This window comes from Lepidochelys kempii, chromosome 14 (genome assembly GCF_965140265.1).
Source record: "Lepidochelys kempii isolate rLepKem1 chromosome 14, rLepKem1.hap2, whole genome shotgun sequence".
Taxonomy (NCBI): Eukaryota; Metazoa; Chordata; order Testudines; family Cheloniidae; genus Lepidochelys; species Lepidochelys kempii.
Genome location: NC_133269.1, coordinates 37,767,414 through 37,828,361, shown reverse-complemented (window position 1 = coordinate 37,828,361; position 60,948 = coordinate 37,767,414). Strand labels below are relative to the sequence as shown.

General features: G+C 53.3%; 1 protein-coding gene across 1 annotated transcript; it reads left to right on the top strand.

The window, feature by feature from the left end:
- Positions 1-21,814: 21,814 nt before the first annotated feature.
- On the top strand, positions 21,815-47,950 carry LOC140898337 (E3 ubiquitin-protein ligase TRIM39-like). The gene is made up of 6 exons (XM_073312028.1): positions 21,815-22,282; positions 23,622-23,717; positions 27,263-27,493; positions 27,985-28,007; positions 28,107-28,210; positions 46,007-47,950. Exons 1-6 carry the CDS (start codon positions 21,866-21,868, stop codon positions 46,552-46,554), a joined length of 1,419 nt encoding a protein of 472 aa, XP_073168129.1. The 5' UTR covers positions 21,815-21,865; the 3' UTR covers positions 46,555-47,950.
- Positions 47,951-60,948: the final 12,998 nt, after the last annotated feature.

Below are 60,948 nucleotides of genomic sequence, written 5' to 3'. Positions count from 1 at the left end.
CATGACTGGCAGCCCCCTTTGTTCTGTTCCACCCCCTTTTATATCTTTGGCACAAGGCGGGAATCCTCTCGCTCTCTCTCTGGGTTCCCACCCCTCCTTCTAAATGGAAAAGCACCAGGTTAAAGATGGATTCAAGTATCATGTGACATGTTCACATGTCCTGTGAGCCCCCCTCCATTCTTTCAGGACTGGCCCGCACATATGCAGTGAAGGCTTGCAGGTGAACGGAGCCACCTACAGTCAGTTGTCCTAGCTAATGGGAGCCATCAAGATTCTAAACCACCATTAATGGCCCACACTTTGCATAACTACAGTAGGACCTCAGAGTGATATCTCATATTCCTAATCTCAGATACAAGAATGACACATTCATACAAATAGGATGAACACACTCAGTAGATTTGTAAGGTCTCATTACAAAGCTTATAGAGACCTTTTGCATAAAGCATATTCCAGTTACATCATATTCACACTTAAACATTTTTATAAGGCTTATGAAGTGCAATGTCACAAGGTCAATACCCTCAGAGGATGCCTGCAGATAGAGGCTTCCCTGGCTGGTGGAAAGGCCTCAACTGCCCTGCTTCCCATGGCCAGAATGCATTGTAGTACAGCTATTCTCAGCTTACCCGGGCCTATGTGGAGCGGAATGTATATTAGAGCAGCCCCAAGGCTGCTCTGACTTAGACCTGGTCAGCACAAAGCCTGACGATCATTTGTCTACTCTCTGATCAGCACGGGCTGCCAGTGAGTTGGCCACCCAGGAAGCCTAGCCCCTGGCACTTCCCCTTGTGCCTGAGGTCCCGCCACTCCCCTTCTGTCCCCCTCCCTCCCCTTCTACCTGCCTCTCCCTGGCAGGAGCCCAAAGCACCCTCACCACAGCCCACAGCCCCAGCACTGGACGGCAGAGGTCGGGGGGCGAGACCCTAGCCCCGGGGCACTGCAACCTCAGTGCCCACAGCCCCATGATACCTGCTGCCCATGCTGATCACGCTGTCTGGATTGAAGAGATTTGATGCACGTTACCCTACTGTACCGTATCATGTCCGAATCCCAGAGCTGTTGGCATGATGACACCACTGGAAACGGAACATTCATTCATCCCTAAATCTGCTCAAAGTTTGTAAGTGCAAAGAAGAAAGGAATAATAAAATATATTACTGACCCCTGCAGGTGACCAGCTGAAGCAAGAGACTTGGGACCATAAGACATATACCAGACAAGACCCTCAAGGTTGCTCAGTCCACCCCCATCCCACAAGCAACCCTCTCATACAGTCACACTCAAATGTGTCTCTTAGTCACACTCAAATGCTCTCTTAAAACTAATAAAGTTTGCCCCTATCGGGAGGCTGTTCCAGAACCTCCCTCCTCAGATGGTTAGAAACTTTCTACTCTCCAGCCTGAACTTGTTCTTGGCCACTTGATCCTCCTTTGTTCTTGGGCCTACATTGTCCTTTAGCTAGAACAGCTCTCCACCCTCCCTGGTGTTTACCCCGATGTATTTATGGAGAGCCATCAGATCCCCTCTCAGCCTTTGTTTTGCTAGACTGAACCAGCCCAGCTCTCCCAGCCTTCTCTCATAAGACAGGCCCTCCATTCCCTGATCATCCTGAGAACTCTTCTCTGCACCTGTTTCACTCTGAATTCATCTTTCTTGAATGACCAGAATCGTACACAGGATTCTAGAGGAGGGCTCTCCAGTGTCATGTACTTTTGTACTTCTCTGTCTCGACTGGAAGTGCCTCAGCTGATGCATCCTAGCACCACATTTGCCTTTTTCATGGCCACATCACATGGGTGGCTCAGTCACCCTATAATCGACCAACACATCAAGGTCTCGCCCCTCCTCTGTCGCCTCCAACTGATGAGCCCCCAGCATCAAGAAGAAATTCTTCTTATTAGACCCTAAGTGCAGGATCTTGCACCTGGTACCATTAAATGTCATCCTTCTACTGGTACTCCAGTCTTCAAGGTCATCCAGATCTTCCCGTATAATATTCTACCCCCTCTGTACAGACCATGTTTCCCAGCTTTTTAATCATCAGTAAGTTTTGTTATCCCTCTCCTACTTTTTGGGTTAACACCATTAATAAAGAGATTAATGAAGATGGGTCCCAAGACAGATCCTTGAGGAACTCCATTAGGAACCTCCCTCCGATCCCATAGTTCAGCTTCCAGCCTTCTCCCCTTTAGTTGGTTCCTCACCCACCTTACAATTCTTGTACTGATCCCCATCTTCTCTAATTTAACTAAGAATTTCCCACGTGATACCGTATCAAATGCATTACTGAAGTCCAAGTATATTAGATCTGCTGCATTTCCCTTATCTAAACAACCAGTTCTCAGCTCAAAGAAAGAGCTCAGGTTAGTCTGGCCCCATCTACCTTTGGTTACATCCCCTTTTCCATTTACCTCCATGAATTTAATTCTCCTCCCCTCACAGTGTTCTACAGCGCCTTGCCTACTCCTGAGGTCACTTACAGAAAAGCAAGAGGGAGCGAAAAAGTGTGATGTGGCCACTAGATGGGGACAAAGAGCTGCATCCGCTGGCCAAGAGCAGCTGGGGGAAGCCTGGGAGCAGCTGGGGGAAGCCTGGGATCAAGAGGTATCTGAATAAGCAAGTCAATCTCAGACCATGGCCTAGTTTCCAGACATCTCTGGGCCAATTCTTGGAGGACGCAGCTCCTGGCAAAGCCACCCCCCAGAGACAGGCCCTCAATGGTTCTCCCAGCGCAGTGGGCCCTGAGTGCAGCGATGGTGCAGAGATTGGTGTGAAATAGGAAACCCTGCAAGATGCTCGCTCTACCTGTGGTCCCTGACCCCCCCAGGTGTTATACCAATAAAATAAAAACCAGCAGGATCTTATTAAAAGGGACAAGGCAAAATGCCACATTTATTGTAAATATAATAAAAAGAAATATAAAACTCACACTGTCGCATTGTTACTTATTCCTTACTTAACTATATATATATATATATTCATTCATTCATACCAGTTCTGCATAGGGGTTCTAGTTACCAGCCTAGAAGTTGCTGGTGACAGAGCACTGGCCAGGTGACCTGTACACGAGAGTGGAGCCGAGTCTGTGTCAGAGGCGCATCCGATGCTCCTGAAGGGTAGTGGCAGAACTGGAGACTCAAAGTTCTCAGTCCTTAGTGTCCATTTTTATAGGAATTTCTTCCTGTGCCAGTCCGTGGAATTTGCTTTGTCATATTGTTAGTCATGACGGCTCCAGGACGGCTGTCAGGTGCTCATCAGCTTTCTTCATCCTTTGAATTGGTCGGGTGGATCCCAGTTTGCCCTCCGGTGGGGTTCTCTGGTTGTCTCCACCTGGCGTCTTCTTCGGCCAATTGATGTTAAATTCCTAGGCTGGCACTTCCCTGATTATTCAAAACCCACCATTCATTCACATACATTCCTTACTTTAATAAAAACACATTTCTCATTTCACCGAGTATTGTTATTTTATTTGAGACTCCCTGTCTCTTAACAGTCCTTCAGTACTGACTTTCTTTTATCATACAAAGGTGTTATTTATTTGAGACTCCCCGTTTTTTAACATTCCTGATCCAAACTATAGAGGGTAGGAGTCTCTATGTGACATTTCTATGAGCACCGCTCCAATTTGCCGCTCTTTGTGGTCGTTACAAAAAAGCATGTCAATCTCCATCACAAAGTATCCGTTTGCAAAGTAGAGCCAATTGAACATAACCATTTGAGAAAGTCACGTTAATTGATTGGTTCACATTTATAAGCATCAATCTCAATTACAATCAAGGGAAAGCGTCAATACAGAGAAAGCAGAATCAACTGAGCGGTTTAGTTTTACAAGCGTCAATCTTAATAACAAGTGAGAGAAAGTATCACTTCAGAGAAAGCAGAGCCAACTGAGCGGGTTGCAAGGTACGGTTTGCAAGCTTTAATACAGAATTGTAAATCAATATTGCAGATTTACAATTATGTCAAATGGAAGAATTATAAATGTTATAAATGCAGATTTACAAATATTATAAATCAATATTGCAGGTTTACAATTTATTATGAACAGAATCACAAATATTAAGAATATGCCTACACAAGGAGACAGGGAAAGGGGAGGGGCAGCAAATTGTGATGGGTCAGAGAAGACACTAGCTGTGTCAGGATTGCCCTGTGCTGAGAGCTATCTGTCACAGTGGACTGGGCTGGGTAAAACATATGTGGGGAGAGGAGCGCTGCCTGGGAGCGGGTCCCATTAACCCAGCCTGGGCCCATCACTCACACAGCCCTGGGGGCTGGGCTCTCACTCCCCTTCCCCTGGCCCAGCTACTGAATCCCCTTCCCCAGCTCACCCCTCCCTCCATCGCTGGGACCAGCTTCCCCACATGGCTGAGTCTGCGGCATAGAGCAAGCCGTACAGCAGGACCCTGGTGCTCTCACTCCTGCCCCCGTGGTGCACCCTTGTGGCCATTTTAGTCCCCTCCCTGGGCAGAGACTCCCGCAAGGCAGGAAATGCCCCACTCACTTACTGGCCCCCTCGCACTCACTGGGCTCCTCTCCTCCTCTCTGTTATTTGTTAATGCGCCTGAGGAAAGGCTCTGAGCTGCCTGAACATCAGTGAAGCTGCTGCCCTCACCCAGCTCTCAGCTCTGGTCAGGATCTGCCCTGGGGGAGCTACAGGGAGACCCAGGGAAGGGGAAGACTGGAGGAAGCTGCCCAGGGAAAGCAGTTCTCTGTCAGAAGGGATCGGAGAAGGTAGCAGGCAGGAAATACCTGGCAAGGCCCTGAGGCAGGAAGCAGGAGGGGATTTAAATAAACGGTCCCGGATTGCGTCACTCAGGCTCCCTGGGCTGGGACCCAGAGGAGAGGGTGGGCCTGGGTCCCCCTACCACCCATGGATGAAGAGTGCTGAGAACCCTGATAAGGGGTGGCAACAGGAACAGGAATACGGGACCTCCTTTACATCTCATTAATAATTGAACATTGATGTTAAATCTCCTCCGGTTTTGCTCTTTCCCATGTAATTATCAGTTACTGATGGAAAATCCGCTCAGATTTGGATTTTTTCCCCCTCACATACTTTATTTGCAGCAACTTCTCCTTTTTTGGAGGGAAACTGTTGCCCTGAGTCATTCTTCATGTTAGGGGCTTGCAGGGGGAGGGGGTTAAACCCCCCAGTGACCAACTTTCCCCCTCACGTCTCACAATCAAATTCTGTTCCCCTTTAGACCTGTTAAAATTGACATGTTGCTGAAGAAGGTGACTCGCCCCGTGGTTAATGAACATCAGAGCCAGGAGCCCGTTTAGGGAACAGCGTCGCCCAGCTCCTAATAGCAGAGCTGGCCAGACCCTGACAGACTGTTTTACTGCCCCAGATTGGGCCGAGAAGGGGTTGTTAGGGGGTCACCCCCACCACAAAGCTGCTCTCTGCTTCACTACCCCTGTTTCCCTGGGCAGGACCCTTAGTGGCCACAGACTCCTGTCCCATCCCCTCGCGTACCCCTCCCCACTGTCACCACAAACTCAGGACCCCCGAATAACACTTGTGTTATGTACCATCTAGAGCCATGGCTCTCAACCTTTCCAGTCTACTGTGCCCCCTTCAGGAGTCTGATTTGTCTGCTGTACCCTTAAGTTATACCTCACTGAAGAACGACTTGCTTCCACAATCAGACATGAAAATACAAGTGTCTCAGCCACTATTACTGAAAAAGTGCTGACTTTCTCATTGTTACCATACAATTGGGAAATAAATAGATTGTAATATAAATATTGTACTTATATTTCAGTGTATAGTATATAGAGCAGTATAAACAAGTCATTGTATGAAATTTTAGTTTGTACTGACTTCGCTAGTGCTTCTCATGTAGCCTGCTGTAAAACTAGGTAACTATCTAGGTGAGTTGATGTATCCCCTGGAAGACCTCTGCTTACCCCCAGGGGTACACGTAGCCCTGGTTGAGAACTACTGATCTAAAGGCCCCACTTCTGACTCTGAGCGCCACTGCGCTGGGTCCTGCCCATCCACCTAACTATACAAGAGTTCCTGCCCTAGGTACTCCACGGCCCCATACAAGGATTGGCATTATTAGACATGGTGGAGGTAGAGCCTCCTACAATTATGGTACTTATCAATTGTTCCTCCATTGTTTATAACCTTTCTGTTCTCTGACTGGATGACTAAATCCACCCCAGGTGACTTAGATGACCAATCACATTACACAATGTGAATAATGACTATTCAAAGCCATTTGCTCCATGCCTGTCACTTGGGGGTTAGAGACTTTTGCAGTTCTTTCTAACCGTATGATTAACATTGTTTGTTACAGTCCTTGATGCCCCTTTGTCTGAGTGGTATCTGGAAGCTGGGGGCTGGTCAGGGGGCTCCGTTCAGATAAGAAATGGTGGACACGGAGTCAGGATTATTCCCGGTGTCACCCATTGATTTACAGAAATACACACAAAGTCCTGTTTCCTTGAACAGCCATGGGGATTTGCAGTACACTGGCTTCTGCAGAAATCCCAAGCTCCACACTCCAGTCCTGTGCCCAAAAAGCAGCTCCCTCTGCCTCTGCTTCCTTACAGTATCACCCTACCCCTATGTCTTTTGCTGTAAGGCATTTTCTTCAGAACCTCAGATCATTTGTGGGGATCTTTTCTGCAGCCTCTCCAATGATCAACATCCTTTTTAGACTGTTGGCACCAGAACTGTATCTAATATCAGTTCCACCAAGCCCATATACAGAAGTAAAATCACCTCCCTGCTCCTACTCGCTGCTCCCGTTTATACATCCAAGGATCACATTAGGAATGGGAGTTCACGTTCAGTTGTTTGTCCTCTGTGATGCACAAATCCTTTTTCACAGTCACTGCTTTCCAGGATACAGTTCCCTATGCTCTAGCTATGGACACCAGTCTTTGTTCCTAGATATAGGGCCTTGCTTTTGATAGTACTAATGCATTTGTTTTACTAATCCCAGTATACCAAATGATCCAGGCTGCTCTGTATGACTGCCCCATCATTAGCATTATTTACCACTCCTCCCAGCTGTGTTAGCCACAGACTTTATCAGCCGTGATTTTATAAAAAGAACAGGAGGACTTGTGGCACCTTAGAGACTAACAAATTTATTTGAGCATAAGCTTTCATGGGCTACAGCCCACTTCATCGGATGCATAGAATGGAACATATAGTAACAAGATTATATATATACACACATACAGAGAACATGAAAAGGTGGAGTAAGAGGCTAATTAATTAAGATGAGCTATTATCAGCAGGAGAAAAAAACTTCTTAGTGATAATCAAGATGGCCCATTTAGACAGTTGACAAGAAGGTGTGAGGATACTATTTCCCCATGTTAAGTATCCTCACACCTTCTTGTCAACTGTCTAAATGGGCCATCTTGATTATCACTACAATAGCATTTCAATACCTCTTCATATAATCTTCCAATAAAATGTTGACACATTGCATTTAAAAAAATATATTATTTGCATCATTCTGTCAATACATCAGATTTTTTTCTATTGCGCTAATTCTTTAGTGCTAGTCCACCAGCATTACAGTGTGCTTAAATAAGTTAAACTGTTTTTAATAAAGTGCATGTGGCAAGTTTTCCAATTCTGTAAGCTTATGTTTGTGTTGCTACGAGCAAGTCAGGCATAGGGGCACCAGTTTAATAATCCCGCCTAGGGTACCATAAATCCTCAGGACGGCCCTGGCTAAACAGACCCTTTGCACACCTGTGGAGTTATTGTGATGACTCAATAATATCCCTCTAGCCCCTCAGCACCGGGCACGTCTAGGAAAGACCCCACAGACATGGCTCCTGCCCTGGGGGGCTCCCACTCTGCACAGACCAGGGAGAGTGACCCATGTTTAAATATTCCCTGGCACAGAGGGGCTTTGAAAAGGCCTTGGGAGCAGGTCCCAGGCAGACAAGCAGGGTGTGGCAGGGGAACCATGCTCTGAAGTGTCCCTAGCCTGTTTGCCAGAAGCTGGTGTAAGCAGAGACAGGGTGGGCTCCACCCTGACATCTGGTGGTGAGGTGTGGCAAGTTGTGGAAAAGAACTTCAGGGGCTGATCTCATTTGCATAGGCACACCCACCCCGCCTAGAATGAGGCCATAACTGCCCAAATCGTCACTTTGGCTGCTGTGGGATCCCCAGTGTCTCTGTTATTGGGGCGGGAAGAATAAATTGTTAGTACCCTGATTATGGGAACTGTGCTTGGAACTGTACTTGGCCTTTTTGTTATGATGGAGGACTCACCATCAACTGAGTAGCACTCACTAGGCAAGGGACATGGGTTCCAAAACTCTGTGAATTGATTTCAGAGTAACAGCCCTGTTAGTCTGTATTCGCAAAAAGAAAAGGAGGACTTGTGGCACCTTAGAGACTAACCAATTTATTAGAGCATAAGCTTTCGTGAGCTACAGCTCACTTCCTCAGATGCATATCGTGGAAACTGCAGCAGGCTTTATATATACACAGAGAATATGAAACAATACCTATTCCCACCCCACTGTCCTGCTGGTAATAGCTTATCTAAAGTGATTTCCAGCACAAATCCAGGTTTTCTCACCCTCCACCCCCCCACACAAATTCACTCTCCTGCTGGTGATAGCCCATCCAAAGTGACAACTCTTTACACAATGTGCATGACAATCAAGCTGGGCTATTTCCTGCATAAATCCAGGTTCTCACATCCCCCCCACCCCCATACACACACAAACTCACTCTCCTGCTGGTAATAGCTCATCCAAACTGACCACTCTTCAAGTTAAAATCCAAGTTAAACCAGAACATCTGGGGGGGGGGTAGGAAAAAACAAGAGGAAACAGGCTACCTTGCATAATGACTTAGCCACTCCAAGTCTCTATTTAAGCCTAAATTAATAGTATCCAATTTGCAAATGAATTCCAATTCAGCAGTTTCTCGCTGGAGTCTGGATTTGTAGTTTTTTTGTTTTAAGATAGCGACCTTCATGTCTGTGATTGCGTGACCAGAGAGATTGAAGTGTTCTCCGACTGGTTTATGAATGTTATAATTCTTGACATCTGATTTGTGTCCATTTATTCTTTTACGTAGAGACTGTCCAGTTTGACCAATGTACATGGCAGAGGGGCATTGCTGGCACATGATGGCATATATCACATTGGTGGATGTGCAGGTGAACGAGCCTCTGATAGTGTGGCTGATGTTATTAGGCCCTGTGATGGTGTCCCCTGAATAGATATGTGGGCACAGTTGGCAACGGGCTTTGTTGCAAGGATAAGTTCCTGGGTTAGTGGTTCTGTTGTGTGGTATGTGGTTGTTGGTGAGTATTTGCTTCAGGTTGCGGGGCTGTCTGTAGGCAAGGACTGGCCTGTCTCCCAAGATTTGTGAGAGTGTTGGGTCATCCTTTAGGATAGGTTGTAGATCCTTAATAATGCGTTGGAGGGGTTTTAGTTGGGGGCTGAAGGTGACGGCTAGTGGCGTTCTGTTATTTTCTTTGTTAGGCCTGTCCTGTAGTAGGTAACTTCTGGGAACTCTTCTGGCTCTATCAATCTGTTTCTTTACTTCTGCAGGTGGGTATTGTAGTTGTAAGAAAGCTTGACAGAGATCTTGTAGGTGTTTGTCTCTGTCTGAGGGGTTGGAGCAAATGCGGTTGTATCGCAGAGCTTGGCTGTAGACGATGGATCGTGTGGTGTGGTCAGGGTGAAAGCTGGAGGCATGCAGGTAGGAATAGCGGTCAGTAGGTTTCCGGTATAGGGTGGTGTTTATGTGACCATTGTTTATTAGCACTGTAGTGTCCAGGAAGTGGATCTCTTGTGTGGACTGGACCAGGCTGAGGTTGGTGGTGGGATGGAAATTGTTGAAATCATGGTGGAATTCCTCAAGGGCTTCTTTTCCATGGGTCCAGATGATGAAGATGTCATCAATATAGCGCAAGTAGAGTAGGGGCTTTAGGGGACGAGAGCTGAGGAAGCGTTGTTCTAAATCAGCCATAAAAATGTTGGCATACTGTGGGGCCATGCGGGTACCCATAGCAGTGCCGCTGATCTGAAGGTATACATTGTCCCCAAATGTGAAGTAGTTATGGGTAAGGACAAAGTCACAAAGTTCAGCCACCAGGTTAGCCGTGACATTATCGGGGATAGTGTTCTTGACGGCTTGTAGTCCATCTTTGTGTGGAATGTTGGTGTAGAGGGCTTCTACATCCATAGTGGCCAGGATGGTGTTATCAGGAAGATCACCGATGGATTGTAGTTTCCTCAGGAAGTCAGTGGTGTCTCGAAGGTAGCTGGGAGTGCTGGTAGCGTAGGGCCTGAGGAGGGAGTCTACATAGCCAGACAATCCTGCTGTCAGGGTGCCAATGCCTGAGATGATGGGGCGCCCAGGATTTCCAGGTTTATGGATCTTGGGTAGTAGATAGAATATCCCAGGTCGGGGTTCCAGGGGTGTGTCTGTGCGGATTTGATCTTGTGCTTTTTCAGGAAGTTTCTTGAGCAAATGCTGTAGTTGCTTTTGGTAACTCTCAGTGGGATCAGAGGGTAATGGCTTGTAGAAACTCGTGTTGGAGAGCTGCCGAGCAGCCTCTTCTTCTATGTAGAAGTCCACAGCAGACTGGACTTCTACATAGAGTGCTTCCGCCGACGTGCACGGGCTGAAATTGTGGAAAAGCAGCATCACTTGCCCCATAACCTCAGCCATGCGGAACGCAATGCCATCCACAGCCTCAGAAACAACTCTGACATCATAATCAAAAAGGCTGACAAAGGAGGTGCTGTTGTCGTCATGAATAGGTCGGAATATGAACAAGAGGCTGCTCGGCAGCTCTCCAACACGAGTTTCTACAAGCCATTACCCTCTGATCCCACTGAGAGTTACCAAAAGCAACTACAGCATTTGCTCAAGAAACTTCCTGAAAAAGCACAAGATCAAATCCGCACAGACACACCCCTGGAACCCCGACCTGGGATATTCTATCTACTACCCAAGATCCATAAACCTGGAAATCCTGGGCGCCCCATCATCTCAGGCATTGGCACCCTGACAGCAGGATTGTCTGGCTATGTAGACTCCCTCCTCAGGCCCTACGCTACCAGCACTCCCAGCTACCTTCGAGACACCACTGACTTCCTGAGGAAACTACAATCCATCGGTGATCTTCCTGATAACACCATCCTGGCCACTATGGATGTAGAAGCCCTCTACACCAACATTCCACACAAAGATGGACTACAAGCCGTCAAGAACACTATCCCCGATAATGTCACGGCTAACCTGGTGGCTGAACTTTGTGACTTTGTCCTTACCCATAACTACTTCACATTTGGGGACAATGTATACCTTCAGATCAGCGGCACTGCTATGGGTACCCGCATGGCCCCACAGTATGCCAACATTTTTATGGCTGATTTAGAACAACGCTTCCTCAGCTCTCGTCCCCTAAAGCCCCTACTCTACTTGCGCTATATTGATGACATCTTCATCATCTGGACCCATGGAAAAGAAGCCCTTGAGGAATTCCACCATGATTTCAACAATTTCCATCCCACCACCAACCTCAGCCTGGTCCAGTCCACACAAGAGATCCACTTCCTGGACACTACAGTGCTAATAAACAATGGTCACATAAACACCACCCTATACCGGAAACCTACTGACCGCTATTCCTACCTGCATGCCTCCAGCTTTCACCCTGACCACACCACACGATCCATCGTCTACAGCCAAGCTCTGCGATACAACCGCATTTGCTCCAACCCCTCAGACAGAGACAAACACCTACAAGATCTCTGTCAAGCTTTCTTACAACTACAATACCCACCTGCAGAAGTAAAGAAACAGATTGATAGAGCCAGAAGAGTTCCCAGAAGTTACCTACTACAGGACAGGCCTAACAAAGAAAATAACAGAACGCCACTAGCCGTCACCTTCAGCCCCCAACTAAAACCCCTCCAACGCATTATTAAGGATCTACAACCTATCCTAAAGGATGACCCAACACTCTCACAAATCTTGGGAGACAGGCCAGTCCTTGCCTACAGACAGCCCCGCAACCTGAAGCAAATACTCACCAACAACCACATACCACACAACAGAACCACTAACCCAGGAACTTATCCTTGCAACAAAGCCCGTTGCCAACTGTGCCCACATATCTATTCAGGGGACACCATCACAGGGCCTAATAACATCAGCCACACTATCAGAGGCTCGTTCACCTGCACATCCACCAATGTGATATATGCCATCATGTGCCAGCAATGCCCCTCTGCCATGTACATTGGTCAAACTGGACAGTCTCTACGTAAAAGAATAAATGGACACAAATCAGATGTCAAGAATTATAACATTCATAAACCAGTCGGAGAACACTTCAATCTCTCTGGTCACGCAATCACAGACATGAAGGTCGCTATCTTAAAACAAAAAAACTACAAATCCAGACTCCAGCGAGAAACTGCTGAATTGGAATTCATTTGCAAATTGGATACTATTAATTTAGGCTTAAATAGAGACTTGGAGTGGCTAAGTCATTATGCAAGGTAGCCTGTTTCCTCTTGTTTTTTCTTACCCCCCCCCCCCAGATGTTCTGGTTTAACTTGGATTTTAACTTGAAGAGTGGTCAGTTTGGATGAGCTATTACCAGCAGGAGAGTGAGTTTGTGTGTGTATGGGGGTGGGGGGGATGTGAGAACCTGGATTTATGCAGGAAATAGCCCAGCTTGATTGTCATGCACATTGTGTAAAGAGTTGTCACTTTGGATGGGCTATCACCAGCAGGAGAGTGAATTTGTGTGGGGGGGTGGAGGGTGAGAAAACCTGGATTTGTGCTGGAAATCACTTTAGATAAGCTATTACCAGCAGGACAGTGGGGTGGGAATAGGTATTGTTTCATATTCTCTGTGTATATATAAAGCCTGCTGCAGTTTCCACGATATGCATCTGAGGAAGTGAGCTGTAGCTCACGAAAGCTTATGCTCTAATAAATTGGTTAGTCTCTAAGGTGCCACAAGTCCTCCTTTTCTTTCTGTGAATTGAGAGAGACTTGAGACAGGTATTAGTGCCTGGTGGTGTAGGCCCCTTTGTGAGGGCCTGAAGCACCAATTGCACCTCTGTCTCTCTCCACTGTGGAATGTCAGAGCTAATTTTGGGTCTATTAAGAGTTTTGTTACAGGTATTGTGCTGAATTCACTTCAGCCTTATAGTGCACCAGCACTAAGGCTCCCACTACTATGAGCTGAAATCAGTGAGAGCTGAAATCACTGAGCACTGTGTCAAGTAGTGGGGAGCCGGAAGTTCTAGTGTGCAGTGGAGCCGGTCGTGAGACAGCGGTGTGTTTGTGAGACGGCGAGCTGAGCTGAGCGGAGCCGGTCGTGAGACAGCGGTGTGTTCGTGAGACGGCGAGCTGAGCGGAGCCGGTCGTGAGACAGCGGTGTGTTCGTGAGACGGCGAGCTGAGTGGAGCCGGTCGTGAGACAGCGGTGTGTTCGTGAGACGGCGAGCTGAGTGGAGCCGGTCGTGAGACAGCGGTGTGTTCGTGAGACGGCGAGCTGTCCGGAGCCGGTCGTGAGACGGCGAGCTGTCCGGAGCCGGTCGTGAGACAGCGGTGTGTTCGTGAGACGGCGAGCTGAGTGGAGCCGGTCGTGAGACAGCGGTGTGTTCGTGAGACGGCGAGCTGTCCGGAGCCGGTCGTGAGACAGCGGTGTGTTCGTGAGACGGCGAGCTGTCCGGAGCCGGTCGTGAGACAGCGGTGTGTTTGTGAGACGGCGAGCTGAGCGGAGCCGGTCGTGAGACGGTGAGCTGTGCAGAGCGGAGCCGGTCGTGGTGGAGCGGAGCAGAGCCCTGTGGGGCAGTCAGCTTCAGGACACGTAAGGTGCCCCTTACCTCTTTCCCCCACACCCAGGCACATTTTAGCCAGATTGGGGAGTAACACTCTGCAGGTGAACTTTTGAACTCCGGGGCTGGACTTTTTTTGGACTTTGGGCGATTTGTGGATTGCTGGACTCAAGAGACGTTTGGGTTCTGGGACTCAAGAGCCTGAGGGAAAGGATGTGGCCCAAATTTTCTGGGGTGGGTCAGTGTTCATGGTTTGGTTAATGAACACTAGTTGTGGTGTTTCCCCAATTTAATGCTGATGTTGTTTGCCTCATGTTATTAAAGATTCTCTACTACACCAAGACTCTGTGCTTGGGAGAGGGGAAGTATTGCCTCCTTGAGGCGCCCAGGGGGTGTGTAAGATTTTCCCAGGTCACTGGGTGGGGGCTCGAGCCAGTTTTGCATTTGCTTTAATGAGAGGGAACCCCTGTGTACTGAACCCGGCCCTTGCTGCTATCAACTTGGCCTGGCAGAAGGGTTACACTGGCAATGGGCGACCGGGGATGGGTCACTGGACGACCGTCTGCTCTGTTCCTTCCCTCTGGGGCTCCTGGCGCCGGCCACCGGCAGACGGCAGGACGCTGGGCTGGACGGACCTTTGGTCGGACCCAGTCTGGCCGCTCTTATGAGCGCCTGGGGAGAGGAGGAGGGGGAGGAGGGGGAGGGGGAGAAAAGCTGCCCCGGCTCCTTCCCCCGAGCAGGCCCCATCCACCCAGCCTGGGCCCGTCCTCACACAGCCCTGGGGCTGGGCTCTCCGCCCTCTCCCCTGCCCCCAGCCCCCGCCCCAGCTCGCCCCACCCCTCCCTCGCGCCGGGGCCAGGGGCCAGGCTGGGACACGCCGCATGGGGCCGGGGGGGGGGAGGGGGCTTGTGGCCACGGTGGGGCAAACACGGGGCCAGACTCCCCGGGGCCAGGCAACGCCGGGACGTGGCCCTCGCCCTCACCGGGCGCCGGGGCCCGGCTGTTCCCTGGGCGACCGACAACGCCCCGAGCCCCGCCCCCGCGACCCGCGCTCGCTGACGCTCCGCCTGACCGCCGAGGGGCCGGCGTCACTTCCGCCGCACAAAAACTACATCACCCAAAATCCCCTACGCCGGGCACGGGGGGGGCATCCGCCCGTGACTGACAGAGCGGTCGGGAGGCGGGGTCGGCCTGGCGGAGCAGCCAATGGCAGGGCGGGGCGGGGCGAGAGTCGAAGGGGCGCGCGGCCCTCTCCGGCAGGCGCGAGGAAGCCCAGCCTGGCTGCGGCGAGCCCGGGCTGGGCGGCTCCCTGCGCGCGGCGCCGTGGCGGGGAGTCTGAGCCGGGGGAGGCGCTGCGGTCCCGGCAGCTGAAGGGCCCCGGCGCCGCTGGGCAGCCCGGCCGGGGCGGTGCAGGCAGCTGCTCGGTGCGGGCGCGCGCCGCCGGTTGCAGTCTCTGGTCTGCCGGGGCGCAGGGCGCTGCCCCCGCTGCAGCGAGCTCCTTTGCTGCCTTCTCCTGTTGGGCCAAAACGTGGCCGTGGGGTGGCCGCATAAAGTCGTCGGCTTCCAAACGAGCCTGCCTAGGGTACGGTCTGTGTCCATCACCTCTTCGGAGCGTGAGGGCATTTAAAGATCAGTTATTTCGCAGCGCCACTTACTGTGCAAACTATGTAGCAGCCTGACCTTGAGACTTCTGCCCAAGGGACCTGTGGGTTGGATTCATTGTAGTGGGACATGTGGAGGATAATTTAAACTCTTCATTTCCTTCAGTATACTTGCAGGCTGGTACAATCTCTCACCATTGCAGTACATCAGCTCAGCAGGAGGCAATGCGCTTGTCCTGTTGCCTTGACTGAGAAAGGCTCTGATCAAAGAGAGCCTATGCTCAAATAAATTGGTTCGTCTCTAAGGTGCCACCAGTCCTCCTTTTCTTTTTGCGAATACAGACTAACACGGCTGCTACGCTGAAACCCTAAGAAATGAGCGTATCCCAGAGTAACAGGCAAATCTGGTAACTCCAGAAACAAACCCGGCTTTAGGGAGTATAGAGAAATGTGTCCCAGAGGAGAGCCCAGAGAAGGGGCAGGGAATCTCAGAAACCGTTGAAGTGGGTGAGGATTCCTGTGACTCTGTAACACAGGGAAGCCGGGTGCTTCCAAGTATGGGAGGGGCTTAGACTAGCTCCTTTCCAGCAGAAGGCATCATGCCCTTAGGCGCAGGGGCAGGAGAGGTGTTGTCAGTGATTAAGGAAAGTGTCCCAGTTGTTAGCTGGCGGAGCTTTGCAGATGAACAAGAGACAGAACCCTTCCTTGGGAGCACAGAGAAATGTGTCTTAGAAGGATGCCCAGAGGAATAAACTGGGAAAGCAATAGCGGGAGTACAGGAATGTCTCCTCACTAGTCACTTGGGGCAGGATGCCCAGGACACTAGGAGGATGGCTTCCACATCAAATCACACACAAATCACAAGGGTGTTATTACAAACTCTCCTAATTTCATCTGGATTCTTTCAATGTCTGTTGCTTTTCTTAAAGCCCCAGCTCCAGGAATCCAGTGAATATAGGAGAATCTCTTTTTTTAATTCATATAAAGTTTCTTGCTAGAAAAGCTTGAAAGTCTGAAGAGTTACTTTCTCTTGTGGTTGAGTAGAAAAACTTGAGAATGTGACCAGAGTGAAACCTCATCGCTCAGAAACAAAAATGTGATTGGTTTTAGAAAAGATCTCATGATTCCTCCAGCCAATCTCATGAATTTTGAACATTTGTGTGCTGTCAGTACTGCAAGGCCATTGATCAGTTTATGTTTCCAGGCCTGTTTTCTCTAGGTGAGACGCTAAGCCTCAGGTTTTCAAAAGTATTTAGGAATCTAATGCCTGCTGCTGCCAGTGGGAGTTAGGAGCCTATGCACCTTGGAGGATCTGGGCCTAAGGACCTAAATATTAAAATGAACATTCGCCTTTATCTTTTCATTTCACCCCTAGTTCAGGGGGATGGTGCCCACAGCCCGGCTCTGTGCGCAGCCCCATAGCTTGCCCGCTCTGTCTGTTTCCCTTTCTGTTGATTGTGCTGTTTTAGATAAATGATGACGCTGCTTTAGGGAGCTTTCCCTGGGTAACGGATTGAGATTTAATTCCTGAATTCTCGCTGGCACAGCATAGGCACCGACTCCCTGGGTGCTCCGGGGCTGGAGCCTCACGGAAAGAAAATAGTGGGTGCTCAGCACCCACCAGCCACCACTGTTCGGCGCCACCACCAAACAGCTATTTGGTGGCTTGGGGTCGGTGAGGGGTTGTGGGAGGGCGGAGAGCAGCGAGTGGTGGGATTGGTCCTGCTTTGAGCAGGGGGTGGGACTAGATGACCTCCTGAGGTCCCTTCCAACCCTGAGATTCTATGATTCTATGGGCGGGTGGAGGCGTCAGGGAGGGGGTGGAGTGGGGGCAGGAAGGGGTAGAGCAAGGGGTGTGCCAGATGTGGGGGAGTGAGGGCAGGGCCTTGGGGAAAGGGGCAGAGTGGGGGGCGGGGACTTGGGGTGGCGCGGGGGTGGAGCACCTCCAGGGAAAACTAGAAGTCAGCACCTGTGTGGCACAGTATTGCCAACCCCAGGCATTTACAAAGCACAAGTCAGGCTCCTCAAAATCATGAAATGTAATAATAATAAATGTTTGATTGTTTCTATTTACCTTTTGGCTGCTCAGACCTTTAGGCGGCATTTCAGTGACTTTTTCCAGATTTTCTCTGCAACCGAGAGGGCTAGAAACTGCCATTGCTTAGAAAATGAAAGCCGAAAGTCTCACCTCATCACATGCTTCCAGGAACTGGGGCTTTAACAAACACACCAAATATAATGAGACTGGGATTCTGTTGGGTGGTGGAGGGTCAGTACGAGGCTCTCACTTCCCCTGGGACTCCCCCTGCCCCAGAGCCGGGCCCCCAGCAGGATCCGGGTTTGTCTGGACTGTGGCCGGGGGCAGGTGACGTTTATCGAGGCTGGTGACGAGGCCCCGATCTTCACTTTCCCGCCGGGCCCCATCCCTGGGGAGAGAATCCGCCCCTGGCTCCGCCTGTGTCCCTGAGACCCGGGGAGTGGGGGGAAATAGCCCACTGGGGACCCTGAGATCAGCCTCTCTAGCCTCACAAGCCGTCTCTATGTCCCTGGAGGTTGCTTCTTCTCTAGCCACAGTCATCCTAGCACCTATGACCTGGAGGACTCCTGTCTACCCAACCCTCTGGCCTCTTAGACCCCTGGAAGCTCCTCCCCACTACCTCCCTGCAGCACGGGGATGTAAGGGCTGCTGGGGCAGAATTAACAGCTGGGCTGGGGACAGGCAAATGTAGGGGTAGCAGGGAAACAGAATTAATCAACTGGGATTTGGGGGTTTGGGGAGAAGCTAGAGGCTCCACGCCAGCAGGGAGCCTGGGAGAGGGAGAGCCAGGGACTGGGGAGTACGCATTCATCCCAATATCCAGTAGAAATGAGTGGCTAGGGTAGACTCTTCCTACATCTATAGAAGGGTTTTTTCTATCAGTGCAGTTAATCCATCTCTGGGCAAGACAGTAGTTAGGGTGACAAAGAATTCTTCCCTTGACCTATCTGCATCTACATCAGGGGTTAGATCGACCTAACTACGTCACAGAGGGTGTGAAAGTTTTCACAGCTCTGAGCAATGTAGCTTGGCCAACCTAAGTTGTAGGTGTAGACCAGCCCTCAGGAAGAATAAGGGTACGTCTACACGACAGTCACCATGGCAGCAGAGCTACAGAGCTTGGTGTGCATGAGGCAGAAAGCCAAGAGAAGCAGTCGTGAGTTTGATCCCTGCAGGACATGGAGAGACAGAGCTTGCTTCAGGCATACGGTTCCCTGGAAAGGCAGATGTGCATTTCTGAGTAAGGAAACTGCCGGCTGCTGTTTGTTTGTACTGTGTTCAGGGCACACGAATGTGTGGAAATTCTTTGTAAATAATAAAGATTGCATTAAAGAAATACCTGACTCCTATAATCAATTTCTCCTGCCAATGGAAGAACCTAGCAAGGCCCCAAACACTGGCTGACTGCTCATGTCAAAGGAGCAATGGTACAACCCGAGTCAGAATCTAGATCTATGGCAGCAAATGCGTTGGTTGGAAACATTTGCAGGGAGCTCCAGCAGCAAAGAGCCTGTGCAGCGGGGCAGATTGCTGCTCATTGTGGGCTTGAGCATGTCCAGCTCTGTGTGCTGAACAGGCCCCATTGTCCCATCTCTCCGGCCTGACACTCCTCTGCCCAGAGTCAGACAAAACCCAGACTAGGATCTGTGGCTCGTATTTTCCCCCTGCAGAAGCAGTCCACATAGTGATTATCGGGTCAGAATTGGGCCAAGGAGAAAGGCCACATCAAGGACTGGTGACATCACCATTATCACCTGACTCTGCACAGGCTGGCCTAGTTCCTGTGGGGAGGGTCAGTGAGATGATTATCAGACAAACCCTGTGTCTGTGCGTGTCCATCCGTCTCCTTATCCTCTTCTCCCAGGTTCCGGCTGCAGAGGAAAAAGTTTGCCCAGTAGCGAAGGTGCTAAGTTACCCTGAGCAGACCCAGGTTCGTTTCCCTGATCTGTGTGAAGTCAGGGAAGTCACTTATTGTGTCTGGGCCTGAATTTCCCCTCTTCTAAAATGCGGGAAACAGCCCCTCCCCATCTCACAGCCGCAGGGCACTGTGTTGGGGGGGGGCAGGGGGGCACATGGGTGTCCCCCAGATTTGCTGCTTGGCTTGCAGTGACCATGCTCTCACAGACCGAACATGCTCAGTAACATCAGCTGAAGGTGCTGCCCTCACTCTGCGCACCCTCCCCACCCTGCCGTCAACAGGTATGGGTCATCTGTGCACAGCAGTATGGTGAGGCTAAGTTCACTGGCGTTTGTGAGGTGCTCAGACAGTGCAGTGATGGGGGCCAGGTAAGGACCTGCAATCGCTAGAGGTGCAGCTGTTTTCTGTCCACATCAAATCACAAAAACATCACACTGGGGTTGTCAGAAACTTTCCTCATTTCACATTAACTCTTTCACTAGCTGGTGTTTCTCATAACACCCCAGCTCCTGGAATCCTGTGGTTATGTGACAATCTCAGCTCTCACTTTAACAAAGATCAGTTTCTTGCTCTCAGGGCGGAGCAGAAAAGGTTGAGAACGTGACCAGAGTGAATCATGAACGCTCAGAAACAAACGAAAACGCCAGAATGTAATTTTTTAGAAGAAAAACCTTCCAGTTTCCTTCAGCCAATCTCAAGATTTTTGATGACGTGGTGCTGGCTGTACTGCATTGGCAGTGATCAGTTTGTGTTTTCAGGCCTGGCGTTTCAGGCCAGGCAGTGATTAGTTCATGTTCTCCAGCAAAGGTTCTAAGGACCTAAACATAAAAATGAACATTGTAATTTATCTCTTTACTTCACCCTTACTCCAGAGGGCCTAGGCTCATTTGCTGCTTGGGCCTACAGCCCGGCTCCATGCGCATTCCCACACCTTGCCCTCTCCGTTTCCCTTTCTGTTGACTGTGCTGTTTTACATAAATGATCACATTAAATTAGGGGGCTTTCCATGGGTAGTGAATACAGAGTTAAGGCCTGAATTCTCACAGTATTGCCAACTCCAAACTTTTAAAACTCATTAGTCAGAACCTCTGAAATGATGAGATCACCTTAAAAACCATGAGACTTAAAAATAATAGTTAATAATAAATGTTGGGTTCTTTCTATTTGCCATCTGGCTTCTCAGACCTTTAGGCTGCACTTGGATCACATTGTTACATTTTTCTCTGCTATCAACGAAGCAAAACCTTCCTTTGTTTAGGAAACAAAAGCCAAGAGTCTCACCTCATCACATGCTTCCAGGAGCTGGGGCTTTAACAAACCCACCAAATAACAGGCAAAACCATTCTCTGAAGTGTCCATAGCCTCTGTTTGCTAGAAGCTGGGAATGGGTGACAGGGGCTGGATCACTGGATGATTACCAGTTCTGTTCATTCCCTCTGAAGCAGCTGGCATTGGCCACTGTCAGAAGACAGGATACTGGGCTAGATGGACTACCGGTCTGACCCAGTCTGGCCGTTCTTATGTTCACGAGACTCATTATAAAATCATGAATGTTGGCAACACTTTTGACACTGTGTCTCCTTTACACTGATGCCAAGCTGCCTTAGCGTATGTCAGAATCAGGCCTTTGAAACATTGATTCCAGCTTAACCAAGTTTTTGGCTTGCGAATTGAATATCCCTCGACTTGGAAGGATTAGATTTTATCGGTAGATGTCAGTAAATGTTGATTTCACTGTACACACAAACCATGGAGAAAAATTTCCATTGATGATAACTGAAATTTACAAATAGGCACAGTAAAGAAAATGCTGCTTGAGAACTTACACTTTTTAACTTTTTGAATCTCCGTGTCCACTGTCATAAAATAATTATTGTCTGACTAAAATATTGTCTGACCCCCCCCCCCATTCCCCACAACTGTGAACAATAATATTGATAAAAAAATTAAACTAAAAGTTTAATTAGATAAATACAAATTCTTACAAATAAATATTAATCTTATCTGTCAAAATTACATATAAAACCAAAAAGAAAAGGAGTACTTGTGGCACCTTAGAGACTAACCAATTTATTTGAGCATAAGCTTTCGACAAGTACTCCTTTTCTTTTTGCGAATACAGACTAACACGGCTGTTACTCTGAAACATATTAAACCAAATGAATTCTGCCAAGCCTAAATATCACTCCTTAGACACGCAGTTCTGTGAGCTCATCAGGACAGGGGGATGCTGATGTCCATGTGAAGCCCCAGTGACCACCCCCCCACACACACACACCAGCAGAGGGGGCTTGTTGCAGGATCGGAGCTTTTTGGGGACATTTCTCACCAAAGCTTCCAAGGCTGGAATGTTCCCAGTGATCTGGCTCCAGCTCAGCAAACAGCCTGAGTCAGTTCCAGGAAGGAAAACACCCAGCTGCTGCTGCTGGAGGCGGGGCATATTTCTGAGCTCAGAAAAGTGAAACTACCCCTGTTCCACTGCCTGGAGGGAGCCATGGCTGCAGACAACCCCGCAGAAAGTCTCCAGGAGGAAGCGACATGTCCCATCTGTCTGGAGTATTTCACAGAACCTGTCACTCTGGAGTGTGGGCACAATTTCTGCCACGTCTGCGTCAGCCAGTACTGGGAGGGATCCAGTACAGACACCTCCTGCCCTCAGTGCAGAGAAACTGCGCAACAGAGAAACCTCAGGCCCAACCGGCAGCTGGGAAACATGGTAGAAATCGCCAAGCGGCTGAGTTTCCAGGCAGCGAAGGGAGCAGGAGCGGGCGGGGTGTGTGGGGAACACCAGGAGACTCTGAAACTGTTCTGTGAAGAGGATCAAACCCCCATCTGTGTGGTTTGCCATCTGTCCCGGGCTCACAGAGCTCACACGGTGGTTCCCATAGAGGAGGCTGCCCAGGAGTACAAGGTAGGGAATTGCTGTCAAGTTTGATGGGTAATAACTTTGGATTTTCATTACAGGCTGATTTCACTGGAAGTTGCCTGTCACAGGTGTGACGCATCACTCAGCTCTGTAAAGCCGTCATTGTATGGGAGATGCTGAAACAAAATGAATGATCTGGCAGTGTGGCAGCAGAATCAGAATATCAAGTCTTAAAAGATATCTGCTGTGGGAAACTTTTCTCTGAGATTCTGAATGCTTTTCAAACCCAGCTTCCACTGCTGAAAGAAGGGGACTTTTTACACAACGGACAGTGTTAACAATCAGTGAGATTTAAATCACAAGAGCTGCAGGCCAGTCTATGTGAGTGTGTTACCTTCAGACTGGAGAACTGATCACCCCCCCCCCCCCCCCGCCGCTCCCAGCCCCAGTTCTGATCCCTGCTCATTTATGAAGCTGTTTTGCTGGATGCAAAGGCTGCTTTTCTGCCTCCTGTCTCTCACTAGCCCCTGTTGGCTCCCTCCCTCGCTGCTTCCCTGCAGCAGCACCCCAGGGGTGTCAGCTGAACAGCACCCCAGGAGCTCTCAGCAGCAGCTGCAGCCTGGGCCCTTGTCAGGGAGGAGGAGAGAACTCGAGGACTCAGAGAAAAGAGAGAGAGTGAAATGGGGAGATCTCTGGCGGGGGCTCAGGAGGGAACTCTGGGGAGCTGCCATGGGTGTTGCACAGAGCGGGGCTGACGTGGCAGGAGCACGTTGCTGTGCTGTGTGAATGAATCACACCCTGTCAAAGGGGAAGAGAGCCCTGGGTTATTACAGCTCTGGAGCCGTTATAATTATGGGTGGCCCATTCCCCCAGACCGAGTGTGTTCCCTGTTCCTCACTGACCTCCAGCCACATCACAGCTTCACTCTGCACAGTTAACGGGACTGCACTGGTTCAGGTGCTCAGCTGCTGCCTGAGGGAGGCCACATGGGCGCCTGGACAGACGAGAGCACAGTGGGGTCTTGTTCCTGGCCTGGGTCTGGGGTACAGTGGAGCGAGGTGCTGTCCCAACCTCTTCACTCTCACTGGCAGGAGGGATCGTTCAGAACTTTCCCAGCTATTTCCCCTCTGGCCTGTGCTCAGGGATGGAAAACTTCAGCTAAAACACAGGACTTGAGAAGTCCTGAGTGTCTGCACGAAGCAGATCCCCCGCTCTGAGACTGGCGTCTTGGCTCCCATGAGGCCTTTGGGGCCAGCAGAGCCAAGTCAGCTGCTCGCTTCCAGGGTATTTTACTGCTCCTGTATGAAATGCCAATATGGATAGGACTGTCCACCCATCGGACAGGCAGACTAATGGCTGTTTATTGCACACGATGCCCCTGCAGGTGAAACTCCAGGGAGCCCTGGGCCCTCTGAGGAAGAAGCTGGAAGAGGCTCTGGCTCTGACCTCTGAAGAGGAGGAGAAAACCACAGAGTGGCAGGTGGGTGTCCAGGTTTATTCCACCCTGAGCCCTTCTGCCTGCAGCGTTCCCAGGAATGCCGGGGCCCTAAAGCTCCAGGATGAGGTTATGAACCTGCTCTGGTTGTTTGCTCCGTGGCACAGGCTTGGTGCCAGCCATGGGGGGTGCATGCCTCCAGCGTCTGGGGAGCCCTGGCATGAGTGCTGGAAATTCCCCAGTGCCTGGATCATCACCCTGCCCACTGCTCCAGACCCATTTGGCCTCCTTTCCCCATGGCCCCACCCAGGTTCCACTCCTGCTCTGCCCCATGCCCTGCTCCCGCTCAGCCCCCTTCCCAGAGGCTCCCAGCTCATGATTCACTGTTGCAGCTTGCTCCTCTCCCCCACCCCCTCCTGCAAGGCCCCCTCACCTGCTACTTGCTCCTTTCTGCCCCCTCCTGCCTTAAGGGTGAGTGACAGGGGAGGGGCGGAGAGGAGCAAGTGGCGGGGTCCCCCACACAGCTGATGGGCGGCAAGCGGCGGGTGCTGCGGGGTTCGGGGGAAGAGCGGGAGCGAGGGCACAGGGCGGAGCGCAGGCAGGATTCCACAGGCGGCAGGTCTGCAGCCTGCCTCCAAAGGGAGGGGCGCTGCATCCTGTTTGGGGAGGCTCAGCCTCCCCTGGCCTGTGGTACCTGCCATCCAGGGTGCTGGCAGCATCAGGCTGTGTCTCTGGTGGGGATCTCAGCGCAGCAGCTCCTGTAGGAGGAGGAGGAGGGGCAGTTCCTGGCCCTTGTACAGTGGTGCAGACCCACCCCTGAGATCTCTGATGGGGCAAATTCTCCATACTGGGTGCAGTGTTTTCACTATTCCATGGATCCTGTTTCCCTCCTGCAGATGGGGAGGGTGTGTCGGCTGCTCCAGCCATCAGTTTTCAGTGGCCTCCATGACAAAGCTCTGCAGCTTCTCTGCAGCCTGGAGGAAACAGATTGTTCCTTCTCTCCCTGCACCCACAGTCCCTGCAATGAATCTGCCCAGTGCCTGGGCCAGACACTGGAGCTGGGAGCTGGGAGGAGGATTTGCCCCCATGGGTGAGGTTCAGATTCGCTCAGCTGGCTGGGCTGGGGGCATGCTGGGAGCTGAGCTCTTCTGAACATCAAACGCAGTGGCGTGTGTGGAGCTCTGTGGAAAATCTGCCCCCAGGGGCGTCTACATGGCCCCAGCAGCTAGCTGCAGGCTAGTCCCTGAGTGACACCCAGGGGTCTGGTTGGGTGTGAACAGCCCGTGCTGCTGCGGCTTCATAGCTACCAGTACCCGAGCTCGCTAGATCAAAGCTAACTGGGGTGTGTCTACATACGGTGCTGTCAGACCTTCACTGCAGTGTGGACACCCCCTGAGTGAGCAGAGCCAGGGGCAGGTCAGTGTAAAGCCAGGCAGCGCTCGGCCACCTCACAGCCTGTCTTGCCATCACGTGGCCACTTCATCCCAGGCACCTGCTACTGTTACTGTGACTTTACCTGTGCTTGTCTGTAGCAGGTGATGAACCCATGGGACAAAATGTCTGTTCTGGTTCGCCTGCCTTTTCCAGTGAAATCCCTGCAGAGTGCGTGGGGGGCGTGAGGAAGACGCCAGCAGCAGGGAGGAGAGGAGAAGCCGGTGTTCCACTATTCAGATGAAAATGGCTATTTACAAGAGCTGAAATGCTCAGAGCTGGGTGCCCCTGGTTCTGCATCTGAAGCCGTGTTTAGAGCCCGGCGGAAGTGGGCTGGTTTCCAGAGGACAGAACCACAGCAGCTCCCATTGCCCGCACCGGAAGCAGTTGGTGCTCAGTTCCTCAGACAATAGGGATTTAGGTGCATAACAATTAACAGCCGTCTTGAATGTGTCCGGCAAAGTTCCCAGCTGGCGCCATGGAGGCGGCTGCACCTTGGGACAGTCACTGGGGTGGTTCTGAAACCCTTGATTATCGCCCAGAGAGAGCGAGTTACGTCCCACAGCACCAGAGGTCACAGCCCAATGATCAGTGTCACTCGGTGCAGAGTAACTGCAGCCCCAGCGACTGTGAGATGAGGCCCAGCAGGGGCGTCCAGTCCTGCACTGAGAGGGGCCGTCATGGGCCTGAGCCAGGTGGGGAGTATTCCCATGGGCGGGAGCAGGGCCCGGGAGGTGACAGGCCCCCATGAAGGATGCGCTGTCCGTGTCTGATGGGGGGAGATGTTAGGGGATATGGTAACGCTGCACCACTCGAATTAGCTGTAACTCAACAGCTCCCAGGGGGCAGGAGGGGAAGGAGGCTGCAGGCCCACGGCCCTTTGCAGGGTCCAGGCCACATGCACAAAGCCTCGGGCAGGTGCCCACAGGGTCTCCTGAGGGGGCTGGGGCTTGTCAGGGCTGTACCCGAGTTGTCTGAGTGCCCTGTGGCTGCCGCGCTCCCAAGGGCGGGGTGGGGGTTAGTCTGGGGGATTGGTCGGTGTCCAAAGCCCATTGGCAGATGGGCCCAGGGGTGCTGGAGGGCTGCGCTGGGGGCTCGGGTTAGCCGGGGCAGAGATACGAGGTGGACGTTACAGCGCTCAAGCAGCTGCCTCTTCAGACACTGAGCACGGCCCGCCCCCACCACACAGGTGAGCCGGACAGACAGACGGGTTAGAGCCCTGCACAGGGAAGGGGAGGGGGGTCAGCACAGGGCACAGGCTGGTGGGGGGAAGGGCTGGGGGCTCACACACTGGGGTTTCAGGGAGGAGGGCTCTGGGGACAGGGGCTGGGGAAGCTGCTGAAGCCCCTGGCCCTTTTGGCATCTCAGGGAGAGTAAGAGGGACTTTTCCCAACATCACTGTGGCCCGAGTCACACTGGAGGGCAGGCTCACCCCAGGGTCACCCAGCAGCTCTGGGCTGAGTTGCAGGGGAGCTAGAGAGGCCAGTGCAGAGCAGCCAGCCCGTCCCCCTACCAGGATCAGCACCGGCTCAGCATCGTTCCCACGGCTCCTTTCAGAGAGCAGGTGGGGACACAGCTGGCATCAGCAACTCGCTGCTCTGTGATCCTGGAGGGCTTCCTAAAGGCTGCGATCCCAGGGGCACTGGGCCCATGTGTATGGGGCACTCGGCCAGGCTGGGTGAGGCCAAAGCCAGCCCTGACAATATCCTGGGCGCCCAACAGCCATGTGAGCCCCAGGATGGCACCCAAAGAACTATTAGCACCAGCCCTAAGTCCTGAATGTTGCAGCCCTGGGAGCTGATTGTCAAAGAAGGAGCATCACCCACATCCTGCTGTGACGGGTCCCCCGGGTGTCTGAGTGCCCAGCACTTGGCACCCAAATCCCTCCACAGACGCCCTGTGCAGCCCCCTGTAAATCTTTACTGTCCCCTCGATTTCTCCCCACTCCACTGTGTCCATCCCGTGCCACCTGCAATAACGTACTGCGTCTTTACAAAGCACCGTAGACAACCCCGCTATGGAACTGGTCATATTAAGTCAATACCCTTAAAAACTGATACTGATCTAATATCCCCTGTTTCATGGACAGAGGCCCAGTCCATGTAATACAACGTCTGGCTCACGTTTTCTCTCTGCCTTTCCTATTTTTCTATCTCAAGGGGAAAGTGAAGAATAAGAGAGAGATGATTGCAGGTGAATTTAACAAACTGCACACACTGCTGAGAGAGGAGGAGCAGATGCTTCTGCGGAGCCTGAAGGAGGAGGAGAGGGAGACTCTGCAGAGACTGCAGGAAAATGTCACCAAACTCTCCCGGCAAAGCTCCTCTCTGCAGCAGCTGATCACAGAGATAGAGGAGAAATGTCAACAACCGGTTGCGGAGCTGCTGAAGGTGAGACGGCATCAAAATTCTCCACCCATCCAGAATTATAACTCAGCTCCATGGGTCTGGATTCCAACAATTAGAGTCAATGTGTTCTGTGGTTTACTGACAAACAGAACATGAGGCTAAGGGCTCCATCAGTTCCCAAATATCGCAGTTCATGATACAGGGGAATTCTCCTCATGGAGACCCAGTGAGGCCATGGGAGATTAAATGGATAATACAAAAATGATACTGAGCTAAACCCATCCCTGCTCTGACCCCAGAACACTGGACCCAACAGTCAATAAACACAGATACTGGTGTGTTGTGTCCCTAGAAGGGAGAACCCTTGAGCTAAATTCCTGTCTCCCCTATATGTATGAAACAAGTGTTCAAAACAGTGAAGCCTGGGAGGGTTGATCTATTTTCTACAAGAAAGTTTGATGCCCAGAGTGAAACTCACTCAGTTCTATGCACATTGTGTTAATACAGGACATTGATTCTCTTTTTCCTTTCAGGATGTGACAAGCACATTGAGCAGGTGTGTTTCCTATGTTCATTGCTCTTATATTCTTGGTGGTGGTTCTGGAATGTTGTGTGTACAGAGCAGATGAGTGATGATGGGACGTTATCTTCATAGGAGCGAGAATGTGAAACTCCAGAAACCAGAAGCTATTTCTACTGACCTGAAGAACGTATATAAAATTTCCCTTGACATGAGGGAAGCGCTGAAGAGATTTGGAGGTGAGTGGCATCTACTGGGACATTCAGCTGTATTGTGCCTGGGGATCTGGACAGAGCCTGGGACCCCAGGACACGCTTGCACCCAGCTGACAGGCTTGGAGCTGTGTGAGAGCTGGAGGCTGATGCGCTGAGTGCTGGGCAGTTTGCCCGCTACTTACAGCCACCTGCTGGTACTTGCCCAGGTGTCTGACCAGGCCTCATCACTGTGACATCCTGACCCCTCCGTGGCTGAGTTAATGGGTGTCCCTGAGCTAGGTGCTGTGAGGCCTGGACTGGGCCCACTGTGCTGGGAGCTGCACAGACTGGTAACGGATGATGTGTCTGTGCCTCTCTCCTGGGATACGTGAGGGCTGCGTTGTGTGGCCACCGCTCAGCACTGCCCCAGCCCCCTTTAGCCAAGGCTGGCCGAGCTTTCTGAGCTGGAGGAGAGGCCGCTCTGGCTGCTGCGGTCTGACCTGGGCCGTGTGTTACTGGGTAACAAGCTGAACCCTACGGGCCCCTCGTCTGTTCTGAGCACAGCCCAGTGTGAAGCTGGGTCAGTGGTTTGCTGCTCAGTGAGGTGAGACTCACTCACAAGAGTGTGACCCTGTCACAGTGTCTGAGCGTGGGCTGCCCCCATCCAAACCCCACCCCACAACTCCAGCGCGGAGACCGGGTAGAAAGGCACAAACCTGACGGCGAGGAGGGACAGAGAAGAAACTAAGGCCGAGGAGAGGGGGAGTGGGAAGGTTCAGTGAGCTCGGTCTCTGAAAGTTGAACTGGCCCTTTCATCCTACCCCCGCCCTCCTCTCTTCCCACCCCCCACCCCCAGCAGGGGGCAGTCGAAGGGGCCAAGCTGGGTGTGTCTGTCCCGGCCGATGGAGGCTGCGCAGTGGGTGCCGGCTGCAGGGCCAGGATCTCAGGGCTCCGGGGAGCAGGAACCCCAGGCTGTGGGGGAAGCAGCTTCCTCTCTGTGGCTGGCTGGAGCCAGCACATCCCTGCTCCCCTCCCCCCTCGCTGCCCCCAGCCCAGCCCAGTCTGGGCCCACCGGACCCTGAACACGGCTGGGCTCTGGGCCATTCCACAGCCCTGGCCCCTGAGCCTGTCGGGATCCTGAGCCAGTCACCTCCGTGCCTCCTTCTAGGGGATCAGCAGCCGCTGGGGAGCCTCCTGTCACCCCCCGGAAACCCCGTCCTGGGCAGGGCCCCAGGCCCTGAGTCACTCGCTGGCTGCTCCCGGCTGGCCAGGCCCAGGGTCTCCAGCAGGGCCCTTGGTGCCAGCCCCGCGCTGGCTGCCAGAGCTCCCAGCCCCGGCCCAGCCCGGCCTGTTGTCCCAGCGCCGACCCCTCCCCTGCGGGTGGGGGGGGACCCTGCTGCTCTCAATGGCTGAGCCCCCCCCGCCCCGCCGCGGCCTCTGGTGCTGCGCTCGCAGGCTCAGCCCGTGCCAGGGCCAATGCGGCGCTGCTGGGGCTGCTCCTCCCCCGGCCCCTGGGTTCTCTGGGTCTGGGCGAGTGGCCGGGCGAGTGGGCAGGGACCTGCTCAGAGACACGCGCCCTGTGCTGCCCCCGGAGGGCAGAGACCAGCCAGGGCCAGGCAGCAAAGCGCCACCGCGCTGGGATTAACCCTTTCCTGCCACCCCCCCCAGCAGCCCCAGCCGGTCAGTGCCACTCGACTGCCCGCGCTCTGACCCCAGGGACCCGGGTCCGGCAGCCGAGGGAGTCGCTGGGTGAATGTGTGGGGCAGAGTAACCAGGGATCCCTGCACCCCAGGGTCCCCGTGTGCAATGGGGAAGGCCCCGCGCTGTCATGCAGCCCTTAGGGGCTGGGCAGTGAGTGTTGTTATTGGTATAGTGCCCACGAGTGAGCCAGGCACTGGAGACAGAACACGGGGCTGCCAGCCCCACAGGGCTCCTGGTCTGAGTGCAGACGAGGCCCAGCAAGGGCAGCAGCAAACATTGGAGGTGGGGACACGGGCGTCCCATTGTGAGGCCAGCCACTCCCTGAGCCCACCCTGTGCCTGTCTTCTGGGTGTGGTAGACAGTATTCTAGGACCCTGATGGCTCCATGCTGGACCCTGGGTCACCGCCCAGGGAACAGGACATGGCAGAGGCAGCCTGAGGTCGGGGGGAGCTGGAGGCTGTGGGGGAGTGGGAGCATCCTGGGAGCTGGGACAGGGACACTGGATGCCAGGTGGGTGGCCCAAAACCCTGTGCTGTGTTCGCTCCAAATTTCCACTCTGTGCTGCAGGCTCTGTTGGGGTCAGATGCTGTGGTGAGGGGCCCGCCCAGACAGACTGAAGAGAGCAAGGCTCTGTCTGCATGGGGAAGGGGCAGCAGTTCTGTTAAATTGGTTCTAGTTTTGTAGACTCATCGTGCGGTGGCGCCCTCACGTACCACCCTCAGTCATTTCAGGGTGTCTTGGCAAGCATCTTGCCTCAGTTTACCCTCTTCAGCACTTCTTAAATTACTCCTCACAGTCCAAAAGACCTGAGAGAAATGTCCCCTCCTGGGGTCCGCTCTGAGTCCAAGTAAACCCCAAAATAAAATCTTTTCCTTCACTCTGCTCCAGCCCCTCACTGTTTTCAAGTCAGGAGTCCTCAGTCCTCCTTCCCAGAGCTGGGGTCATTTCAGACTGTGCCTTTATTCTCTGCATCCACTTTCTCCAGCCGGGGGCAGCTCTCCAGGGCTCTGTCCTTCTACAGCTCCTGCTGTCATCTTTGGCAGCGCCTCCCCGTTAGGGGAGCTCCTCTGTCTAGGACAGTGGTTCCCAAACGTTTTTGGTTATGCCCTCTGTCAAGGTTCCTTCCCCACTCTGAACGCTAGGGTACAGATGTGGGGACCTGCATGAAAAACCTCCTAAGCGTCTCTTTACCAGCTTAGGTCAAAACTTCCCCAAGGTACAAAATATTCCACCCTTTGTCCTTGGATTGGCCGCTACCACCACCAAACAAATACTGGTTACTGGGGAAGAGCTGTTTGGACACGTCTTTCCCCCCAAAATACTTCCCAAAACCTTGCACCCCACTTTCTGGACAAGGTTTGGTAAAAAGCCTCACCAATTTGCCTAGGTGACTACAGACCCAAACCCTTGGATCTGAGAACAATGAAAAAGCATTCAGTTTTCGTACAAGAAGACTTTTAATAGAAATAGAAGTAAATAGAAATCACCTCTGTAAAATCAGGATGGTAGATATCTTACAGGGTAATTAGATTCAAAACATAGAGAACCCCTCTAGGCAAAACCTTAAGTTACAAAAAAGATACACAGACAGAAATAGATATTCTATTCAGCACACTTCTTTTCTCAGCCATTTAAAGAAATCATAATCTAACACATACCTAGCTAGATTACTTACTAAAAGTTCTAAGACTCCATTCCTGGTCTATCCCCGGCAGAAACAGCATACAGACAGACACACAGACCCTTTGTTTCTCTCCCTCCTCCCAGCTTTTGAAAGTATCTTGTCTCCTCATTGGTCATTTTGGTCAGGTGCCAGTGAGGTTACCTTTAGCTTCTTAACCCTTTACTGGTGAAAGGATTTTTTTTTTCTGGCCAGGAGGGATTTTAAAGGGGTTTACCCTTCCCTTTATATTTATGACACCCTCCCTTACCTGGTTTGTGCCCCAACCCCAGGAGCTGCGGTCGGGAGCTGGGCCAGGAACAGGGCTGCAACTGGGGCTAGGAGCTGGGGGCCGGGTCTGGAAGTGGACCCACTGTTAGGGCCGGGAGCCGCAGGCTTCAGCTAGGAGCGAAGCCGCTGGTGCAGCCTGAGCTGAAACTGGGGCTGCAGTTGGGGCCAGGAGCTGGGGGCTTTGGCCCGGAGTGGAACCACGGTTGGGGCTGGAGCTGCAGCTGGGGTCGCAGCCTGGAGCAGGGCCAGGAGTCGGTGGCTGAGGCTGGGGCTGGAGCTGCAGCTGGGGCTTAGGGTGGGGCCAGAGTGTAGGTGGGGACAGAGTAAGGCTGGTCGGCGTTCCCTTCCTGCCACCCATGGGGGCTGGTCCATGCCCTGCCATGCCCCCAAATGTTCCTCCACACCCTCTATGGGGGCACAACCCACAGTTTGGGGACCACTGCTCTGGAAGCACCCCTTCCAGGCTCCTTGCTCTGGAGAGCTCTCCTGGGAGCTCCTCTTCTCGGCAGCTTCCTGTCCCTAGGATTCCTTCGGCTGAGCCCCGGTAACCCTTTTTCAGGCTCATTAATTATTTAGCTGCCAACTAGTCACATAGGGATTTAATTACTTCCAGGTCGGTCTGGGTTGTCCCATTCTCCCTTACAGGAGCCTGTCACAGGTAGTCTGGTCCCTAACTCCCATAAAAGGGCCAGCCCTCTTCATACATTTCCCCCCACCCCCAGAGCCAACCTATATTCCAAGGTAGGCTTGACCATGGCTGATACTTGGTTATGTTCTGCAGCTGGGGTGGGGTGGGAGGTACTTCCTGCCCTGCTGCCACAAGGAAATCTGCAAGGCCCTTGGCAATAATTTTATTCTCGTCACCGAAGCGTGAAGTTTGATTCCCCAACTTTCTGTGTAGCTCATGTCATGGGTAAAATCCCCCATAGTCTTCAGCATGTCATAGTTCAGAACAACTCTTTGGCCATAGCAGAGATAGTCAATAACACTGGGCTTTCGTCATTGGTGTGATGGTCCTGTCGCAGATATGGGCTGGCTACGGAGCTTCCCTCTCAGCCAGATACACACCAGAAGTGTTCATCACAAAATCCTTGAATTTTCCGCCAAGTATGACTGAGGTCAGCTTAAATATGGTATTTTACACCCAGCGCTATCTAGTGGTTGAACAGCAGAATATAGTTTAGCGTTCCATTACATCTCCCCCTTTAAGTTTTACATTCCGACCATTTATAATATTTACATTATCTCACTGTCTGTGAACTTCAGTGCAGATCAGTCTGTTAGGTGTCTCTGGAAGGTGCTGGTCTTTTAATTACACAACCCGAACAGGTAACAGCTTTGTCATCTGGCTGTTTATTAGTTCCAATGACTGACTGTGGTCAGTCTGAAATCCTTGAGTCATCTTCTTTTTCTGCATCCATCATCTGCAGAGTTTGCTCAGTTGATTGTTCTTTCTGAGGAACAAATTGTAGATGTTGACAGTTTCTGTTGAACTCTCCTCTCTCGGTCTTGATCACATACAGCCTGGGTGTTGAATTCTTTTTCTTTACAACACCTGGAATGTTCCATTCTTTTTCTCCATCCAGTTTGACACAAACATGGTCATGGTTCTAGGCCTGGTAGTTTTCTGAGTGATGTCTGTTGTAAAAGTGTTTGCAAGCTCTTTTTGCCTTTTTATTCAATTTGACTACTTTTTCCATGTCTGACAACTTTGGAGGTAGATTCTTTTCCAAAGTTGGGAGGGTAGTTCTGAGTCGTCTTCCCATCAGGAGTTGTGCTGCACTATATCCAGTAGCTGCTATTGGGGTGATCTATAACTCAGTAGAGCAAAGAATGGATCTTCCTGCTGAAGGATATTCTTCACTGTCTGTGCAGCTCTCGCAGCCTCTCCATTCGCTTGTCAATAATATGGGCTTCTCGTAATATGAGGAAGATCATATTTTGTTTGGATAAATTAAATTCTACGTCAGTGAATTATGGTCCATGCTCTGTCACAAGTTCTTCTGGAACCCTGAAATGCCCAAAAGTGCACTTCACTTGCTCTATAACACTCTGGTATGTTATGTCTTTCAAGTACACTCTTTCTATGTACCTGGAAAAATAGTCCACGACTACCAGGTAAAGATGTCCCCTGAATTCACATAACTCTGCAGCTAGTCTCTTCCAAGGCCTCTTTCATTCAGACTAGCTCCTTGTTAGTGTCACTAATTACTACTGGCCATATCTTTTTCCCCGCAGCCTTCAGTAAAGAGCTATGGGAGCCCATGGGGAAATATTTCTACCCAGGGCAAATTTAACAGGAGCTCTGGAGTGTTTCATAGCTGATGTCCTGAGCCTGCCCTGCCCGTAACTGTGCATTTCTGGCGATGTTGACAGTCACTCACTGCAAGTCACTGGGATTTGGGCTCCTAAGTTGCTGGGACACGTTTGAAATAGAGCTGGGTGTAATTTGGGGGGCAAATAGTTTATTTGCTGAAAAATTATATTTTGGGTTGACAAACTATTCCTGAATCCATGTCGAGTTTGCTGAATAGTTTCAATGAACAGAGAAAGGTGCCAACGCTTCCCTTCCAGCCTTTAGCCCTGTGGCTGGGCCCTCAGCGGGGAGCCCCCGGTTCCATCCGACCATAGGATGTGGGGCAGGAATTGGAATGTGGGAATCCAGGTTAGGGCTGGAACTGCTGGGCTCTGGGTGTCTGATGTGGGGCTCCCACAATCTCTCCTGCTGAAGACGCCCCCCTGTGTCTAAACACTGCCATGGGCATGGGCCAAAGCGTGGGAGTGAGACTGACTCTGCAGCCCAGTGGGTCGGGCTACACCTGGCAGCCCAGACTCCAGCTCCCCTGGTCTAGTGACCCTGTAAATACTGATCCATAACCCCAGTGAGGGGAGGGGTTCTGGCCCCTGGCACAGCAGTGTCTCAGCCATGTCGGTGCCCCACTGCAAACCCCGAGTGCAGATGCACTGCACGGGTGTGAACTGGGCCTAGCCCCTGGTGCAGCTTCTCCCAGATGGAGTGGGCAGCAAGTGGGGAAATGCCCCCTCCCCCACCCACTGCCCCAGCCTCATTAGCAATGGCCCCTAATCCCCCCAGCACCCCCTCAACTCCTATCTCCCTCTACCCTGACCCCTTCCGGCAAGCCCAGACACCCTGCCCGTGCCCTAGCATGGAGAGTCCCAGCTACGCCCCGTGGGTCAGGGCTGCACCCCCAGTGTGTGTAGGGATGGCACCAACCTGCTCTTAGCAACAAACCAGCCACACACGGCCCCAAAGCAATAGAGATTCCCTGGGGCCTGCCCCCTTCACCTCCCTCTATCCCCCTGGCACCTGCCCCTCCCTTACTCTTCCCTCAATTCCTGTGGCCACCTGACCCCTGCCTCTATCCTGTCCCCTCACCCTCACCCCAAACTCCTGCTTCGCCCCTGGGACCCTGCCCCTCTCCCCACCTTTGTCTCCCTGGCATGTGCCCCTGCCCTCCACCCACCTCTGTCCCTTGGCACCTGCCAATCTCCTCATGCCCCTGTGCCCACCTGGCCCCTGCCTCTATCCTCACCCCTCCCCTTCTTCTCACCCCCTTTCTTCTCCCCTGGGCCCCTGCCCCTCTGCCCGCACTTTGCCTCCCTGGCATGTGCCCCTGCCCTCCACCTCTGCCCCCCTGGAACTCACCCCTCCCTTCTCCCCCTGCCGTCCTGTCACCTGCCCCTCTCCCCGAAACATCCTTTGCACCCTGGAGCCCACCCACTTCACCCCCTACTACCTTCTGGAATGAACCTCTCCCCTTTCCCCCTCTGCAGCTATTTCTCCCCCCATCCTCTCGCCCCCCCCACACCCCTGGTGCCTGTCCCTGCCCTCACCCCCTCTGCCCTTTCATGCCCCCCACCCATCACCCTTCTCTGCTGTCTTGGCTCCTGCCCTTCTCACCCCCCTCAGCCCCGCCTGTTACCCGTCCCTCTCCCCACCCTCTCTGACCCCCGGCACCCTTCCCTTCCTTCGTCCCCCTGTGCCCACCCCTCCTCTAGCCCCACTCTGACTTTCCGGATCCTGCCCCTCCCCATTCCCCTCTCCTAACACCTCCCTCTACCCACCTGCCCTGCCTCTCTCCTCGCCCCTCTCTGGCCCCTCGTGCACACCCCTCCAATCGTCCCCCTCTCTACCTCCTGGTGCCTATCCCTCCCTCCTCTGCCCTCCCTGTGTCTGCCCTTCTGCTCAACCCCCTGGCACCTGTCCTTTCCCTGCCCCCCCCCCGCACTCTCCTGGTGCCGACCCCTTCCCTCACTCACCCTGCCCCCCGGTACCTGCCCCTCCTCTTGCCCCCTTCCTCCCTGATGACCACCCCCCTCACTCCCTCTGCCCCCTGACTCCACTCTCCTCATGCCCCTCTTCCCCCATGACCCATGACTTGCCCCACCCTCTGCCTTTCTCGTGACCACCCCTCCTTTCACTCCCCATCTCCTGGCACCCACTCCTCCCCACCCCCTTCCCTCCTTTTTGTCTGCCCCCTTCCTTTACCCACTTCTGTCCCCTGGCACCTGCCCCTTCCTCTCTGGCACCCACCTCTTCCCTTGCCCCCCTCTGCCCCCAATACTGCCTCTTGCCCCTTGTTGTCCCTGGTGCCTGCCCCATTCCATGCCTCACCACTGTCCCCCTGGCACCTTCCCCTCCCACTGTCCCATTGCTGCCTGCCCATCTGCTCTCCCTCCTGTGCCCCCTGGCTTTCACCCCTCCCCTTGTACCCCTCTAGTCTCCCTGCACCCACCCCTTCCCTTGCCCTCCTACCCACGGATGACCACACCTTCCCTCACCGCCCTGCCCATTAGCCCCTGGTGCCTTCCCCATCCCATGTCCCACCACTGTCCCCCAACCCCCCAGCATTTGTCTCTGCCCCTGGTTCCTGCCCCTTCCTTCTCCCTCCCTGGCCCCCACTTCTCCCCTCAGTACAAGCCACTTCCCTCGCCCCCACCCCCTGTTGCCTGCCCCTTCCCTTGCACCCCCTCCCCTGCCACCTTCCCCTTAGTTCTTCCCCCTTCCTTTCCCTCACTCTCTGCCTCCCTAAAACTGGCACCCCTCACCTCCCTCTAGTCCCCTGGTGTCAGCCCCTCTGTTCACTCCTCCTCTGCCCCCCTGAGGCCCATATCTACCATTGAAAATGTAACCCTTCTGCCTGTCAGAGTTGGCAGCAACAAGGGCCGGGTTCAGTATCTAGGGGTTCCACTCCAATAACACAATGCAAAACCGGCTCGAGCCCCCACCCCGTGACCTGGGACAAATACATACTACCCCCGCTGGGCGCCTCCAAGAGGCAATACTTCCCCTCTCGTAAGCACAGAGTCTGAGTGTAACAAAAAGCCTTTTAATAACAGAGAGAAACAATGTGGCATTATGTTGGGGAAACACCACCAACAGGATTCATAACACAACCCACGAGCAAAAAACCCATCCCAAATTGGGGCATGCCCCTTTCCCTTTGGTTCTTGAGTCCAGCAACCCAAAGTCACCAAAAGTCCCAAAAGTCCAATGACCCAAAAGTCTCTGTCCCTGGTCAGGGCAGCCCCAGAGTCCAAAAGTTTATCTGCAGAGTTTTACTCCCCAGTCTGGGTAAAAATGTGCCTGTGGGGGCGGGGGGGGGGAGAGAGAAGAGGTAAGGGGCACCTTACATGACCTGAAGCTGACTACCCCACAGTCCGCTGGCCATCCTGCAAATTGCTCTGCTCGACCAGCCGCTCTGCTCGCTGTCCCACCATATATTTTCAGGCTCCCCCACTACTTAACACAACACTCAGTGATGTCAGCTCTTAGTAAGTTTAGCTCTTTTGTGATTTCAGCTTGTAGTAGGGGGCCTCAGTGTTAGTGCACCGTTAGCCCAAAGTGAATTCAGCTCAGCAGCCTGTAACTAGACTCCCAATAAAATCAAAAGTAGCTCTGATATTCCACAGTGGAAAGAGAAAGAAGTGCAATTAGCATGTATAGCCCTCACCAGGGAAACCCAAAACACCAAGTATTAATACCTGTTCCCAACCCCTCTCAATTCACAGAGTTTTGGAACCCATGTCCCTTGCCTAGTGAGTACTACTTAGTTGATGGCGAGTCCCTCCATCATAACAAAAGGCCAAGTACAGTTCCACTGTCCTTGATTCCCATAATCAGAGTAATAATAATTTATTCTTCCTGCCCCAATAACAGAGACACTGGGGATCCCACAGCATCCAAAGTGACCACTTGGGCAGCTATGGCCTCATTCTAGGCCGGGTGGGTGTGCCTATGCAAATGAGATCAGCCCTTGAAGTTCTTTTCCACAACTTGCCACACCTCACCACCAGGTGTCAGGGTAGAGCCCATCCTGACCCTGCTTACACTACCATCTGCCTCCAGGGTGCCTGCCCCTTCCTTTGCCCCCTCTGCCTGCCTGGTGCAAACCCCTTCCCCTGCCCACCTTTGGGCCCTCTGGTGTCTGCCCCTCCCCTCCCCATCTCTCTTCCCCCCTCATGCCCACATCTCCACACCCCTCTGCCCATAGGGCACGCCCTTTTCCACACCCCACTTTCTGCCCCCCAGTGCCCGCCCCTCTCCTCTCTCCATTCCTTGTATCTACCCCTCTGCTCATCCCCCCCATCCCTCCTGGTGACTACCCCTTACCTCCTCCCACCTCTGTCTTCCTGTCACCCACCCCTCAGGCCCCTCTCCCCCTTTATGACTGCCCTTTCCCTCGCTCCACTGCTGCCCCCTGGGGTCTGCCCCACCGCTTGCCCCGGCATGTCCCTCTGAAACCTGTCTTACCCCCACCCCTCTTTGTCCCCTTTTCACCTGCGCCTTCTTCCACCCCCTCCTCTTCCCCTGGTGCCAGCCCCTCCTTCTACTCCCCCTCTGCCTCCCTAGCGCCTGACCCTCTGTTCACCCCTTGTGTCCCCTGGTGCAAGCCCCTTCCCTTCCCCCCCCATCCCCCAGTGCCGCCCACCCCTTCTCTATCCCACCTTTTGGACCCCTGGTGCTCAGCCCTCCCCTCATCTTTCTCTTTCCCTTGGCACCAGTCCTGCCTCTCTACGCCCTGATGCATGTCCCTCCCCTTCTCCCTTAGCCCCTGCCAGTGCCTGTGCCTTCCATCATCCCATTCTGCCCCCTGGCACATGCTCCTCTGCTCACCCTCCCCCTGAAGCCCCCTGGCACCTGCCCCTCCTCTTGCCCTCCTCCACCCACTGCTGACTGTCCTTGCCCTAGCCAGACCCTCTGCCCCCAGGCTCCTGCATCACTCTGTCCCCCTGGTGCCTGCCCATTCCCTCCCCACCATGGTCCTGGAACCTGCCCCACTCCTCATCCCCCCCACCCCCTGGCATCAGTCCCTCCCCTTGATTCCCCCTGCCGCAATGGAGCCCTCCCATTCCCTCACATCCCTCTCCCCCTGGTGCCTGCCCCTTCCCTTGCTTGCCTGTGACCCCTGGGGTCCATCCCCTTCTTCTGCCCTGGTGCCCACCTGTCCCCTCACCCCCTGCAGCCCCTGGGAACCTGCCCCTCCCTTCACCCCGCTCTGTCCTCCTGGTGCCCGCTCCTCTTACCCCCCAGTGCCCTTGTGCCTGTCCCTCCCCTCTGCCCCTCCAACCTCTACTCTTGTCATCTGCCCCTCCCCTGTCCTCTCCCAGCATCAGCCTGTCCCCTCCCCCACTGACACCTTCCCACCCCTCCCCCGCTCCTCCTGCCCTTTCCCCCACAATTTCCTTCTCCCCGAACATGCCCAGACAGGAGCTGTTCAGTGGCCCCCTGGATCTGGGGGGAGGAAGGCCCTGTCCCCACTGCCAGGGCAGACAGGTTTTAAAACCAGCCCGTGACACTCCCCTGACCCAGTTACAACCAATTGTGCCCCCGTGGCAGCTTTTCTGCCTCACAGCCGGGGCTGAGCTGTGTGTGTGTTTGCTCCCAGCCTCCTGCCTGACCCTGTGTGTGCCCTGGAGCCTGATGGGGGAGTTGGGGCCGCTCCAGCAGGGATCAGAGAGCCCAGGGGCCATGCACACACATTGCAGAGCCACTGGCCCAGGGTCCATGCACTCCGGGGTATCCTACCACACAGAGCTGGGAGGGAGGGGGGCATCCAGGGCAGTTACACAAACACCGCTGGGGGTCCTGTTCGGGTTGCCACCTCTGAGGTCCAACAAAACAGGAAATCTGCCTGCTTCATGGACATCACCTGTCCCCTCACCCGGGCACCGTCTCCCCATCCGAATCCCGGGAGAGGGCACCAGCCACCACAGGCTCCAGCTCCTGGACTGCCCCAAGTACCAACCTCACCGAGCAGGACATGGCTCCAGATCTACCCCGCTGCCCCCGGCAGTGACCCCCGCAGCTGGTACCTGCACAGGGGTGACTGGGCCCTGCTGGCCCTGAGCTCCCGATCTCACTCACTGCTCCGAGCTGCCCCGTCTCTGCAGCTCCCAGGCACTCTGGACCCAGAGCTCCCTTTGCGTAGGCACGGTCACCCCGCAGCTCCCCCATTACAGCCATTGACACACCTGGGACTTGTCACGTCCTGGGCAGACTCACAGATTTCCCAGGAGAGTGACGTGGACAAAGGGACAATCCTGGGAAAACCTGGACAGGTCGGGTGCCAACTTTCTAATCTCACAAAACCGAACACCCCTGTCCCGCCCCTGCCCTGAGGCTCTGCCCTTCCCCCTCTCCGGGGCCCCACCCTCGCTCACTCCTTCCCCCCTCCCTCCCTCGCTCACTCTCCCCCACCCTCACTCACATTCACTGAGCTGGGGCAAGGGTTTGGGGTGTGGGAGGGGGATGAGGGCTCTGGCTGGTGGTGCGGACTCTGGGGTGGAGCCAGGGATGAGGGGTTTGGGGTACAGGAGAGGGCTCCAGGATGGGGCAGGGAATTGGGGTGCAGGGGGGATGGGCTCTGGGCTGGGGGTGTGGGCTCCAGGTAGGGCCAGAAATGAGGGGTTCAGGGTGTGGGAGAGGGCTCCGGGCTGGGGCAGGGGGTTGGGTGCAGGGGTGGTGAGGACTCCAGCTGGGGGTGCGGACTCTGGGGTGCGGCTGGGGATGAGGGGTTTGGGTTGCAGAAAGGGGCTCCGGGCTGGGGCCAAGGGCTTCAGAGTGAGGGAGGGGTGCGGGCTCTGGGGTGGGGCAGGGGATGAGGGGTTTGTGGTGAAGACAGACGCCTGGCAACCTTGTGGACAGGTATCAACCCTAGGTCCTGTCCACACGCCCCAGTAACACCCTGCTGAGCTGGGTACAGGCAGCCACATGCCAGCCCAGGCCCCTGGCAGGGACGCTGAGCTGCTATGGTCACTAACAGTGTTAACTCTGCCACGTGCCCCACACCACACCCCAGGAACAGCTGTAACCTAGACTCGTGGCAATGCAGGGCTGGAAGGGACCTGGAGAGGTCACCTAGCCCAGCCCCCGGTGCTGGGGCAGGGCCTAGACCATCTCTGGCAGGGGTTTGTCCAATCTGTTCTTACAAACCTCCAGTGACGGGGATCCCGCAGCCTCCCTTGGACCAGGTCCAGAGCTTCATTGCCCTGAGACTTAGAAAGTGTTTCCTCATCTCCAGCCTCAGTCTCCCTTGCTGCAGCTTGCACCCATTGTTCCTTGGACAGGCCCTCGCCCTGCCGGCTGCGGGCACTGGGGGTGTCACCAGGTGTGAGCATCGCTGTTATCGCACTAAATGGCTGGGGGCGCTGGGCTGGCTCAGGGGGGCAGTGAGGGAGCTGGGGCCTTTCACTCCCCAGTCACCGATCTCAGCCCAGGCTCAGAGTCCGGCTCCCAGTGAACAGGAGCTCACGTCATAATTCTTGTCAACGGCAGCCTGACCGGCCACCTCCGCAGGGAGGCCAAGGCCTGAAGGGGCCACAGGGACGGTTCCACCCCAGGGAGAGGCTCCAGCAGGTGTCAGGGCTGAGCCACGTTGGCAGGAGAGTGCGGGGCTCACATGGCTGCTGTGACACCCTCGTACCCTCGATACCCAGAGCTCCAGCAAGAGGGGTGTAAACCCCACTTGTACCCCCAGCACTGAACTCACTGACACTGCCCCAAGGCCCCCTCTCCTCCCGGGGTTGGGGGGGTGAATAAATGGCACTGGAAGAGAGGGGCCAGGAGACCATGGCCCCATCACTTTTACTGATAGGAGGGCTAGGTCTCCCACTTTTTACCGGCTGTAAGGGCTAGCGATGGGGGGCGGGAGGGGGCAGAGAGGAGCGACCTTGGGGGCAGAGTGTTGGGGGGAAGAGGCGGTGCGGGGGGTGGAGTCTTGGGGAGAATGGGCGGTGCGGGGGCGGGGTCTTAAGAAGGAGCTCCCCGAGAAGGACCCACATGGGAGGGCGGGGCCATGGTACAGGCACCGGTGGCCCCTCTACTTTTAGGGAGTTTCCATCACTCCTGGGGAGAGGACCATCCCGGATCCTGATCCACGGGCACATCTGTGTATTTGCCGGGTGCACAGAGCTCTCCAGGTGGAGACACTTTCTCACTGACCCAGGAATCGGTGCTGGGAGGCCCCACTGCCCAGGAGGCCAAGGGCTCTCGTTCCCCTGCCCTGGGGATGAAGGGAGGGGCCCTGGGGCTGCTGTTCCCTGTCCCAGGAATGGGGTGAAGGGGACATGGACACAGACAATCTGCCCCCTTGCGCTGTGAGGGGCAGACCTGGCTCCACGCTGGGCTTCAGAGCCTGAGCTCCAGCCTGAGCGTGAACGTCTATGAGGCTATTTTTAGTGCCAAAGAGGGAGCCCCACAAGCCTGAATCTGTCCACCCCGTTCGGAGACTCGCTGCCGCGGGCTGTGTACATGAACCCAGAGTGTGTCCAGAGTCTGGGTCTGAAAGTTCCCAGCGCGTCTGATCCAGGGCTGGTTAATGAGAGGAAGGCGGGTGGCTGGCGCAGTCGTTAGATGGAGACACCGGGGCCCCTGGGGCTCTGGGACGGTCTCTGTGACCATTGTCTGCTCTGGGAGACGCCCAGGTGCAGCTGCAGAGGGTCTGTGCCGCCAGCATCATCCATGGGACAATCGCTCTGGGCAGAGTTCAGGCTGATTTGTGGGGGTCTCCATTTTCAGCCTGATTTTGGGGGCGAGATCAGGGGCTCGGGGAATTTTTTTACCCAGGTCAAATTAAATAGCAGCTCTGGAGTGTTTCACAGCTGATGTCCTGAGTCTGACCTGCCTGTAACTTTGCGTGTCTGGGGATGTTGACAGTCACTCACTGCAAGTCACTGGGATTTGGGCTCCTCAGTTGCTGGGACACGTTTGAAATGGAGCTGGGTGTAATTTTGGGAGCAAATAGTTTATTTGCTGCAAAATTATATTTCGGGTTGACAGAAACTATTCGCGAATCCATGTCGACTTTGCTGACGATTAACAGAAAGGTGCCGCCGCTTCCCTTCCAGCCTTTAGCCCCGTGGCTGGGCCCTCAGCGGGGAGCCCCCGGTTCAATCCCCCCGTGGGACGCCATGAGGGCTTGAGCTGCTGGCTCTGGGGGTCTGATGACGTCCCCCTGTGTCTAAACACTGCTCTGGGAACTGGCCAGAGCGTGGGAGTGAGACTGACTCTGCAGCCCAGGGTGTCGGGCCCTGACCTGGGAGACCCAGAGTCCAGCTCCCCTGCTCCAGTCCCCCTGTAATTATTGATCCATAACCCCAGTGACGGGAAGGGTTACGGCCCCTGGCACACCAGTGTCTCAGGCCATGTCTGCCGGGGTTTCCTTGCACCGGTGCAAACCCCCAGGGCAGACTTGCTGTGCGGATGTGAACTGGGACTGACGCCTGGTGCAGCTTCCCCCAGAGGGAGGGGGCAGTAAGTGGGGAAATGCCCCCGTCCCCCCCACTGCCCTGGCCTCATTAGCAACAGCCTATTAGTATGTATTTACCCCCCGCCCCAGAATCCTCCACTGCATGGCCGCCCCAGTGAGCCCAACCCAGAGCACTGCCCCATGGCGGACGGGCTGGGCCAGGAGAGGGGAGGGGCTGGCTGTGGGGTTTGCCTGGGTGGAAGGTGGTGCCCTTGGCGCCCGCCGGCATGGAGAGTCCCAGCTGTGCCCCTTGGGGCAGGGCTGTACCCCCAGTGTGTGTGGGGCCAGCACCAACCTGCTCTTAGCGAGAAACCAACCACACATGACCCCAAAGCAAGAGAGATTCCCTGGGGCCTCCCTCTCCCTCAGCCCTCTGCCTCCTGCCCCTCCCTTACCCTTTTCTCACCCCTGTGCCCACCTGGACCCTGCGTCTATTCTGACCCCTCCTTCTCCCCCCTCCCCTTCTTCCCACCCACTTTCCGCTTCCCCAGGCCGCTCTGTCCCCCACTTTGCCTCCCTGGCATGTGCCCCTGCCTTCCACCCACCTCTGCCCCACCGGAAAACCCCCTCCTTCCCCCCCTCCCTCCTGGCACCTTCCCCTCTCCCCCAAACATCCTCTGCACCCTGGAGCCCACCCATCACCTCACATCCCCGCTATGTCCTGGCATCCACCTCTCCCTTTTCCCTCCTCTGCTGCCATGTCTCCCACCCCTTCCCTCACTCCCATCTGCTTCCCTGGTGCCTGCCACTTCCCTCACCCCCTCTGCCCCCTGATGGTCGTCCCACCCCTCACCCTCTTCTGCTGTCCTGGCTTCTGCCCTTCTAACTCCCCTCAGCCTTCCTGGCACCTGCCTCTCTCCCCACCCTCTCTGACCCCTGGCACGCACCCCTTCCCTCACCCCCCTGTGCCCACCCCTCCTCTAGCCCCACTCTGACCCCCCGGCACCTGCCTCTCCCCAATGCCGTCTCCTAACACCTCCCTCTACCCACCTGCCCCTGCCTCTCTCCTTGCCTCTCTCTGCCCCCTGGTGCTTGTCCCTCCCCTCCTCTGCCCTCCCTGTGTCTGCCCTTCTGCTCAACCCCCTCAATCCCCCTGGTACCTACCCTTTCCCTTACCCCCTGCACCCTTCCCTCCTTCCCCCTGCCCCCCCAAAAACCTGACCCTCCCCTTGTCCCCTTCCTCCCTGGTGCCTACCCCCTTACCTCCCTCTGCCCCACTGACCCCACTCTCCTCTCGCCCCTCTGCCACCATCATCCATGCCACCTTCTCTTTGTTTCTCACTCTGCCCCTCCCCTCGCCCTCTGGCTCCATGACACCTGCACCCCTCAGCACCCCTCTAGTCCCCTGATGCCAGCTCCTCCTCTGCCCCAAGTCCCAGCTCTACCCTTGCCCCCTCTGCCCGCCTGGTGCCTGCCATTTCCTTTGCCCCCTCTGCCCGCCTGGTGCAAGTCCCTCCCCTCGCCCCCCTTTGGACCCCTGGTCTCTGCCCTTCCCCTCACCTCAGCACTGCCCCGCCCCTCCCCCTCTCCTAATCTCTGGGTCCCACCCCTCCCTTCATCCTCCCTCTGCCCCCCTGGTGCCCACATCTCCCCTCACACTCCTCTGCCCCCCTAGATCCTGCCCTTCTCCACACCCCTCTCTCTGCCCCCCTTCTGCTCACCTGCTCCCTCACCCCCCATTCTGCCCCCCGGCACCAGTGCCTGCCCATTTGCTCCCCCCATGGTTCCACCTCCCCACTCCTCATCATCTCACCCCCCGGCAGCTCACCCTCCCCTTGATTTCCCCTGCCCCATTGGAGCTCCCCCATTCCCTCACACCCCTCTGCCCCCTGGTGCCTGCCCCTTCCCTTGCCCCCTGCAGCCCCCTGGGGTCCGTCCCCTTCTTCTCCCATGGAGCCCACGCCTCCCCCCATCCCCTGCAGCCCCCAGGATCCTGCCCTTCGCCCCCCCTCTGTTCTTATGGTGCCTGCCCCTTCCCTTGTCCCCACATTGCCCTTCTCCCTGCCCCTCCCCTCTACCCCTCCCCCCTCTGCTCCTGTCACCTGCCCCTCCCCTCTACCCCTCCCCCCTCTACCCCTCCCCCCTACTCCTGTAACCTGCCCCTCCCCTCTACCCCTCCCCCCTCTGCTCCTGTCACCTGCCCCTCCCCCCTCCCCCTCCCCCCTCTGCTCCTGTCACCTGCCCCTCCCCTTTCCTCTCCCAGCATCAGCCTCTCTCCTCCCCACTGACACCTTCGCACCCCTCCCCCGCTCCTCCTGCCCCTTCCCCCCATTGTCTCCTCACAGACAAAGGGACCCTGACTCCCCTTAAGCAACACCCCCCCACACCCAATGATTAACAGGGTTGCAGGTTAATTTCGCTTCGATCCCAGTGACCAGCCCCTGCCCCCAGCCCTGACTCTGTGATTCTCTCCCCAGTGGACATGACTCTGGATCCAGACACGGCAAATCCCCACCTCGTCCTGTCTGAGGATCGGAAATGTGTGAGCGATGGAGACAGACGCCAGGATCTGCCCGACAACCCTGAGAGATTTGATCCTTGTGCCTGTGTCCTGGGCGCTGAGTGGTTCGCGGGCGGGAGGTGTTACTGGGAGGTGGGGGTGGGAGACAAGACTGAGTGGGACCTGGGGGTTTGCATGGAATCTGTGCGCAGGAAGGGGGAGGTCACACTCACACCTGAGGATGGATACTGGGTCGTGCGGCTGGAGGACGGGAAATACGAGGCCTTCACCTCCCCCTCGACCCCCCTCCCCGTGAACGTCCGGCCCGGCCGGGTGGGGATTTTCCTGGACTATGGGGCGGGCAAGGTCTCGTTTTACAATGTGACTGACGGGTCCCATCTCTTCACGTTCACTGGCACCTTCTTCGGGATGCTCCGCCCTTACTTCCATCCTGGTCTCCATGCTGAGGGTGAAAACGCGGCTCCCCTGATCCTCTGCCCGGTCGAGGGGAATCTCGGTCCCTGACAGTCACAAAATAAAATATTAAATTGTCAGATGGGGTTGTTCCGTTACAATGTACGTGTGTCATAAACATCACAACTACACACATGTGCAGCTGCTCTCTCCCTCTCCTCCTCTCGCTCTCTCTCCCTCCAACCCCCCCTTTATTGTCTTGACTGGTTCTCTCTGGGAGGCAGGGCACATACACCCACCTCCTGCACTGCACCTTTGAAAATTAATAGCTTAAAAATGATAGAATTAATGAAGCAATATATTTAAATTCACTCATACAAGATTATATAATATTCTTTGAAGTTCTGTCAGCATTAATTCACTTTCTAGCTGCATATAATCGGTAATCAAGATTTGACCCTTCCTTGCTTTTCCTCACAAAACATGGTCCCCAACCTCAAGTGCTGTATTCTTAGATACCAGGGGTCGGCAACCGTTCAGAAGTGGTGTGCCGAGTCTTCATTTAGTCACTCTAATGTAAGGTTTTGTGTGCCAGTCATACATTTTAACGTTTTTAGGAGGTCTCTTTCTATAAGTCAATAATATATAACTAAACTATTGTTGTATGTAAAGTAAATAAGGTTTTTAAAATGTTTAAGAAGCTTCATTTACAATTAAATTAAAATACAGAGCCCCCCCCGGCCCTTGGCCAGGACCCGGGCAGTGTGAGTACCACTGAAAATCAGCTTGCATGCCGCTTTTGGCACACGTGCCATAGGTTGCCTACCCCTGTGAAATACAAAAACGTCTTCTATAATCTCATCTTTGTGGTTTATTTTTCTTTAGAAATATTATTTGCAGGGAATGTCCTGTCAGTGTCCACTGTTGATTTCAGAGTACTGCCAGGCTTTCCATGTTCTTGGGTCTAAGGACACAACAAATACAGTTTGATAAAGAAATAGAGAAGGGGTTGTATTCCTTTACTCAATCATCACAAATTAACTTAATTGTAGTAAAGATGCTGGCACTTAATGACACATAACATGAAATTTGGTGACGTTTTATTGGAAGACCTTTCTTCTCGGCCATAAATCAGTCGAAAGGGTGCTATTTTTGTTGTCATGTGAGGTTTAGAGTACAAAGAAAAGAAAGTTGCTCCAGGAAATTCATCACAATTCTTCTGGGTTCTGTCCACCACCTTCTGGAATGCTCTGTAAAAATAGTGACCGATTGGTCCAATTCCTTGATGTTAGCGATTGAACCTAATTTCTGGAAGAGCTGGCTGAGCAGAGTGTGAGGGGAGGCACATCACATGGCATTACTAGGACCACTTTTTGTTTTAAACGTGATGTGTTATGAACATTTTCAATGTAATAATTCAGTTTTGAAGATTTATTCACAGTATGCCATCCATGGCAGAGTGCCCTAAATGTACGTTGATTATTTGAAAATAAATACCCTAACATTATCTTGTGATGGATTCATTTGTGGCTTTATTCAGTCTGCTGCTGTCTTGATGGCATGGTCTGCTGAAGCTCTGTGTCACCCGGCCATGATTCTGTATTTGACCATCTAGTGAAAATAACACCAAATGTAAACTGTTATCTCGTTATTCAATTCCGAACCTAGATCTGCCAGTATCTGCTCTGGACAGCCATGTTAATATATCATTTCACATGTCTTCTTTTCCACCTCATGTGCTTTCATAGTTCTAAGTGGAAATTCTTCTACCCATTTTGAAAAATCATCTGTAGCTCTCAGTACATACTGGTATCGCTTCTGGGGTACTAGATATCGCCCGATTAAATCTGCTCTCAGCAATTTTAACAACCTATGTGCAAGAACACAGGCTAGAGTTCTCATTTGGATCTTTCCTATGACATTTTTATTATAATCCCATCTATAGTAAGCAAAGTAAACATTATAATGTGGTTTCTATAACAGTTGATGTCTCCACACAGTGAGAATCTAACTTTTGGTGTTTTTCAGAAGTAAATAAATACAGGACAAATTTCTGCAACTGAGAACGTGCATAAATACACCTTGGAGGGTCGGCGAGTTATATGGGCCCGTGGTGCTCGTGCTCCAGCAATATTCAGGGCCTGGGAGCCTGGGTCCACCAATATTTGGGGCCAGGTCTCTGCCCCAGCCCCACCTGCTGCCCCCATGGGCCTCCCCTGGAGCGCCCCCGGCCCCGCCAGCTGCTCCGCGCAGTGCTCCCTCACCGGCCGCTGCTGGCTACAACACAGGGACTGGCGCGGGCGGCAGGCTGAGGTGGCCGCTGCGGCTGCGGAGGGGGGAGAGGAGGAGGTGCACATGTGATGGCAGTCCCCCCCCGCACCCAGCACCTACTGGGAGACGACTCCAACTCCGAGGAGGCTTCCTGGAGTCTGGACCTGAGCAGCTTGGGCATGGGTCTGTGTTGGACTCGTGCCCCCGCCCGCAGTCACCTCTCCTGCCCCATGCTTGGCAAGGAGATGCCCCATCCCCCACCCCCAGTGATGCTACGGTGAGGGGCAGCAGCAGGGGAGGAGATGCACACGTGACCACAGCCCCCCCCCTCCCCCCCGCCTTCTGTCACCCACCACAAGGGAGGCGAGGGGGTTCCTGGACCTGAGCACCTGGGGCTTGGGTGAGTGTCGTCACACCCTGGCCTCCCCCTCCCCCCTCCGCAGTTACCACTCCTGCCCCAGGCTGGGCAAGGGGCAGCCCCATCCCCCACTGGACAACAACGAAAAGTGTTTGCTGCTTCCTGAAGAACGTCACAGAAGAAGGGGCGACGTTTTGTTTTAATTTTAGAAAGTCTTTGCTTTTGAGAGCTATTGATCCAAGAGTGCTGGGTTGTTTCTCTATTCAAAAGAGTATGAATAAAGTTGATATTCTTAGTTAAATACATATTTCTTATGACAGTGATATTGTGGAATAGAGGGAAACTGTTAAAGGCTTCCTGTTTCCAGTTCACTTTTACATTATTTTAAAAAAATATATATCAGCTTACAAGGCAGGTGTGAACGTCCCATCGGCTCCACTCTGCATCTTTAGGAGCCTAAATAACTTTGCAAATGTGGCACAGAGACTAAGGAGCAGATTTTAGAAGGTCTGTAGACACCTAAAGATGTAGCTTGGCATCTAGTGGGATTTTCAAAAGCACTTAGGTTCCTAATTCCCATTGGAAGCGAGGTGCCCAGGCACCTTTGAAATTTCCCCCAGAATCACTCGGCCAGCTCACCACAGGCTGCTTCCCCCACACAGGGTCCCACCTGGGCACTTACAATTTTTGGCCTCAACTTTTTTTTATTATTGTGTCAAATTCAGAAAATTGCAGAATGTTCTAGGGGAGGAGACCTAAGTCCCCTCATTTTAAAGCCTCCCCCACAGCCTCTCAGAGAAGCCCAGTGGGGTCGGCTCCAGGCCTGGCTTGGGGGGATTCCCAGGTCCCCTCAGGACCGATAACTGCATGGTCTGACTCCCAAAGACAAGCCGAGCCCAGGATCCCAGTGAGTGCGATGGGGCCAGTGAGCAACAGGGAATGTCCCGGCATTTACTGCCCGAGGGACTCATTGCCCATGGCGAGGAGTGAAACAGCCACAGGGGCCAAGAGTGAGAGCGCCAGGCCCTGCTGTACGGGCTGCTTTGTGCTGCCAACTTAGCTGTGTCAGAGAAACTGGTCCCAGCGCGATGGAGGGAGGGGTGGGAACGGGGAGTAGGGAGAGCTGGGGAAGGGAAGTCGGTAGCTGGGCCAGGGGAATGGGAGGGAGAGCCCAGCCCCAGGGTTGTGTGAGCGAGGGGCCCAGGATGGGCAAATGGGACCTGGGAGCCCAGGAAGCTCTTCAACCCTCTCCCCACCTCAGCCTCTCACCTAGCCTATACCCCACCCTATATGCTTTTAACTTTGCACCTGCCTCCATGCCTGGACGCCCACCCTGACCTATTGCCCTGGGCCTGCAGACTTCTCCTTCCATACACCCATTAGTGAGCCCCTGAGCCCAGCCCTGCTTGGAAGCACCCAGGGCAGGGACCATACAACATGCCCAGGGCACTGAGGGGGCTACAGAAATAATACAGAATAATAGTAACACCAGTAATTCTTCACGCAGAGCAAAGGCATAAATAAAAGGCAAGAGACCAAGACCGGGTGAGGCAGCGGCCAGGGGAGGACAGAAAGGCTGAAAGCAGAGCTGGGGAAATCATGTGCAGAATGTGACGTGTCCAGTGAGCTCAGCTTCTGTTCCCCTTTGTCAGCTGCCCACAAACTGATCACAATTTTCTCACATTTATTTGTTCAAATACATTTGTCAAATACATTGATTTCTGTGGAGTCAGTTATGATTGGACACACAGGTCACATGGGATTGTTTCTGTTTCTTGATTGGCTGAATATAACTCTTAGAAACAAGGTTTTGGTGCAAATATTTGGGATTCATGCTTTGGTGGGGTTCCTTGCCTGCTGAAAGTTATACACATACTTAAGGACCTTGTTGCGTCAGGGCCTAAATGTTCAGACATTGCTTCCCAGGAATATTTTATAACATTTAGTAGAAATCCTTTGTTTGCATGGACATTCCTGCCAGCAAGCGCCGTCGATGGAATATGCATGCGATGAATGCAGAAGGGGCAGGAGCTAAAGGGAATTCATGGGGAGTCAGGCACCTAACTCATGCAGGCACTTTTGAAAGTCCCACTAGGCTACAGTCTGCATCTTTAGGAGCCTAAATAGCTTTGCAAATCTGGCACAGAGACTAAGGGGCAAAGTTTGGAATGTCTGTAGTCACCTAAAGATGTAGTTGGCATCTAGTGGGATTTTCAAAAGCACCTAGGTGCCTAACTCCCATTGGAAGCTAAGTGCCCAGGCATCTTTGAAAATTCCACTAGGCGCCTATCTGCATCTTGAGACACTAAAACACCTTGGAAACTCTGGGCCTAAGTGACTTGCCTAAGGCCACACAGGGAGTCTGTAGCGGAGCAGGGAATTATGCACCTTATCCTGGAACTCCCTTCAGAGCCGCATCTGAAGCGTCTCAGATCCCCTGAGCTCGGTCAGCACAGGCAGCGGGGTGTTTAATGACTGTTCCCTGTCAGTGTGTTTTGGAGCACACAGGCTCCACGTCGCTGGTGCCCTGGCTCAGGGCCCGTCTGTCAGATAATAGTTCAATGATGTGGAAAATAGAGGAGCAGGTATAAATACAGGAAAAGTTGGGAGTTGCCTTCCCAGTGTGAGGTCAGTCTAACGAGACAATTCAACTAACAGTAGGATACAAAAGGAGGAAACATCACTTTTGTTGTGTTAATGAGAGTGGCCCATTTCAAACAGTTGACAAGAAAGTGTGAGTAACAGTAGGGGGAAACTAGTATGAGGAAAATTATGTTTAGGTTTTGTAAGGACCCAACCAGCCCTAATTCAGTCTTTATTCTGGGGTAATGTGATGGTGCCCAGTTTGCAAATTAATTCCAGTTATACAGTTTCATGTTGGAGTCTGTTTTGGAAGTTTTTTTGTTGAAAAATTGCCACTTTTAGGTCTGTTATTGAGTGACCAGAGAGATTGAAGTGTTCTCTGACTGGTTTTTGAATGTTATAATTCCTGATGTCAGATTTGTGTCCATTTATTCTTTTGCATAGAGGCTGTCCGGTTTGGCCAATGTACATAGAATCATAGAATATCAGGGTTGGAAGGGACCTCAGGAGGTCATCTAGTCCAACCCCCTGCTCAATGCAGGACCAATCCCCAAATTTTGCCCCAGATCCCTAAATGGCCCCCTCAAGGATTGAACTCACAAGCCTAGGTTTAGCAGGCCAATGCTCAAACCACTGAGCTATCCCTCCCGCCCATGGCTGAGGGGCATTGCTGACACATGATGGCATATATCACATTGGTAGATGTGCAGGTGAACAAGCCCTTGATGGTGTGGCTGCTGTGGTTAGGTCCTATAATGGTGTCCCTTGAATAGATATGTGGACAGAGTTGGCACCGGGGTGCGTTGCAGGGTTTGGTTCCTGGATTAGTGTTTTTGTTGTGTGGTGTGTAGTTGCTGGTGAGTATTTGCTTTAGGCTGAGGGGGCTGTTTGTAAGTGAGGACTGGCCTGTCTCCCAAAGTCTGTGAGAGTGAGGGATCGTCCTTCAGGATATGTTGCAGATCGTTGATGATGTGCTGGAGAGCTTTTAGTTGGGGGCTGTAGGTGATGGCTAGTGGCGTTCTGTTCCTTTCTTTGTTGGGCCTGTCTTGTAGTCGGTGACTTCTGGGTACCCTTCTGGCTCTGTCAATCTGTTTCTTCGCTTCAATAGGTGAGTATTATAGATTTAAGAATGCTGGATAGAGATCCTGTAAGTGTTTGTCACTGTCTGAGGGATTGTAGAAAATGCGGTTGTATCTTAGAACTTGGCTGTAAAATATGGATCGTGTGAATTGGTCTGGATGAAAGCTGGAGGCATGTAGGTAAGTCGAGCAGTCAGTAAGGTGGTGTTTATGTGACCATCACTTATTAGCACTGTAGTGTCTAGGAAGTGGACCTCTTGTGTGGACTGGTCCAGGCTGAGGTTGACGGTGGGATGGAAATTGTTGAAATCCTGGTGGAATTCCTCAAGGGCCTCTTTCCATGGGTCCAGATGATGAAGATGTCATCAATGTAGCACAAGTGGAGTTGGGGAGTTAGGGGACGAAAGCTGAGGAAACGTTGTTCTAAGTCAGCCATAAAAATGTGGGCATACTGTGGGGCCATGCAGGTACCCATAGCAATCCCGCTGACTTGAAGGTATAAATTGTCCCCAAATCTGAAATAGTTGTGGGTGAGGACAAAGTCACAAAGTTCAGCCACCAGGTTTGCTGTGATAGTATCGGGGATGCTATTCCTGACAGCTTATAGTCCATCTATGTGTGGAATGTTGGTGTAGAGGGCTTCTACATCCATCGTGGCTAGGATGGTGTTTTCAGGAAGATCACCAAAGGATTGTAGTTTCCTCAGGAAGTCAGTGGTGTCTGGAAGATAGCTGGGAGTGTTGGTAGCGTAGGGCCTGAGGAGAGAGACTACATAGCCAGACAATCCTGCTGTCAGGGTACCAATGCCTGAGATGATGGGACATCCAGGATTTCCAGAATTATGGATTTTGGGTAGCAGATAGAATACCCCTGGTCAGGGCTCTAGGGGTGTGTCAGTGTAGATTTGTTCCTGTGCTTCTTTAGGGAGTTTTTTGAGCAGATGGTGTAGTTTCTTTTGGTAATCCTCAGTGGGGTCAGAGGGTAATGGCCTGTAGAATGTGGTGTCAGAGATTTGTCTAGCAGCCTCTTGTTCATATGCTGACCTATTCATGATGACGACAGCACCTCCTTTGTCAGCCTTTTTGATTATAATGTCAGAGTTGTTCCTGAGACTGTTGATGGCGTTGTGTTCTGCACGGCTGAGGTTATGGGCCAAGTGATGCTGCTTTTCCACAATTTCAGCCCATGCATGGCAGTGGAAGCACTCTATGTAGAAGTCCAGTCTGCTGTTTCGACCTTCAGGAGGAGTCCACGCAGAATCCTTCTTTTCGTAGTGTTGGTAGGAAGCTTTCTGTGGGTTAGTGTGTGGTTAGAATACTCTGGGAATGGTGGGTAGAGCTAGACATTAACTAGGGTGTCTTGATAACTTTTCCCCTTAATTTTGAAATGCTATTTTTCTCCCTTGTTCTCACTGGACTGAGCCTATTTTCTTGAAAAAGAATAATGTGGCCAGATGAAAGAATAGCCGATAAAATCACATTGTTAGTTTCCCTCTGCTCCTTCCTCTTCAGTTACCTGGGGTGTGCCATGTTCACCTGAAAGCTGCAGCCTGAGGCTTATCTGGCACCTGGCTTGGGCTGGGGTTTGCACTTCAGCCTCGGGAGCAGGAGAACTCGCAGGGCCTCTGCAGAGTCACTCGGAGCAGCCCCAGGGCTGTTGTTACTTTCTGACATTTTCATTTTCAGGGCAGGATGGCGGAAGCCCGGAGGAGATTTAACAGCCAAGACAGAACTCTGTGAGCTCAGCTCAGTGTCTCCCTGTAACAATAACCCAGGGGGCCGCTAGGCCCCTAACAACGCACAGTGCACTCAGGGCCGGTGCAACCCTTAGGCGAACTGGGCGATCGCCCAGGGCGCCAAGATTTGGGGGCGCCAAAAAGCGGGGCCCCCAATTTTTTTTTTACATTTTAACTTGTCTTCTCTCCGAGGAGCAGGGGTGCTGCCTGGCCGCTGTGCAGCGCACGGAGCCGGGGGATGGACCGGCGGGGAGGGACGGGGCGGGTCCAGCTTTCACTGCGGCGGGCGGGGCAGCACCGCGGGCAGTAGCAGATTTACCATGGCGCCAGCTAATGCGCCAAGCCCACACTCTGAAGGAGCCCCGGTGGCCGCTCTTCTCCGTCCCCTGCTCTCCCCTGCTGGGGCAGAAGCTTGGTGCTGCGGCTCCCGGGGCTCTGTCCTACTTCAACAGGGCAGGCTGTGCCGGCCACCAAGCTCCCCCGTCCCCCGCCTCTTCCCCAGCATGCTGGGTTCCCGCCTCCCCCCTCACTCCCTCTCCCTCCCTGCCACCCATCAGCTGTTGCCTGCGAGAGGGAGAGGGAGGAAGCGGAGAAGAGGCAGGAGCGGGGCCTTGGGGAAAGGGGTGGAATTGGGACATATCCCCTCCAGGCCCCTGCCATGAGCCTCTCAGGGCAGGGGGCTGGGAGCATCCCCAAGACCCAAGCCCACACCCCCAGCCCTCTGCCCTGACTCCTCTACCCCCGAGTCCTCTGTCCTGACTCCTGCACCCCCCACACCTCCCATCCCTGACCCCTGCACCCTCCACACCTCCAAGCCCCAACCCCTGCACCCCCCACACACCCCCATGACCCCATCCCTGACTCATGCACCTCCTCACACACCCCCAGCCCTCTGCCCTGACTCCTGCACCCCCCACCCCCCATGCCCTGACTCCTGAACCCCCCTCACACACACACAGCCCCCAGTCCTGACTCCTGCACCCCCACATGTACCCAGCCCCCCCACCTCATGCCCTCACTCCTGCACATCCCCGCCACCACCCTGAGCACCAAATGGGAGCTCCTGAACCCGGCCCCCCACATACCCACCTGCACCCCTCGCACCGAACGGGAGCTGCCCCAGGTAAGCACTCCACACCCCAACCTCCAGCCCCAGCCCTGAGCCCCCTCCCTCATTCTAGCTGCTGGCCAGACCCTGAACCCCAACCCCCAGCCTGCTCCTGCACCCTAACTCCCTCCCAGACCCTGCACCCCCACCGTCAGCTCGGTGCAGAGAGAGATGAAGAGAATGGGCTAGAACCAGGGAGAAGGTAGGTTCCAGCTCTATGTGGGCAGGGGTGAGGGAGGGATCCTGTTTACCCCCCCCCCCCCCAGCCCTGCTGCACTTGCAGTTTACTCCCAGCCCCTCCCTTGCTCCAAGGACCAACCCTAGCTCCCACCCCGCTGTGCTTTTGCCTCCGGCCCCTGCCTTGCTCCAGTCAGCAGGGACTAATTCTCCCACCATGACCCACTGTGCTCATCTTGCCCCTGGCCCCTGCCTCGCTCCAGCTGGGGACCAATTCTTCCCCCCCACCATGCCCAGCTGTCAGGGTGGATAAAAATCAATGACTTTAAGAAAAAATAAAAAAATTAGATTTTAATTTAACTTGGATTTTTGAGGGAAAAAACGATCTAAAGACAGTTTTAATTAAGATACATTATATCATGGAATAGGGATAATAAATTCTAATTCTATAGTATGAGACAATATATAATTGTAATCTTTAAGAAAAGTTTTGTAAATAAGTTCTAATAGTTCATGGATTAGGGACCCAATCTTATGGGGTTCCAGGGGCTTCTGTATAGATTATTGAAGTTAATTTTTCTATCTACCCAATGGGACTCAGTGCTCAGTCTGGAAGATACCATCAGAGATGCTTAGTTTTGCAGTTCTCAAACTGTGGATTTGTGTCTCCAGAGGTAACATGCCTGTTAACAGCAAAAATGTTTTTAAATAAATAAATATTGTATAGCGGTGAGAAATAACAGACCTCAACTCTATTGTCCCTCTGCAAATTTGTGTACACAGGGTCAACCCCTTACCTCTCTTTAAAAGTGAAAAGTTTCAAAAAGTTCAATGAACAGAAGATTGTTGGGGGCAGAATAGATCTGGAAAAGGAGAAGAAGTCTGGAGATAAATGTGAGAAGTGATGGACATATGCTTTTTTATTAAAATATTATGTTTGCTGTTGAAGAAAAAAATACTTAACGTTGTTGTTTTAGTTAAATAAAACAATTTAAATGTCTGTCTGGTAGTGTTCTCCTCTTAATACAGCCTGGCAAGAAAATCCTCCAAATATTCATGATTAACCTCTTGAATTGGAGATAGTTCACCTTCCAATGACTTCATAAATATCTGCTTCAATTATCTTTGACAAATGAAATAACCAAACAATCATTCATTTTCTGATACAGCCGTAAAACTCATCTGAAAAGTTTTCAAAATAAATCACGGTTTACAAATGTATAGTGAGTGCCTTCTAGAAATGAAACCTACATCTGTCTCTGAGTTGTGAAGAATATGTATTAAGGTTATAACAACCAACAAGAATGCACTTTTATGTAGAAACCCATGATTAAATCAAGTCTTCCTAACTAGTGATTTAAGTCATGATTTAAATCAAATCTACCCTGCCCGCTGTGCTCTTGCCCCTGGCCTCTTCATTCCCCAGGGGGGCCCACAAATATGTTTGGCACCGGGCCCACAAAAAGTTAATTCGGCCCTGGGAGGAGCCAGGCCATCCCCCTCCGGGGCAGAGAGCACGGGGCCCAGTCTGCTCTGGGGCAGAGCACAGCCCCCACGGGCCCATGAGGTGGGACAGGCTCGTCCCCCTATGGTGGGACTGTTCATGGAGCAGGGCTGTGGTGAGACCAGATGGGAGCTGAAGGCAGGTGCTAGGAGGATGGAGCAGGACTCCTGGCCCAAAGCCTGAGGGTACCTGGGTACCTGCCACTGCCTCCCCGTGTGCCCCCCGCAGCCTTCCCGCTGGTGCCCCAGCTCCCCATAGTGAGCAGCCTCGGAGACCCCTGCCTGCCCCCCTCATTCTACATTTGGCCCAGGACATTTTTAAATTTCTTGGGACAGTTTACCCGTCTCAGGATTTCTATGGGAAGTGCTCACCTGGAGCCACAGCTGGTCAATGCAGAGACAAGCGGGCACCATGAGGCATTATAGTTACCAAACATGGAAACCTCCCGCTCTGTGTGTGTGTGTTCATGTGTGTTCGTGTGTGTGCGTGTGACGTCGTTTTCCTCATTGCGCACGGCCGTCACCCGTTCTGACAGGCTGGTTATCGTGCTACGTTGACTCGTTTTCGGAGGTTGTCGACTGAGGCTCACGATGTCTGTGGAGTTGTTTCAGATCTCAGACTCTGGCAAGTGCTGCTGCATCACTTCGCGAATATGTTGTGTCCATTGTGTGGGTATGCTCAGTATTTGAGTGTGTCTGTTTACGTGCCGATATGCGTGTGTTGTTGAAATTTGTCATATTGATATTGTCCTTGCCACTTTGTACCATAGTGAAGCAGTACGCGGGGAGGGAAAAGGAGGGGGAGGGGGGGCACAAGGTGGAAGTTTCGCCTAGGGTGCAAAATATCCTTGCGCTGGTCCTGAGTGCAATACACAGGTGATGGGATGTGCGCGAGGGCCAGATCCAACGGCCAATGGGAATCTGACCATTGACTGCAAGGGGCACCGGATCAGGCTCCAAGGCCCGGAGAGTCTCAGACAGGCCAAAGCTCACGGATAGAAATGTGGGGCTGGAAGGGTCCGGAGAAATCACCACATCCAGCTGAGGCAGGGCCCAGTAAACCGGACTGCTAGGGCTTCACCCTGGTCTTGGGGGAGGGGGGGGGGAGGGGAGGGAAGCATCCTCAGACCATGCTTCATCCAGACCCTATTTTGTGGGTTTTTACAGCTCTGAACTTCACAGACTGACTCTTTAGCTCCAGCTATAGAGACTTGTGCTAAGCGCTGTAGGTCCCCACTTCAATCCCCAGGGAGTGTTGGGGTGGGTTAGACAGTTCCTGCCTGTGGGGCAGGGGATATGCTCTCCCTTCTACCCTTACAGCAATACACATCAGATTGGTTCATATTCTTCCCCCTCTCTCCATTGCCCCTTGTTCTCCCATCCCTTCTCCCCACCTCCATTCATTCCTTCTCTCCTGCCCTCTCCCTGTCCTTCCCCCTCTTTTACTCTCCTTCAGTTTCACTTTCCTGTTTTCTCCCCCTCCTGGCTCCTCCTTTTTCTTCTTCTCCTTCTGTGGCTGGGACTAGCAGATACTTGCAGGCAGCCCCTCCCAGTGTCAGCACAAGCCCACACTGCACAGCGAAGGGCAGAGAGAACAGATGCTCACCCAGCTGCCATGGCCGCTGCAGCTACAGCAGGGGAAATACAAGATGAAGCTATTTGCTCCATCTGCCTGGAATATCTGACGGAGCCGGTGACTATCGCGTGTGGGCACAACTTCTGCCGAGCCTGCCTCACCCAGTATAGTGAGGAGAAGGGAACGGGGACACCCCTGACCTGTCCCCAGTGCGAGAGCCCAGTTCCAGAAAAGGGAGTTGCAAATTAACACACAGTTGAACAACATCATACAAAAGATCAAACAACTGGGGTTAAAACCAGGAAAAGAGCAAAAGGAGGATCTGTGTGAGAGACACGAGGAACATCTCAAACACTTCTGTGAGGATGATGGAGAAACTATTTGCTGGGTGCGTGAGAAATCCCGGGACCACAAGTCTCACACTGTGGTTCTCATTGAGGAGGCTGCCCAGGGATGCAAGGTAAGAAATGCTGTTGACTTTGCTTAATTAAACCCTTTAAGGACACCAGGTTTATCCCCCATCAATACAAGGACAAACATTCACACCTGGCTGCCTAAAGATAGGCACCTAAACGAAAAGGGCCTGGTTTTCAGAGGGGATGAGCACTGTGGGTTGTGGATAATTGGAAAAGATCCGAACTTTTTTTGCTCCAAAACTGCAAGTTCCAACATGTAATAGAGAGAACATGGCTGACGGCTCTTTGTGCACCTGCAACCCGTCTGCCAGGTGGAGTGGGCAGCAAGACCTTAAGACTGTAAGAACAGCCATCCCCTGTGGGAGCAAAGGTCCATCTAGCCCAGTATCCTGTCTTCCGACAGTGGCCAATGCCAGGTGCTCCAGAGGGAATGAACAGAGGAGGTAAACATCAAGAGATCCATCCCCTGTCACCCATTCCCAGCTTCTGGGAACAGCTTCTGAACAGCTGATCTGTGGCAGGTGGGAGGCGCTGGGAGGATGGGGCAGAAGCTGGTCTCCGGGCCGCCAGCGGGCAGGAAGCATTGCGGGGCAGGGGCAGAGCTGATCGGTGGGGCTGCCAGTAGGTCCTGAGCACCCACTATTTTTATTCCATGGTTGCTCCAGCCCTGGAGCACCCACAGAGTTGGTGCCGATGGTAGAAAAGAAACTCTAAATGAGAGGAGGGAAGTCACCGGCATTGACAAAGGAAAATGCCACACGCAGGATTCATAAACATAAAACCGTGAGCAAAACACCCTCTCCAGTGTACGTTGGTCAGTGTCTTCTGCCTCATGTTCTGGAGTTCAATAACCAAAAGTTCCTTTGCTGTGCCCCTCTCTGCTCCCTCACCCCACCCCACTCACAGTGGCTGTCCTTGGTCAGTGAAGACTCAGGGTTCAGGGATGCATCTGTGTGAGCTCAGCTCCCACCCTGGGGGGGTGCAGGGGGAGGAAGAAGGCACCTTGGTTGCTCCGCTGTCCAAGCACTTGCTCTGGTGTCACCACCCTGCCGCACACCCCACTGGCCCACTCCACCGGCCGCCCTGCCAGCCATCACCTGCTTCTCTGCTATAACCTGTGCAGATCAGTCTCCTGAGGTTCTACGCTGCTCTTAGTGATTTTCAACTCCTAGGGCTTGGCTACACTTGCAAGTTAGAGAGCATTAAAGCAGCCCCGGGCGCCCTAACTCCTGAGGTGTCCACACTGGCAAGGCACGTAAAGCACCTGGATTCTGCAGCTGGAGCACCCCTGGTAATCCACCTCCACGAGAAGCATAACGCTCGCTGCGCCCCGGCTGAAACGCCCGGGTGTCAGTGTGAACTAGGTGTTGCATTACTGCGCTGTGATTGGCCTCCGGAAATATCCCATAATCCCCTGAAATCAAATGGCCACTCTTGTCACTGTTTTGAAATCGGCTGCAGGCAAGTGGATATCTCCTTTCAAAGCTCCGTTTCTGACAGCCGGCTGCCTCTCTGCTCTGGGGCAAAGCAAACCATGAGTGTGGAATGCTGCTGCTATGAGTGTGTGAGAGAGAGAGGCGGGGGGCGGGGGTCTGCTGCTGTCTGAACTGAGAAGACAGCCTGCTGACAAGCTCTCAGCCCCCCAAAACACACTGTCTCTCCCCCCACATACACACAACACACTCCCTGTCACACTCCA

Bases quoted from the DNA above. Each gene is read 5' to 3' on its own strand.
- LOC140898337 (XM_073312028.1), top strand. From the start codon at position 21,866: ATGGCTGCAGACAACCCCGCAGAAAGTCTCCAGGAGGAAGCGACATGT. The intron at 23,718-27,262 runs GTGGGTGTCCAG...TTCTATCTCAAG, and splicing joins AGAAAACCACAGAGTGGCAG to GGGAAAGTGAAGAATAAGAG. The intron at 28,211-46,006 runs GTGAGTGGCATC...TTCTCTCCCCAG, and splicing joins AGCGCTGAAGAGATTTGGAG to TGGACATGACTCTGGATCCA.